This window comes from Melospiza melodia, chromosome 3 (genome assembly GCF_035770615.1).
Source record: "Melospiza melodia melodia isolate bMelMel2 chromosome 3, bMelMel2.pri, whole genome shotgun sequence".
Classification (NCBI taxonomy): domain Eukaryota; kingdom Metazoa; phylum Chordata; class Aves; order Passeriformes; family Passerellidae; genus Melospiza; species Melospiza melodia.
Window position 1 is genome coordinate 100,996,638 of NC_086196.1, and position 72,089 is coordinate 101,068,726.

The 72,089-nt window shown below is 41.3% G+C and overlaps 1 long non-coding RNA gene across 2 annotated transcripts; it reads right to left on the reverse strand.

Moving 5' to 3' along the window:
• Positions 1–28,574: 28,574 nt before the first annotated feature.
• Positions 28,575–39,296, reverse strand: LOC134416797 (uncharacterized). 2 transcript variants are annotated; one of them, XR_010027397.1, is made up of 5 exons: positions 39,247–39,296; positions 31,387–31,913; positions 30,860–30,944; positions 29,548–29,599; positions 28,575–29,251 (listed from the first exon to the last, which is right to left on the reverse strand). It is a non-coding gene; the product is annotated as an uncharacterized LOC134416797 (long non-coding RNA). The 2 variants fall into 2 exon arrangements; XR_010027396.1 differs by lacking the exon at positions 39,247–39,296 and having other exon boundaries at positions 31,387–32,704.
• Between the last annotated feature and the right edge of the window lie 32,793 nt (positions 39,297–72,089).

Consider the following 72,089-nt stretch of genomic DNA (forward strand, 5'->3'; position numbering starts at 1 on the left):
GCATATTATTGAATATACATGCTATACCTTTGTATACATGCATGCATATGTATATATGTCTAGGCTTCTATGCATTTTTATGAGAAAAACAAAATATAAAAGAGAAAACAACAAAATGTAGATAACTAACAATACATAATAAATACACATATCTAACATCTTGAGTCATTGCATGTATACAAATGTATGGGTGAAACAGTTTCATGGATATTTTACCTTTTCACATAATAAAGGATGAATGAAAGGATGACAGATTGCAGAGTGAGTGTTCATAGTGGATAATTGCTACAAAGTGAATCAGAGAAACCAAGTTATCCTCCTCATGTATGGGTCAATATAAAAAGTCACTCATGTTGTGACCAGCCTCCCCAAGAGTAGTTCTACAAATGGTACTTGGAAATGCCCTTAGAGAGATGGTGTTTGTCTTTGAAAACTGGGCTGCCTTGGTGGGGTGGTACAGCCAGCACTTGACACCTCCAGCACCACTCACATTACAGCTCTCTAACAGCAAATGTGGTTTCAACATGTGAACATCAGCTGTTAGTATGTTTGAAAGTTCAAAACCAAATCATCGATTCCTAACGGTCCTACCTCCTAAATGCTTCTACTCCACCTATTACCATATCATTTAAGCATCCTAGAATGGTACTAGGAAACATCAGTCTCTGGCCAAAAGAATCTGAAGTGCATTTTCTGGATGTAGCATTAAATTTCTTCCCAGGGATAGTTAGTCTTGATTAATGTCTTCCAGGTAAAGCAGAAAGAGATTGCCTTCTCCTGCCAAAAGGGATAGAGCAATATTTGTCCTGATTTCAGATGGCAATTGTTGGCACGCTGCTTGGAGTGGCTGGTACCCTGATTATGCAAATTCTATTCAAGAAAGGAAACATGATACTGGGTGGAAAAATGATAATGCGAAAATTGATAGCATTTCTGAAAGTCAAGCAAGCATCTCTGACTTCACTGTGTCACCTGGTTAATGCTAAAAGCTAATGCTAAGCCTGATTTTCACAGGGTTAAACCCAAACCACAAGACATGGCTGGTGCAAGCAAGTAACAGTGATAGCCAGGCAGTAGGTTTTGCCAAAACCCAGCTTAGACAGGTCCTCCATACAGTCCCTGCCCCCCCAAAAAAAAAAAAAAAAAAAAAAAAAAAAGAGCTCCTTGTTTACAGGGACAAAAATTGGTTTGGGCTTCTCAAGAAGCAGCATGATTCTCCTGCCCTCTGGTACTCAGTTCCTCCAGCATGTACCCACAGGTGCTGTGAGCTGTGAAGTCTCAGTTGTGGGAATTCCTTCACCAGAGGAGCTTTCCTTGGCACAGGAAATTTTACTTTTCTCCTCAGTTCCTGGTGTTTGAGGTCTTAATTTGTCAAGCCTTGCTTTTGAGCAGGAGAATAGCCCAGTCCTTTGAGAGTGATGTGGGATGCGGGACTGGAGAGGATCAGTAGGCCATTTCCCTTCTCAGATGCCCTCATTGAACAAGGGGGTGGGGGGGGAACATCCTGGAGATTTCAGAAATGCCAACAGTAAAGGAAAGAAAGAATGAAGGAAAGAGCACAGTCACATCTGCAGCTGCTTTACCCATATAAATAAATAGTAGGTTTCTCTGGCACTGCCAGCACAAATAATTAAATGGTGCGTTTAGGTTCTAGGACACCAAAATACAGAGGGATATGAGAGAGAGTGACATGTATGTATTTCTCCCAAATCATATGTTTATCTTTCTTTCCCCTCTATGCAATTAAAAGTTCATTAATAACCATATGTCGAAAATAAAGGCTGGGCAGCAGGGTTGGACTACACCATGCATCAGACAGGGAGCTGGGGGCTGCTGTGCCTGGACTGAGACCGGGGCTCTGGTTTTATTTAGGGCCACGCCTCAGCAGTTTTAAGACAACACAATGCAATTACTCTGACCACAAAATGTTCTGCTAGAGCCTGATGGTCCCCAATGCCACCAGGAAGGGAGATACTGGGAGCAGGCCAGCCTTGCCAAAGCCTCTGCGATGGGGCTGTCAGCAGGCATCTCCCTTCTCAGACAGCCCCAAGAAGTTAAGGTCCACATATACCTGCCAGACCCAGGGATTAGTTTCCTGTAGCTACCTGCTTTTTTCCTATGTGGGTGAACAGCTGAGGATGTGTGACACAGATGCTAGCATCCAGGGCTTGAAAAATGTTCTTTCTTCCTCTTAAAAAATTTTTGCCAGCGCTGGGAATCTGCAGCCTCTGCTCAGGTGAAGTTCCCTTGGCATTTTTTCTTAGAAGTAATGAAGACATCAAGCCTTATATGGATTCCATTATTATTTTGTTTTATTGTGTTGTCATTTTATGAGGGACTTGTAGCCCACAGGGAGCAGGAAGGCGCTACCAACTAAACCAGGGTGGGGAGCAGAGGAGGCACGTCAAGGATGCCTGGTATCGGGGAATGATTTCATCCAGAGCACTATTGTGGCAGGGAAACAATTCCCATTTACCAACAGGCCCACTATTGTGCTGCTGGTGCCAGAGGACATCTGTGGCTGGGCAGGATTGCACAATTGCCAGTGTGGTCCCTGCCAGAGCCTTGGCTCCATGGAGCTGGGACAGCAGGCAGGCCTCAGCGTGGTGTGTGGAACCGACAGACCTTGGTGAGGCAGCGTGAACCCGGCCATGCAGCCACGGACTGTCAGAATTTTGCTGTGAGAGTCAGAGATCCATGCTAATACACCCCCTCCTACTTGCTTCCCTGCCCTCTTACATCCATTTGGGGGCCCTTGGGCCAATCAAATGTGTGACCAAACAAGCGATGTTGTAGCTACTGTGTGGGGTCCAAGCAATAGAAGGGTGAGTCAGGTCATACAATCCTTCTATTATTTTTAAAGCTGGACTCCATGTAGGCAATGTTAATAGCAAACCAAAGTGGGATTTGTGAGTTAAGATGACAAGTGGTGTTGAAGTGTTTCAATCTCCTTATCTCTTTCCCAGACTTCTTCATCCAGAATTTAGATCATCTAAATGCAAACCCATGTGCCTCTGGCTTCCTCTTCTCCTTTCAGTTAATTTTCTTTTAAAAAGGACATTGAATTTTTAACCTGTTGAGTAGGTTTGGAGCAGCTTTGAATGGAATGAAAGAGACACAGTGCTAATCTGATTTGCACATCCAAATTCCACTTGTAGCACCTCTGACCTGAACCTTCAAAACCCTCCAAGCCAGAAACACCATATGTGTGGGCAAGGAATCCACACTAAGTCATTATCCATGAATGGGCACGAAGTCTCAGAGTGTCAGAGAAGTTTGGAGGGTCAAAAGCTCCTTGGTGGCTTTCTAGACAGCACACAGCACAGCTACACATTGGCTGTGGGACAGTGGCAGCTCCTGAGAGGTCTAGACTGGGTTTTAAGGGATATGTAGGCATAACTTTTAGTTTTACTGGTGTGTTTATGCTCACATGGGCACAGCTCATGTAGCTACATCAGCTAATTTTCATGAAGTGTTTTGGAGACTGCCAGAAATGCAGACTCTGCATAGAACAAGCTTTGGCAGAGATCTAGGATTTATCTGCATCTCAGGAGGGTTTCATTGCATGCCCTGAGTTCCAACAGCTCTGCCTACCCAGGCTTGAAGCTGCTGCAGGTCTGTCTCTGACTGTACAGCAGCAATATTCTCCAATTGCAGCGGCACACAGATCTGGTTGGTTGTTATCCTCCGCCTTCTTCAACTAGCCTGTGTCCTCATGGGGGCACCCTTTGGGGTTTGATTACTGGTCCCACATCAAAAGTCAGTGCTGGAAGATAAGAAATTAACTGATTTTTCACATCTCCTTTGAAAACTTGGAAACAGAGCTACACAAAGTCAGCGGGGCAGCAGGAATACTAACCAACCCCTTAGGAATGCTCTGCATGGAAAGAGACTGGACAACCCTGAGAGAATGAAAAAGTCAAAAATGGTGGTAATTTATTTCCCTGTATGCCGTGTGCTCACCAAGCAGGGACTGGGAGCAACCTCCAAGCCTAACTGTTGTTTCTCCATAAGGGCATTTATAGAAGTATCTGAGTGGAGGGCCACACACTCCTGCGGTGTCATGTCAGAATTTCTACAAAACCATGTAATTTGTGCATGTGTGCAACCTTGTATTTTGTTTTTGGGTTGGATTTTTATTTTTATTTTCTGTCATAGGCTGCTGGCAGATAAAATACTACTCCCTCAGCCTGTTATGAGTGTACATTGAGCAATTTCCAGCCAATTGGAGCTTTTCCACAAGATGGTACTTAGCCCAGTCTGTAATTGAAACAGGGCATGGATGCTCCTGGGGAAGGCAAACGTCAGCCAAAAAACCAGGCCGAGATAGTCAAAGATATTTAGTATACAAATAAGAAGATGTTTCATAAATATCTTATAAAAACTGTAATTTACTTCCCAACATTTCAGCAGATTATCTTAATGCAAACAGCAGATGTATTTTGGAACGAGACAAATGTTTAGCAAAATTGAAGTTATTCATGTGCAGTCACACAGGGAATATTTGCATGATATTTTACTAATTGCTCTAAAATCTGAATTGTAGCAAATAAACAAATAGGGGGAAAAAAATAAACCAGCAGAAAGATTAGCCCCAGGCCTCTCTTTTTAAATTCTCTGAGTCTTACTTCAACAGCTCAAGCTCTTTTCTCTGGTGTCCTGGGGTTCTTCCCCAGTCTCCTCATCATTCTTCTGAGGCCTGTTACCTTTTTGCAGACTGTTGGTTTTCCCTGATGGGATTTCTTCTGAGAGGGGCTTGATTTTCTTCTTCCCTCGGAGTCCAAGACCCTCCCCTAGTCTGCAGTTCTGCCTGCTCCTGTTTCTTATTGTTTGACTGGAGTCAACAAGGATAATTTCCAATGGTCAAATTTTCATTATCATTTTGAGGAAGTTCTTTGCTATTGTACTGAGCTCAGGGATTGCCCCAAATAGGATTAGCCATAGAGAAAAAACAACACAAAAGGAGTAGATGCTTTTATAGTGGCCAGGAATTTAGACTTTGGTTACTTTAACCCTCTCTTACAAGTTTCAAGTTACAGCAGCAAGGATCAAGTTGTAGTTTCTGATTGTTATGACATTATTTTTTGTCAGGTCTATTTATTTGCTTTCCCGGAAAAGAGAATGTATTTTGAGATGTCAAAATATTTTGTTGGCCTTCATTTGATTGTAAGAGGAGCTTTAAGCGAGGTAAGAAAAATGTATGTTTATCAAAATGTTGATGCACAATAGATGGTTACATGCTTGCATATGTTTAATCCACCCAAAGGAATGCTGAGGGTACAAAAACTCAAGGAGTAGGAATTTAGCAAAGGTCAGAATTGAAACTGCTCTGTCTTACATAGAAATCACATTGACTGGAGCGGGAGCTAGTAGGCTGCAGTGTTGGAAGCAGAAGTCCTTGGTTTCACACGACAGCTGTGTTTTACCCAAGGTGTTGCAGTTTCTTACAACAGTGAGTGTCGCTTATCACTCTTCTGTCCAGCCACGTAGGTGGGTAGGAAATGAACCTCTTACACATGACTTCTATGGCAAAGGGAATTTTTTTAGCACCTGAGTCTTTAAGATACAAAGTCACTTTGTAAGTCATGTCCTTAGCACTGAAAATTCTCCCTGTTCCATTCTGGACTCTGGAGAAGAGTCTGGGAGCCTTGGAGGGAGTCCAGTCTGATGCAGGGTGGACACCTTCTCTTAGCTCACATAACAAGCATTTTCAGGACCCTGCTCTTCCCACTGGCCAGTATTTTCATTTTAACCTTCATTTTCCTTACTGTTGTGAGGTGCAGGTGGATGGGGATGTTGAGCTAAATGTACTAGGTGCATTTTAGGTGCTAAAAATAGTATAAATTGTACATCTCAGTTAGTCCTCTGAAGTTTTGTTAAAGTACTTCTGTAGGGTCAGTTAGTAATTCTCCTGCAAACTGAAAATTTATTTTTTTTACTTGGAACAAGAAGATTAATACAAAAGTTGATGGGTATATTACCTGACTAAATAGGAAGAACAAAGGGCAGAACAGGGCATTACTGTCGCTATTCTTTTTCCTTTAAGGGAGGAGGTTTCTAGTCATGGAGTTTACACTTCGAACTCATTAAAGTCTTTCTTTAGCCTCTCCCATCCGCAGGTCATTGCAGGAATAAGTGAAAAGGAAATGTTTTATTTTAACAGAGTCAAACAAAGTACATGAAACACGCGCTTGCCACTGCATAACATTCCTGAAGTTAAATCACAGAACCAAGCAGAACTTTTTTTTCCTGCCTCTGTTTTTTACTTCATTGAAAAGAGCTCAATGTATAATATTCTTTCAGGAAGCCTAAATTGTATTACTGGAAGTAATAGCAATCTCCTAAGCAAAATCCAATGGGACTCAGGCCACTCTGCTTTCTGAAAAGCTGCATTCAACCACATGCAGTGTTGCCTCTTTCCTGAACACTACTCTTATGGTTATGTGCAGGGAGCTTAGTGTTCAGGAAGATTTAGATGATGCCAAAGCAGCTGGGTATTTTTGCACTGGGGTCTTCCAGGTGTTTCAGGCTTTATGGCAGTCTGGGGTCTTGGGAGAAGCTGTGAGAGTCCTGCCCATCCATCCTAACTTTGGTCCTGCTCCTCACTGTTGAATATGCACTTCCATGAATGTTACGTACATGCATAGCGAGGGAAATAGATGCATTTGTCTTGGCTCAAGAGAAGCAGCATCTCCCCAGGGATCTTCTTAGGAGGTTACTGAGGAGACAACAGCAAAGTGGAGTGGGTTGCACCTTTCTACATATGTAGGTTGTAGAAATTATTGGTGTGCTGCTGATGCTTATGGTGAACAAATAGTTTATTTCTGGGCTAAGAAACATTCCAATGTAAATACTCAACTGGCAGCTAGCTGGAAGTTTGCCACTTGAAGTTAAAAGGCCCGTGACCAATGGTGTCAAATTAACATTTCCAAGTTGGACAATGTACAAATGGTGTTCTTGGACCGAAATAGAAATAGATGAAAGTGGTCTATTGCAGTGCAAATAACAAACTGGCAACCAGCTGGTCATTGGAAAGAGAATATACTATGGGAATATGCTTTCTGCAGAAATACTTTATTTTGGAGATAAGTATCAACAATAGGAAGATGAGGCTTGTTTAACAAGAACCATATGGTCTTATCCTGCTTTTATTTCACTGGCTGGCAAAGCCCTGATTGTCTTTTGTAGGTGCAGAATAGGGATTACTTCTAATAAACAAGAAGTACAATAAGCTGTTGATCCATTGTTGCCCTTCAAGAGCTATAAACAGGTTATTTTTAATGCACATGCTGATATTTCAGGAGACTGAAAGGAAGCTGAATTGAAGGTGCTTGCTGAAAAACAAAATTTTCTTCTGAGAAAATAAGCCAAGACAAAGAGCCATTCAAGACAAAGTTATCAAACTGTGTGAAACCAATACAGCAATAATTCCAAACTGATAAGTGGAGAAGTAGTAGATGGGTTCATTCAAAAGAAAAAGCAGTTTGAATTTTTGAGGAGAGAAAACAATAACCTGTAAAAAGTAACTTATGAGCAAATGCAGAATAAGGCAGAGACTGTGCTGAGGTTTAAGTTAATTACACAATTTAGTCTGTTAGCAATGCAATTAAAGACAACAGAATTTAGCATTGCAGTTTTGGTATAGTCACAAAAAGGGAAGGAAAGGAAAGGAAAGGAAAAGGAAAGGAAAGGAAAGGAAAGGAAAGGAAAGGAAAGGAAAGGAAAGGAAAGGAAAGGAAAGGAAAGGAAAGGAAAGGAAAGGAAAGGAAAGGAAAGGAAAGGAAAGGAAAGGAAAGGAAAGGAAAGGAAAGGAAAGGAAAGGAAAGGAAAGGAAAGGAAAGGAAAGGAAAGGAAAGGAAAGGAAAGGAAAGGAAAGGAAAGGAAAGGAAAGGAAAGGAAAGGAAAGGAAAGGAAAGGAAAGGAAAGGAAAGGAAAGGAAAGGAAAGGAAAGGAAAGGAAAGGAAAGGAAAGGAAAGGAAAGGAAAGGAAAGGAAAGGAAAGGAAAAGGGAATTGCAGCCGCAGTGGAAAATCCTGTTTTGGGAACTTTTCAAGGATGTAAAACATTGTCTAGAATTGTTTACTTTTATTGCTAGGAAGTAAAGAAAAAGTCAAGTAAGAGTGGAAATGGCATTCTTGCCATAGCTAGAAGATTGCAGTAAAATCAATAAAAGTCAACATTGCAAACCCATTTTTAAACTGGCTGTGTTTTGTTACTTGTTTGTTTGTTTTTGTTTTTTGGGTTTTTTTGTTGGTTTGGTTTGGTTTTTTTTGTTGTTATTTTTTTTAAAGTGGCCAAGGTTTTTTATTTTGGTTTCAAAATGATACCAAATAGGAAATTACTAATTATCAAGAAAATATCAAGATTTGCACATGAAAAATATGGATCATGCATGCAGAGATTCACATCTGTCTTTGGGCATAAGTACTCAATCCCAATGATTTACATGTGTCTGAATACAGATTATAACAAACAGGGATATCAAAATTTTGTTAGGCTACATGTTGAAATACATCATATTACTAACTCTGCTGGTTTTGCTCACAAACTTCCCTTTTCTTCTCTTCTTGCTTTAAAGTATAGCAAATAGTGGAAGCACAAAGAAATAATACAGAACCTGAGGCATGTGAGGATTCAGATGTTTAGTTTGACTGCCTCAGTTAATCTCCACTTTCAACTTGGAACACCCCTTCCCTAGGATCCCCTTGTCTTTACACTGATGTCAGAACAGCCATAAACCATTTCTGTGGGTTTTTTGGGGCTCCTGATTCCCCCCTCAACCCCTCCATCTGAGAAATGTCAAATCCCCAGCACAAATTACTGGGGATTAGAAAGTACTTTCAAGGCACCTCAATGATGAGGGTGTTCCCACACTATCTGTTTGTGATGGAAGTACATGACAAGGGCAGTTCTCTTCCAAAGCTCTTGAAAGGATTGGGATGTTTCTTCTGCATGACTTGGCAAGTTGATTACAGGTGGGCCCTGCTGGAACAGGACTTCAGATGCCAACACTTTCAGGATTCAGTTTTTTCAAGGTACCAGCAGCTCTCTAATAAATGGGAATGAAATGGAATTTAGGTTCAGTGTCCATTTATAGGGCCAGCAGTAACTTGACAATGTTACAATTAATAAACACCCATGCTTCCCTAAAGAGTGGGACTGTGCCACCCCACTGCCCAACTGCCCAAAGCTGAGGAGGACCCTCTGATTTTATCTCTCCCTTGCTTTTCTTCTCCCCAAGCAGTGGGGATAGCTGAAGAAGCCTGTCATCATTTTATTGCTGTTTCTAATAAACACATATGGTGATGCCTATAACAAGAACAACAAGGAGTTGCTATTGTTCAGCACACAGCCATATGTGGGCTGTCCAGCGGCTCGGCAGCTGCATCGTGAGTGCTCAGGAATGTCGATAGCCCAGAGAGAAAGGAATGATTTTTAAGGGCTCTGAGCCTCACAAATAGTGTGTCTGCTTTACATACCGCTGTTGCTAAAACAACTTCTGACCATGGAGTGCCAAAAGCATAGATGTGGTGTTAGTCACTATGAAAGTTTATAAGGTGATTAAATTGTTAGTAATTGCAATGCAGACTGAGAAATTAGCTGGGAGCTAATTGAAGGGAGCTTTGCAAAACAAAAAGGCCCAAAGAAATATTTATATAAATATTTTTGATGTATATACATACATATATATACATGCATCCATATGTGTGTATTTATACACTTAGCACCATTTTTTTTACATCAGAAACTCAGGCACTTGCACATCTCGTTCTTCACGTAATAAAAACTTTGACCCCAGCACTAATCCATATTTCTTTTATCCCATTGGTTGAAAGGCATGCAATTTGCCAATAGTTTTTCTTCATTAACTACATTTCCTCTGGCCTCATCTGGCTTTGCTTAGGATGGATAATCAACGCTTCTGTGATGCAGAGGCATCCCAAGCACGGTGGTTGGGATGCCTCATGTACAACTGTGTTTCTAACACTCTTATTTTCCTGATGCCATATCTAAACATCAACCTGATTGAAAATGAACAGCTCATCTGCACATTTTCATTTTTTCCATCAGTGTGTTTGAGGGGAGAGATAGACTGCAACGAGAGAAAAGAAAAATAAGGCTTGATATCAGGCAACATTTTTTTCAAATTTGGACAAACACAATCAGGCAACAGTGCTTAATTGAAGCCCTTGAATAATTTAACTGACTTTATGTGCATGCTTGTGTGTCTGTGAGAGAGAGAGAGAGAAAGAGATGCCGAGTACCTACTGTAAATAAGAAGAGAGAGAGAAAATTGTAAAGGATCCAAAAATCAACTGCTTGCATATGTCTCCAACCAGGGATTTTAAAAGTCTGATTTAAATATCACAGTGCAAATTATTTTGGCCAGTATTTCTAACACATGGCAGGAAGTCTCAGTCTTGTACTTCTTTTGCATATGTACACACCATCTTTGTGGCACACAAATTATCTCTGTAATGGGACACGATTTGAGTAACCCATAGTGCCCCAGGAAGAACCACATCCAGGCATTCACAGAAACCACAGACCAACACAGACGGCCAAACTCCACAACTGTTTTTGCCCGGTAAATGAAACCACAAACATTTGCATGCTTAGATACCCCGACAAAAAGTAAATATTCTGGATGACATACTTTTCAATATCATACACAGTGGCATGAAAAAAAAAACAGAGGGAAAAAAAATTAACTTCTTGTTTACTGTGTCTTAAGGAATTTTTTCCAATGGGTGAAGCTGAAATGCCCATACTGATTTCCCTTGAAATAACAAAGGGCCATATTTTTTGCCCCTGACAGGTGTACATGGCTCTTGGCTCCTCCCAGGAGTAGTAGCAGAACTTAAGAAAAAACCTGCACCAAGGCCAGATTTTCAGAGGTCCCCAGCATCCTCCAGTTCCTGTTGATTTGTAAGCAACATGCAGCTTGAGATTTTGCTCATTCCTCAGCTGAAACTTTCAAAACTCGTGATTTCTCATGAGTCAGTGTTTTATGTAACCCCAGCTTGCATTTCTCCAAACCCCTCCCGAGCTGGGAGTGCTCCCACAGCCAATCTCAAATTCTTCATCTCTGCAGCTGACAACTTCAGCCCTCTGATAGTGGCACAACAGACCCCTCTGTGCTGCTCCTGGAGGGTTTTGAGGACTTAGTGGGGCTCTCCTGGTGCTGTGGGGACAGAGCCTGGGTTTGTTTAGCTGAATTTTTCTTTTCAATTGCCTTGAACAGCATCAGTTTCACAGAATCACAGAAATTCTAGGTTGGAAGAGACCTTTAAGATCATCATCTATGGCCGGCCAGAAGAAAAGTCAAAAGAAAAAATTTCTCATGTAAAAGTGGTAGGAAGAGAAGGCACTGATTTGGTGGACTCCACTTGCTGTTTGCTTTCTGCAGGCACCTTGGATGGTGACTTCAGTTCACTCCCTGGTACACTGCTTCACCCTGAAAGCAGCATGATGAAGTCAGGTGCCTAAACATGCTGGAGAGATGGCTTTTCACACCATAAGTATTTTTTTAATCATTATAAGTAGAGACACTGAAATATATAAAACCAAATTAAAAGATTGGGAGATGGTGAAAAGCTAAATTACATTTTAATTCATATTTTAAGCTGATTTTCCCTTAAGAGGTGGAAAATAGCAACATGTGATTCTTCTCCTGGCAGATTCCCATTTTTGGGGGGAATTCATTGCTGGTGGGATAAACCCTTCCCAACCTCAGTGTCAGCACAGCTGTCTCATCTCTCAGGGCAGACAGGAACCCTCCTGCTGCTCACAGGAAGAGGGATGCCTATTTTGGCTGGTCAGCCCACCCCACCAAGCCAGACAGGAGTCTGTGAAAAGCTTTTATGTTCCTCATTCACAAATTCTTCCTCCTCAGTCTTGGGGTGGGGGAGAGAGCACCAAATTCCATTTGGCCGACACCTACCTCCTCTACCCCTAAACGCAGCAGAAAGCACAAAATGGGGCTTTTTTCCTACAAAAACAAAGCCCCAGTTTATTGGAGTGCGGGCTTATGGACACTGTGCTGGAGCCACTGCTTTATTGGAAATGTTTGAGGATGTGGCAAAGTGTGAGGAAACCAGGCCACTCAATGCAGTACAGTGGGAAGCAGGTGGAAGGGCTGGAAAAGCCGTGGAGAGAGCTTGGGCTCCCCCCAGTATTTGAAGTGGAACCATTCATACCACAGCGTGTCTCTGCTTGCTGTTTGAAATGCACTCAGTGCATTCGAATCAATGAAACAAGGAAGAGAGAAGCACATTTTGGTGTACCTGCCCAGGTACTGCTGGCTTCTTTTTTGTGCAAATGATTGATTTGCATGTCATGTGGCAGGAGTACCTCAAATATAGGCCCTAGGAAAAAAAAATATATAAGAAAGGAAGAAGATTTTCTAAAAATCGAAGCAGAACAAAATAAACAGCAGCAAAAAAAATCCTGAAAATTTTCCTAAAATAAATGTTATTCTTTTGCCTTTCCATGTTTAAGCCTAGGACTATGTGTACAGATATTCACAGGCAAAAATACTACCTGGTGATAAAATAGTCCTACATAAGCAATTCTTTGCAATATTGAGAGAAACCATGGAGAAATGTGAAGATCAGGCGAGGGGGAACACGTGCCAGCTCGCTCCACTAACCTACTTAGATGCAACTTGGTAACAGCAGAATAGCCAGCCATCTGATGCTTTGGATGCTGTGACTGTGTGCTGGCACTGAGCAGACCTCAGGTATTGAAACCCTCTCTAGAAAAAAGAGGGGATATTTCTTATCCTTGTTATTGCAGAAATTTTAAATACATGTCTCTAGGGTCATGGCCAAGTTTTGCAGTTGCAGTGATTGTAGAGCATGAGGAACATGCGCCACGATATTGGGATTTGTCTCTTATTCGTTGTCAACCCCACAAACCAGCACCTTTCCAAAGATGAGAGCATTTTCACCTGCATTCCTCCAGGAAAGGGAAACATTTTAATGCAACTGTGTTAGTTTGCCTTATAAAGGTTGTATTGCCTCCATACATGTGTGTCTGGTCATACCAATAGGTTAACATTCCAGTGCTGGGGCCTACCTTGTGCTCAGGAAGGAGCTAACAGGATGGCCATAGGTTTTCCTGGAAAACTTTGATTAAATCCTTTTGCAGCTTTCCATGCCTATAGCCTGCTTTTTTTTTGCTTTTTTTTCCATTGCAGACCTTGAAAGCAATCCCCTTGGACATGGTTATATATATTTCACTGTAAGTGAATGAGAACAAAACAAATAAAAACACAATGAGGCTCTTTCTCCATGCTGGTACTTTCTTCAAACTTTCTGCTGAGGATTTCCAACAGCATTTGTCATCACATGGTAAGGGCTCTGAATGAAATTATTGATGGTAGCTGGGGGGAAAAAAAAGGAAAAAAATGAATGAAATCCCTTGAGACAAAAGGTATGTCATGAACTTCCCCAAGTTATTTGTAAATATTTCTGCCAGTATCAATAAATCCCTCAAATTTCAAGATAGGCTACATTAATTACAGGATGGCATTATGCATTTAAAGGTTGCTGAAAGTTATATCTGTGATCAGTCATGCTTGAATTGCACGTTCACATGAAATATTTGTTTTTTAAATACATAGGCATGCAGGCTAGCAGCAATAGCCTCCACAATGTTTTAATAGGCTTTTATTAGTTTGTACTTTCCTTGTTATCTTGTTTTACAGTATGTGCATTCAATGTGTTTGTGTCTGTGCTCTTCATGCACACATCACAGGATGCCAAAACATCCTTCTGCTTCCTTGTTTCCAACCACTTAGTCAGGCACTTGAACGCCTTCCAAATCTTGTTAAAAACCAGCAATAGCACTATCACTTCTTCTTGTCAGAGTGCGCAGAAAGGGACTGATGGAGAAGGCAGTGGGAAGGTAAAGGAGGAAGCTGAAAGGTCGGGAACCCCAGTGGGGGGATCTTCATGTATAAGCCCAGTAAAGCCTCGGTGTCGTGATGCCCAGACCTGATTTAGGGCTTTCCAATGCCTCACTGTGGGGTTTTGGTTCACTTGCTGGATGCAAAAGCACTGCAAAAATGCTCCTTATTTCTAAATTTAAAAGTTTACAAAGTAAAAATTCCCTGACTGAAAATCACTGAGTATTTTTCTGTGCTGATAAAGATTAATTATATTTCTATATTAAACTGTCCCCTTTTTTCCCCAGGAAAAATTAATGTAATATTCAAATAGAAGTGGGCTTTCTTCTGGGTAAAACAGATTTAAAAGTCAACTTTATTTTATTCACCATTTTTTCTGAAACTAAACTAACTAGACAAGTCCAACCTAGATTCAATAAATGCTACAAATCTACACTTCTGGTGAGTTGAAAATTGCTCCTGAGAGTGTTCAAAATGTTTCAGTCAGGTGCAGCCTTGCTGGGTAACACTGGGATCATGCAATGCTGGTGGTCCTGGTATGACCATTAATGAACTCTAAACTCAGAAGTGGAGGGAGCAGGGAATGGTAGTTTCCCTTGGATCCCTCTTGCAGATGTGGATTCTCTGGTGTCTAAAGATAGTTGAGTTCATCCCATTGCCACTGGTTGCCTTGGTTGCCTGTCTCCATGAGGGGGGAATATCTGACCAGTCTGATTGCAGTCCCCCAATGAATTTAGGTGTGTGTTGATGCAGGTGTGTGCCCATGCACCCACACACTCACATGGATCGTGATGAGCGTCCAGCTCCAACAGCCTTCAGAAACCCAGATAAAAATGATGTCACCTTAGGAAACCTTGCTGTGCATGAGTGGGATAGCTGCAGGGCTCCCACTGCCTCCTGAGAGGGGCTGGGATTCCAGCTTCAACCAAGGAACTTGCCAAAAAGTTGTGACACAGCCATTGCAGGCCGTCTACACTGCAGCCCACAGTTGTTCATGGTCAGCAAAAAAGCTTGTCAAATAACATTTATCACAGTGCCTAATATTTATCACTTGGCCTATGCCCCACATTCTGAAAAACTTATTTTACAGGTTTGGGGTTTTTTTTTTCCCCCCAGACGACAGGCTAAATGCAGGGCTTACTGATATAATTCTCGAAAGCAGTCCTTTGTCAGGTTTTGGGAGAAAGTCTGAAGTCAAGTGCTAGGTTTCTCAGCAGAGTGTCTGTGGTCCCAACCAGCCATGTACTGCAGGAACACAAAACCATGTGCCAAAACACCTGCTCACACTATCACCTTGCAGACATGGGCTCCATCATGTCAGGGAAGAGATATCCAAAGGCTTGAGGTCATGTGTTGGATCTTCTTGCTCCTCCAAAAGGAAAGGACATGGGTGAGCTTCTCCTGTTAATCTACCTGTGCTTGGTGCAGCAAGGATGGAGGATTATTAATGTGGGCTTACATAAAAATGTATTTTTCAAATGAGTAATGGCTTCTTCAGAAGAATGGCAACCCTGATCACCTCAAGGCTGATGCACTCTTGGAAAGTGAAATATTTATGGTAATAGTGATGGCAGAGAGGAGGAAATATCTTTTGTAAGAAAACACAGTGCATAAACACACAACATAGGTCAGGCCACATCTTCATTTCACCCATAAGAAGTTTGTGCAAGTGCAGAAAAGTCCAGGTTTTTCTCCTGCCCTCCAAAGAAACATAATCCAGAGTTTATATCGGATGGTTTATGGGAGTTTATTGGAATATCCAACAGGGTTCATGTAATGTGTCATAAGGTAAAGCCTGTTCTTTGGTGATTTACAAGCAGTGTGTGCCGGTGTTACTGTAATTTATAGACCACAGATGGTCAGGGGTGCCCCTGCTGACTTGTAGCCAAATAAGAAGCTGAGCCCTGCATGTCATCTGCTGCAGGTACCTCCGGCTCACTTCCTCAGATTAGTGCTGATCAAGATCTGCCTTCAAACCCAGAGGGTCCCAAGACCTTTCCCTTGCAAGCTGGGGCTCTTTCAGGAGGGGAGAGGATACAAATAATTAAGGCTGGGGGGAAAAGCCCTAAGCCTATCAGAATGACACCAAAGCAAAATTGCTTTTTACAATAATAACTTCCCTTTTCAAGCTTGTTACTTCACTTGATGGCATATTGCCACCTGTTAAATGGAAAATGAAGAATGTCAGTCACCCCTTTCATGTACCAGTCTAAGACAAACATCTCCTCTGCAAAATTTTCTATATATTCATAAATCTCCCTTGTAATGAACCTTAGGATAGATCATATCTTCGTTCTCATCATTTTACCCTTTTAGGTAATTACTCTTCAACTATGTTTTCCTATGACTTTCTTTCAAGCTTACCTAAGTCTTTTTTTCTTTAAATCTTTTCAAATAACTATCTGTTTATTCTGGCACTTTTTTCTGATTCCCCAGGACTTTGCTCCCAGTGGGTGCATGAGGCAGAGAGAGGACAGGACTGGCTGCGCATTTCACCCAAGCCTTTGGGAAATTTACTTTTCTTGGCCAGGGGATTGGGCCCCTTTTCACTTTTAAATTCTCTGCTTGACAAAGTTCAGCACGTGACCTCATATTTCTCCCGGGTGTGTTTTTGTCCTTCTGCGTGTGGCCTGGTCCTGCCCGCAGGAACACCGTGGTGGTCTCTGTCGGGATGCAGCAGCCTTGGCAGGAACGTGCAGGATCCAGGGACGTGCAGGATGCAGGGACGTGCAGGATGCAGGGATGTGCAGGATGCAGGGACGTGCAGGATCCAGGGACGTGCAGGATCCAGGGACGTGCAGGATGCAGGGATGTGCAGGATCCAGGGACGCCTGGCGCTTGCCTTGCCCGCCGCAGCGAGGTCGCACATTTTAACAGCACCGCCGATCCCCTTTTTCAAGGGCATTGATTAGGTTTCGTTAAAATAGGCTTTGAACTCAGCTAACCCATTTGCCAGTAGGAGGTTTCACGGCTTTTTTTCTGCCTGGGCCACACTTGACACCTGTTGGCAAGCACAGCTGCTTAGAGAAACCTGCATCCAAGCCCAAAACTGAGTGGCTCAATTTTTTCCTGATAGTAAAGACAGAAGAGAATTTGGTGGCTTCTCTAGTTAATAAAGAGACAGGAAAAAAAACCCCCAAATTTATTTTTCTTTATCGAGATGAGGGGAAAACGCACCCTATAGACAAAAGAAGCAGAAGGAAAGCTGTAATGGAAAGAAAATTGACAGCCTCTCAAAACTCAGGTGGCACTTTCCTTTTCCAGTTAATTACAGTTTTAATTACATGGCTTCTTGTGACTCCTTGATACCTAATAAACTAGACTCTGTGGGGCGGCAAAGTTGAGTTTTGCTTGAACTGCAGGTGTAAGGCTCAGTATGAAACATAAATCAACTTCTTAAACATGTTCCCATGGTGTGTACAGGCTTTTTCTTCCTATTTGCATGTAAAAATCACATCTTTTCACCATTGTAGGGTAAAAAAAGAGAAAAATATTAAAGCTACAATGCAAAAAATATTACCTTTGTGTCTTTGGATATGAAATCCCCTTTTAGAAAGGATGAAAAAAAATCTTTTATTATTTTAACCCCAGATATAATAAATTTTAAAGGAGTTATGCATTACCTACATACTGCCTCTCTCATTAACCTTTTTTTTTCAGGGGATGTGGGTGCATAAGATAGAAAAGTTCTTTGGCAGAATAAAAGAAAGGGGAGATTGGTATGTGGAAGTAAAGAAATAATCAGCCCATAGGAGCTGCCTCTCCTGAAGGTTTGGAAAACAGAAAGTGCCTGTTTGTTCTTTGTGTATTATGCCATGGAAATGTGTTCTCCAGTCAGGTCCAAGTATGTGCCATATATTACCTCTGAGTGGGGTAACACACTGATGACCTGTAGCAGCAAAAAGCTGGAGACAAATATGGTCCAAAAGTTCACATTGGTTTCATTCCCATGGGATATGACAGGTCACGAGCCTGTTGCATGAAAATCTACTGTCAAGATGGTCAATGCAGATTTCAGTGGAAAATTGCCCATCTTTCCTCTGTCAAACCTTACAAAATTATTTTAAAGAAGCAGGGGAGGGGAAAAAGAGAGAGGAAAACAGACAGTAGAGCTTCACAAATAGCATTTAGATGGTGCAAAACATGAGCAGCAAGGTTCATGTGTGGCATGTGAGTGTATCAACAAGTCCTTCTTAATCTGTGAGACTGGGAGAGCTGTTTTTTTACTCTCATATTAGTTTTAACTTTAGCTTGTGATTTGACTTTTGCACTCATTGGTTTTAAATGAGTTATTTGTTATGAGTGAAGAAAGAGAGCTCTGGGAAATAAGTGCCTGGGTAGCACTTTTTCATACTCAGTAGTTGGAAGGAGGGGAAATCAAAATGCCCTGCTTGCCTTTCAACAAAAATATTTATTTCTGTCTTATTGTCCCATTACTGATTTTCTGAAGCAGCACTATCCATGGCTGGAGCAAGTGTGCTGAAGTCAGCAAAAGGTCTTGCTTGCTCCTCCAAGGCTTCATGCCCCTGATTCCCACCTGCCTTCCCCATGGCACATCCCAGCCTCAGACCCTGTTCCCTGAAAAGCACTGACACCCCACTGACACCCACAGTGTTCAGGGCCACCTGAGCCACAGTCAGAGGCAACTTCCTTTATAAAAATGGGATATGACTTGGACAAAGCAGGGAGATTTCAGCCTTAACTTCAATAGAAATCTTGCCTGAAAGACAGCCTTCCTGCAGACTAGACTTGTCTGGTGCCATTTCACCCTGATGTCCTGTTGATGAGTATTCTTGGTTGCTTCTTGTTGTTGTTGGTAAAGGTCATCATTATTTTTCCCCCCACAATCTGGCTATCTCCTCTTTTTTGCATATGGTGCTTACTTGAACAACTCCACCTGCAAATAACAGGTTTCTGTCAGATCAATATTGTGTTAAATCCCTTGGGCATAAATATCTTGTACTCCTGTGGTTTGTTTGTGGGCAGTGTTTGGGCAGTCCGAACCAAAAATGTGGGGAACTGGACCATGGTCTGCAATTTCTTTATGCTATGTAGTGTAAGTGAACTAAAAACCCAACCCAACAGCCAAGAGAGAACTTTCAAGAAGAATTCTTCCTACCCTTCTCCCAAATAAAGTGTTACATCATCTTTTTCAATTAGTCTTGGCTTTATTTTTGAAACCACACAAAGAGCCAAGTATACTGTTTCATATAGCTTCATATACAGTTTTTCAGAGTGGAAAAGGCAAGATAAAATTAAGGGAGATAGAGAAAAGGAAGGAGAGTGGGGAAGGAGAAGAACAGGAGTTTAAAAAATAAAGAAGTTTTAAAAAAAACTAAACTCCAGAGGGCCTTTATTTAGAGCTGTGTCTCTCACTTCGTACTGGGATGGGTGAGTGAGGCATCAGAGCAGCAGCAGGGGATGCAGGATCATGTGGGGGAGAAAGCTCACATGCCTATGGCTCAGCAAGAGGATGGTGATGGAAGAAGCAGCAGCATCATGAGTATCTGTCATCCTAGCACTCCAAGTGGTGTGGAACATGAGAAGAAAGAGGAGAAAACATCAAATATGCTAAAAATCTTTTCAACAAATAAATAAAACTTTCCAGCTGAAGCAGAATAAGCAATTTATTTAGTTCTAAATGCTTCCACTGGAAGTTTTTGAGTGAGGAGGAAAAAACAAACATGCATGGGGTGGGGATGAGGCCATCTGCTTCTGTACATATTATGTTGGCTGTACCTGGCTGGTTGGGAGCATAAATTGTGTGAGTGACTGGAGAAAGTGCAGAAACATGTGAAGAACCATCCTAAAGTGAATTTATCCCTGCAGGAAGACTGGCCTCATCATGGAAGGGGCGGGTGGTGATGCAGGAACAGCAGTGTTGCGTGCATTAAACCATATGCCACCAATCCATATGGCAATGTGGTCTGAAGACTTTCAAGACAGTTCCAACTTGGAAAAGTCTTAAAAAGTTTTCAGATGGCATTTTTATGGTCTGCTGAAACACAAATGTCCATTTTTCTTTCCACAGAGAAAGTTTATCTGGAGGAAGACAGGTGGGAGGCAGCTACCCTCAGACCCAGCCATCCGGTCCCTGCTTCTGAGATGGGTGAAGGGAGCGTGGCAGAGTGGGGAGTGTATTTCTTCCCCAGTTTTTGGAAAGCTGTGCTTTAATAATTGCATAACACACAGTGTGTGAAAGGAATACTGGATGTAAAAACAGTCCCTTTGGGAAGGAAGCCTGGAAGAGGTTTTTCTGTCTAAACTTCGGAAAACAGTGCACATCTGTCCAAACCCACCTGAGGACAGAAGAGTCCAGGTGACAGAGATCTTAGCCTCGCTTGAGGCACCACCACTGAGGTGGGGTGGACATAGACAGGGAGGGCTTTTTTTTCAGAGCTGAGCACCCCACACCATACTGGGATGGGGTGCACGAGGCATCGGTGCAGTAGCAAGGGATGCAGGCTCATGCTGGGGAGAAATCCTGTACAGCCATGGCTTGGCATGGAGAGGGAAGTGATGGAGAAGCAGTGATGGAAGAAGCAGCAGCATCCTCATGGTGGCTGCAAGATCTGTTGATCATGCCTTAGCATGAACAGTGACCAGAACTCATTGTTCATGTCCTGGTGCTCCTACCCAGGATAAATATTCCAGATCCAGCACTTTAGGAGATCAATTATTTTCTGGTTAAACAAGTCTATCTATTGTTTTAACCATCTCAGCTTTTTTTTAGCTGGTCCCTCATAAATTCAGTCCAAGCTCAGCTGAAAAATCCTGGTTTTTAAGGAGGAACGTGACTTATGATTTACTAGATAGCTATGTTGAGCTTAACGTAGTAAAAGTCCAACCTATGTAATATGTATGGGCTACTGTATTATAAATATTTAATAACTTTTATGGAAAAAAAGAAAGTGTAGGGGTTACAGAAATCACATTAAAGCAACTAAGAAAATGTAAAGAAGGTTAAAGTGTCTAACTCTATACGGCATAAAGGCTAAAGCAAACCAGATCTGTTTTCTAGATACTTTTTCCACATACAGCTGTAACTGTAAATAAAGCAAGAAATAAAGCAAGTACTTAAAGACAGGCAAACTGAAAAAAAACATATCTAAAGCATTTGGTTGGCATTGATAGCAATCATTTCAAAAAGCCCTGGAACATTTAAAGAGAATTAGAAAGGATTTTGCTGGAATCAAAGGGAGAGCACTTTCCATGGCTGGATGTGTATTTGGGCATCTGCAAACTGATTAAATCAGAGTGAACAGAACAGCCTTGATCATCCAGGACTTTTAAAACAGAAGAAAGGGGTTTTCCTGTTTGGGCTCTTTTTTTCTCACTCACACATCTTAAGGTTTTCATTCTTCTGCCTACTTGATGGTAAAGTAACATTTATTTTGGCACAGAGACTCGCAGAGAGCTTTGAAAGGCCCTGCAGGTCAAGCAGCTACGGAGTGCACCAAACCCACGGGGTGAGCAAACCTGGAAATATTTAGGCTTAGGGGTTTTAGGTTTTTTTTTTTCCATCCTATCCTAAGTTTTGTTCTTAAAGACAAAGTGGATATCTTTACATTTCTCTGCAATGTCCATTAGGAAGCAGACAGGGCTCCTGCCTTGCCACCTCACCATGTACCATTCCTTTGGCAGTGCCAATTCCATAACCAGCTTTCCTGCTGCACGAGCCAGAAAACGCTTTCATGAGGACTTTGATGTTGCTGGTGATTCAACCTTTGTATCAGCCAAGTGTAGAGAGGGGGATCAAGCCTCCCTAAATCCCTGGCTTGCCTTTTCCTCCTTCACACCAGTGGTGTTGGAGGTCTTGGCTCTTTGTTCTGCCCCCTCCAGCCATCTGTGAGGGAGCTGGGATAGTGCCTTGCTTAATCAGCATGTGACAGGTAATTGTTTCTGTTTGTGGAAAGAGTAGTACATGGAGGAGTAAGGCAAAACATTAGAGTCAACCTTGACCCCTACTGATGCCAAAGAGTGCATCTTCTCCCCAACCTCCACCCTTTCCAGGTCCACCTTGGCTTGTGAAGTCTGCTGAAAAGAATTCTCTCTTTCTTTATTTTCCTTTGCTTTTTTTTTTTTAGCCTCCTCCTGGCCTAGGCAATGTACTTGGCCGGCAGGAGGAGGGAAGAGGGGACTGTGGCAAAGGGGATGGGAGGGAGATCCTCCCCTCGTCCAAGGGCTCACATTGGTGGGGCTGCTCCCATGTTCCCACCATCCCACTCCTCGCTCCTCCCACCCAGCCGTGCATAGAGGAGGGCAAGACAGGGATGGGGTGAAATCTGCAGAATGATGAGAACTGGGTGTGGGGAGAGTTGGGGGTGGCAAGGTTAGGTGTTTTCCCCTTTAAGTCCCAACATGTGTTTGATAGAAACTTTAAAGCTGCAAGTGTGGGATGGATGTAAATCCAATGCAAACAGACAAATGAAACAGGCAAAGTGAAAATGAAATTACATTCATGCCCTGCTTTCCTACCACCTCTGTGTAGTCAAATTCAGTACACAAGCATACAGGGTGACCCAGCTCCCAACATAGGTGGCAAGAGCCTTTCCATTTAATGGTTGTTTTTACATCAGGGAATGGATCTTCTTGTAATTTTCCCTAATGATGTTTAGAAGTCATGCACAGGATCTCCAACACCCAGGAACTGTTACATTTTTAAAGCCTTGCGTGGATTCCCACTGGAACCCATAGAAGAGGAAACAATCCTGCATGGATCCTGCATCACCTGGAGCAGCATTTCCCAGCCCCTGCCTGGGGTATCGAGGGCACTTGGCCACACAGCTTCTTCCATCAGTGTGACTCAACTCCAACCTGCCATCCAGCAGCCTGGTTTTATGGAAAATTAGGGGTAGGAAAACTCACTTCACATTGCTGGCAGAGAGCAAATAGCAGTGCAAAGAGGGCTGATTCATCTATTAAAATAGGCACCTTTTTCTTTGCAGATCACGCTTTTTTCTAATTTTTGCAGTATTTTCCCTGCTACAACTATAATCCTAACTAACACTAACCCACCTCCCTGCTACAAACTGAGAGCCTTTACAGTGCTATGGAGAACTATTTTGAAGGTTCAAATCATTTGACCTAAAGACTGTCCCTGGAATGTCAGTGCTGTGTGCTACATTTTAACTCTGCCAAACTCTTTATTTAGCGCATGCTAAAGAACATTTAACATTTAAAGATCCCCTCTGTACATCCTCTAAATGTCTCCATTCTTTGCTTGTAGATTAATATGTCTTCTGTGAAAATGAGATAATTGATTACAGACCTGTATTATTTACAAATGAAGTGTTGTTCATGTATTGACCTTTCATTTCTATAGCTCAATACTAGTCCTTGTATAGCATTTTTAATTAGTGAAGTGCTTACAAGAATTAGAAGAAAAGAGCTTCTGTAGATGCTTTTAATAAAAGGAAACTTTAAGATGGCCTGCACATTTGAAACTGCAAAACGTAATATTTGATCAGGTTCAACATATCAAATCTCTGTTTGGAAAGAGAAAGAAACCTCCTGCTTCCAAAGGCACCACAAGTGTAATGCAGAGTGAGGGGGGTGATCAATAGAAACAAGTGAGTGTTTGCCCTTCACCCTGCTCTGGTAGTTCTTCTCCATCAGGGGATTCATTTCAGCCCTATCTTCTTGATGAGCAATGAGCAAAGCCCATCTGAGCACTTCAAGATTATAAAATCAGGGGATTTGGGCATATTCACAGAAGCAAAGCTTCCAAAATCAGTGGCTGTGGACCACCAGATGCTGTTGTCAAAGGTGTTAGAAATGCCAAAGAGGCAAGATGTAGTAAATTCACCCTCCTGAAGCAGGACAGGGCCTTCTGACCTGTAGAGTCAGGCTGGATTAAGTAATGGTGCACCTGGGGGATAGAGTAGGCAGCCCCATCCCTGGCCATGGTGTTGCACTCAATAGCTATGAGCTCAGGATATCTCAAACCCAGAAAGAGAGATAAAGGGAAGGAAGCAGCAAGAAATAATGTAATATGGCAAAAATACAGTCCACAGGAGTTTGAGGCTTAAAAAGAAATGTGTTCTGCTTGGGAAGGGGAGGACACCCTCTGAGGCACACCAACAGCCTTGGGGAAACTTTGATTTCAAGAATAACCAAGAGAAACCACTCCAGACGCGGGTTTGACTTATTCCTAGTATAAATGCTTTGGTCTGGTTTAGTTTGGTCTCTTAAATGAGTGCTGTTCCTAGTGAAAGCAGGGATTTGGATGGGGAAGAAGTGTGCTGCAGGCAGGCAGCTCCACAGTGTGCTAGCCAAGACACTCAAGGTGCTCATTTCAGGTGGCTCATCAAAGGAAGAGATGCATAAACCATTGCATAAACCATTACATATATTCCACAGGGAGCGTAAACCATTGCAATGCTTAATTTTCACTAATAGAGTCAGACAAACTACAACAAAAATTATCTAAATTTATCTGGAAAGTGTGCTTCTAATAAATCTCCAGACAGGCAGAGCTCAGGTTGATTCCTCCTTCCTTCTCCAGGAGGGTGAAGGAGGATTTTCCTCGTGGAAAATATTCAATATATTCAGACTCATGAATAAAAATATATGAAACATAAAGCAAATCATTTAATTTCTCAGTAACAATGATGTTAGTTACAGCTATAAAACAAATCTTGTAACTACAGAAGAGGGATTTTTAAAATCTTTTTATTAATTCAACAGAAGCATATTAGAAATGTCTGTCATTACAAGTCTGGAGAAAAGTATTAGGTTCAGTAAGGTCATTGAGGACGGATAAAGGAAAGTAAAGGAGGGAAGGCTTAAGCACTTTTTCAGCATCCTGTGTATACAAACAGTACAAATCAGTCTTCAGAGTGTCTGTTTTGGGGAACCTTCACCCCAATACACATGGTCACATGTAACATCCACTGAATTGATGAGAAAAACCTCACATCGTCATCTTGCAGCGCTCTTTGGGAAATGTGAGCTGGCTGCTTTGACACCGGAATTGTTTGCAATATGTACTTCATCTAAGGCATCTCAGGTACCGATTTTTGTTGAGGGGCTGGTCATGTTCACCTCTAAGTATCATCATCTTCTGGCCTAGTGATGATCCCCTGTTCTTACTGAGCAGTCACTCCTATTCAAGAATATTACAAGAAACAAAATCAAGCGTACATTCAAAGCAGCTGAAACAATTCTGCTGTTTATGTTCGGGTCTACCACACAAGGTAAATCATACATCTATGACAAAAACCATGGTGTAATTTTGCAGAAGGTGGCAGCAGGTTTTGGGCAACCCCAGTTTGTGGCTGTCCCCACAACCCCAGTTTGTGGCTGTCTGTGCAGAAAAGTCCCTAAACAGGGCCCATCCACCTCACATGATCAAATTTTTAGCCTTCGTCACATCTGAAAATAGCAGGGTGGGGGTGTGCTGCTTCTTGAACACAATATATCCCATACATCCAGCTTTCTGGGCTAAGCAGGATGCAGGGACCTCTCAGATGTGGAGCCAGTAGGGAGCACTCTGGCTACCTGGGATTTTATAAATCTTTCAGCTATCAGTCTTTCAGAGCTCCAAATGCAAAATCCAGCAGCCTGGGATATCATGTGGATTTATGACTTGGGATTTATGAACTGGTCTGGATAAAATAAGAACTGCCTGACTTTTGCTTTTTCTTTTTTTTTAGTTTGAGGAAAAGAAATCATAAAAAATTAAGACCTGATTCTTTTTTCCCTTTTCAAAGCTTGTTGTTTATACAAATGTGGATGTCTTATATATATATTCAATTATTTTGATTTTTCTTCTTATCTGTGTGCTTTCTGGGGCTGGAAGAGAACAGAGAACAAGCAATGCTACTCTCACAAGGTTTCCTGCCTGACAGGAATATCCTGAAGAATCATGCTTTTGAGGCACTCCCAGCCCTTCTCCTAAAGTTAGGAAAGGTGCTGATAAATGTTTAAGAAGGTTTCTGGGTGTTTCCAAGCAGTGGGATAGCTCCTCACCATACTGCTGCCTCAGCACTCACCCACTTTCATCACTTTCTGCCCTAAATAATTTTGCAGCTCACTTTCAATTTCATTTTATGCATGCCGAGTTTTTGCTATAGATATATGTGCATGCCCACATATATGTGCACAATCACATGCCTTTTACAGCTGCATAAACATACACACATGTATGTTTATGAGAGAGTCTTATGGGTGATTTGTGTAAAGATTGGACTAGAAGGTCTTGGAGGTCTTTTCCAACCTTATGATTCTTTAATTCCATGATTCTATTAATTCTTTTTTTAAAAAACATTAAAGACTATCTGGTTTTTGTTACTAGTGAATTGTATATATTTTGCATGAGAACCCATCCCAAAGGAATTTCTAGTCTTTCCTCTAACTTGTGACCTTCCTTTAATATTTCTCATCTTACAAAAAAAAAAAAAAAAAGAGATGGTATTTACCTTGGTCAGGAAGAAAACATGTCAGATATATTTTGGTCCCCTTTTCTGATTGACCCTTTCATACCTCTGCTAGCAGTTTCTGAATAACTTTCTTCCTGCAATCCTTGAATTCTGCTCGTTTTTTTGTGGATCATGGTATCCCTTAGGAAAAAGCAACCTAATAAATAGCTCAGGTCTTTCAACCTCCCACCTTCCCCATCTCCACGGGCACGGTCTTCACATGCTAGCACTGCCAGACCATGCCAACACCTCCACCCCAGGCTGCTGAAACATTTGCACTCACTCTTCGTCTCCTCACACCTCACGCTGGCACCACAGAGATGCTGGTACTGCCGGGTTTAACCTCTGCATGAGACCTGTGCACACGGGTGTGTGAGCATCTCCTCAGCCTCTGACAGCCTCTCCAGAGGGAAGGGGCTGTGCAGGGAGGGCTCTCACCACTTCTGGTGGTGCCCCAGCCACAGAGGCAATGCCACACCAGTGATGGTGGACTGGGGATGATGCTTCTGGAGCAGCTTAGTTTAGCCCTACCTGTGAAGAACAAGCTTTTGCAGCAACTTTGGTGCCTGAATAGCCTAATGTGGGGGTATTTATCTCAGCAAGGAATTCAAGTCATCCAACCAAACCCTCCCCTGTCCCGGAAGCCACGGCATGGAAATGCAACAGACTCAGTCTAAGAAATGCCAGCAACTTACTCTTTGTGGATCTGAAGGAAAATGTGCTGGTTTGTTTCTGATTACTGTGAATTCAGAGTGGAACTTTTTTCAGCATGACTTGCAGCCCAGGAATAATTTGATTTGGAGAATTTTTTTAATAAAATAAAGGAGCACAAATCATGTCTCAGAGGTAGATATAAATTGATGCTTAAAAAAAGAAATCCAAAATTTTATTGGTTTTTATTTATCCCATGTGAATTTTCCAATTGCCATCTCTTTTTAAGCTCAGAAGTTACATGGTGAGCAACCAGGTTTGGGATGGGGAGGCCAGGAGACTGCTCCCTGCCTTAGCATCTCCCTAACTTCAGCTTTAGTTAAGAAAGTTTGCTGAAAATTTCATGTGAATCAATGAAATTTTATGAGCAGTGGGGATGGTGGTGTTTGGAAATATGTCTTTCCAGTTTTCACCCCACTAAGCATCTGTATCCCTGGTGTCTTGGGTATCTGCTGCAGTTCCCATTCAGGCACTGGAGACATTTTGGGGGCAGAGTAGGGGGAACTTGGAAAATAATTTTTCTTCTCTGCTGGCTTTTTTTGTCTACTTTTCACATCACTGGAAGCTGGAGAAGAGGAGGTGGCTCTCATTGTGGCATCTGGGATGTGGTAGCCACACCAGAGCAGCTGCATGCAGGAGCTGGGGAGGACAGTGGAGCAGCAGTTGTCTCCTGGGAACATCCCAAGTCTCTCACCCCTCTCCCTACAGCACCCAACACCAAGAAAACCCACCAGACACTGACTGTGTGCCAAAAGCATCTTCATTTGGCTGCTTGGTCCTGGTACATGGCTCCTGCTCTCCCCCAGTCCCAGTACCATCTCTGGCATGGCCCATTAAAAATTATCTCTCCATCAGAGAGTGAGGGAGGGGGCTTGGGGCAGGCTCTGGTGCAAGGCACTAAGTGTCTGGACCCTGCTAAGTTCAAAGGCAGGCTCCTTCCCACCCCGAGGAGGGATGTAGCTGGCCGGAGGATGGCTGGAGGCCACACAGACGGGAAGGTATGTAACAATCCATTTATCACTTTGCAAATATTACTGCTGCTTGCATTTGCTGCAGCAATATTTCTTCTTGGAAATTGGTGAAGTGAGTAATAACAATGTTATTTATTCTAAGACCTTGGAACTGAGAAGCAATAACAGGGGGACTGTTCCCTTGAAAGCTTCAGAGGTGCAGGAAATAAAATGGGGGGGGCAGGCAGGGAGAGAAGGACAGGAAATAGACCAACAAAGATCTGGAGGAGAGAAAGCCATTGAAATCTTGTGTTTAATTTCTTTGCCCCAAACATAATAAAATTCTTTTTGTAATGATTTATATATAAACAGGCAGGGTGGGAAGAAGGGTGAATATTTCAGATTTGTCTCTGGCTGGAATGTCCTGCAAGGTAGCAGGGCATGCAGCTTGGATTCGGGGTCTGGCAAAGAACCTCGTTCACCACAGAATCTCCTCGTTCTTTTCTTTCTGCATTTTTTTTTGATTCCTGCATACCCCACCCCCCCAACCCCCCCCTTCCCCTTACATCCCTTATCTGAATATATAAGGCTGCCCTTTGCTCAGATTTATGGGTTGGGGCAGCACTGTGTGTATTTACAGTCTCCTGACCTGCAGACCTACAGCTGAACAAGAGCAGGAGGAAACCAGGGCCTGTTCCATAAACAGAGACAGATACATGGGGGAGGCAGCAGGAATTGTGAGCAGCACTTAACATTTTTAACTATTTGGCCAAGCCAAGGAATTAGTGATTAGATTAGGGGCAAAGAAAAATGAGAAGCAGGGTTAAAGATTTAGGGAAGGTGGGGAAAAAGGACAGCAACAACCAACAGAGGCCCCAGGTTTGGCATGGGAAGAAAATAAAAGTTATTGGGATGTTATAAAATGTTTTCTGGAGCAAAAGGGAAGAAATGAAAGTGAACCTCCAAAGCATTTTAATCAAGTTGTGCTTTTCTTGGGTAGGACCAAACAGCGCTTTTCAAGTCTGATTATCTTTTGAGGTGGTAGATTACTTAGTCTGTGTTTATTCAGGAACTAATTGCCTCAGATTAAGTAAAAAAAAAAAAAAAAACTTTATTCATTGATAATAAATATTTCTGAGGTCCGTATCTATCAGTTGCTTTGTCAGTAGAAATTCAGTGCAGATGAGAAAATATTTGAAAGGGGCCAGAGGATTTACTCAACTTCTCAGAGGCAAAGGCAGCAAAAGTGGCAACAACCTGGAAAATAAATATATGAAATGCAATGTATGTAAGGGTCACAATATAGCATAAGTATATCAACATGATGAACAGCTTTGATGAAAATGGTAAACAAAACCACCCTCTCTTCCTGTGGCTTGTTTTACATTGCAATAAACCACTGACTCTATAACCTATCAGAACATGCTGAGATTTTATGCATCATTTCCAACTACTATTTGAACATTTGGTTTAGAGTAGTCATGAACCATAATTAATGGGATTTTTTTGTGTGTGTGTCCTGATAAAAAGCAAGCTTTATTGTATTTTATTACCTGTTGGTCCAAAGCTCCATATAGATGATGTAAATTCATTGTAGGTTTTAGGCTGGGGAAATAGAGGAGATGGGGGTTTGCGCATGACTATGATGAATTAACATTTACAATTTCTAATCAAACCCAGAAATTTAGGTTGAGATGCCCTGTCTAAATTTTCTTTTCTCCTAAGAGTGAGTTGGTAGCAATGAGACACAGAGATTTTGGCCCAGCTCAGCCTACCAGGCGGAAAGGGGGAAAAAAAAAAGCCCCAACAACACAGGCACCACAAAGACCATGGAGATGAATGGCTCTATTTTATGAGCCATAAAAGTTTTATTCATCTTGACACCGAAACAGGTTTAGGCAGTGAGTTGACACGCCTTAAATAAATAAGTGGAATTAATTCCCCAGCCCTTGAAACAATAGCAGAGTGCCCGTAACGCTGAGAGCTGCCCCGTTGTTTCCCGTTGCTGCTTGATATTGATATTATTTGTGGGTTGTTTTTTTTTTCCTCTGGGGCCTGGTTGCTCCACTTCAGATTCTTCCCCTGTTTTATTAGAGGTTGAAAAAGGTTCAAGACCTGGTTGTACCACTGCTCCCACCGACAGCTAAAGAACCAGTTTGGCGTCTGGTTTGTCTGTTGTTTTACTGCTGACCTTCAAATCAACTTTCCCCCCTGACCCCAGGAGGCATCTATCATGACAAGAGGCTGTTTAACACAAATGGTGCCCATTTATAGGGGAAGAGAGTCAGAAGATTTCCTTGGTTGTTGGTTTTTTTGTTTTCCTTTTCTTTTTTTAAATGAAGAATTTGGTTTTTTCACCCCTCTTTTCTCAGTCACCACAGGTGAAATCCCTCCTAGCAGCTGGCTTATGAAATAATGTGAGGGGAGGCCTTAATGAGCTGAAAGCACCCTCAGCTGGAGATAAATATATGCAAATGAGATGCACAAACAAAGGAGCCCGGACAGAGAAATATCTGCAATTCCAGCAAAATGCTGCCTGCAGCTAGAAGATGAACAGCTTTGATAAAATGGTAACAAAAAGCACCTTTTTCTCCTCCAGCTTGTTTTACATTGCAATAGAGCATTGTTATTGTAACCCATTGGAGCATGCAGAGGTTTTCTGCTGCTTCAAAAAAAAAAAAAGAAAACCTGTTTAAACATTTGTTTTTAAGGCATTCATGGGCTATGAGCAATGTGATAGCTCGGAGTTTTTTGGTGGCTTGGGGTGGGTTTTTTGGGGGTGTCAGTTTGGTCATGGTGGATGTTTTGGGTGTGTCTTTTTTTAAGCTATTTTTTTAATATATATATATTTAGTATATATATTACCTGTTGGTCTGTCTCTGACTTGGGTTGCTGGTGATTTTGGTCGTGGTATTTTGCAAGGGGGAAGGCAGGGTGGGGGTGGCTGTTGCTACTCAAAAAAGAAAAAAATAATAATCCAAGTTTTGCTTTCAAATTTGGAGGGAAAATCCAAGTTGACAAGTAGTAAGAAGCAGCCGGGGGGAATGTGGGAGAAGAGGGGAAAAAATCCAGGCTTGAACATTCACCAAGCAGCACCCAAACAGGCAGCTTTAATGAAAGCAATCAAGCCTCGGAGCTAATTCAAAGATAGACATCTAACACGCTGATTTTAATAAGCTTTTAAAAGGCAATCTCTAACTTTAAAAAGTTGCTCTTTTTAATTTAATTGGGGGGGGGGGGGGTGGGTGTTGGTTTATATATTGCCAAAACAAACACAGTCACTAAAATATGTTTTCAATGTGTATAAGCAGCATATCTAGAAAATGCCTTAAACTAGCCCCGTATTTTGAGGGAAGGGGGAGAGGGTGGAGGAAGGAAAGAAAGACACTTACTTGGGATGAGTCAGACATTTTCCAGGGGCCATCATGTCAAAATAATACCTTTATGTTCCTGTCCTTGCCTTTATGAATCTTCCTGCGTGAGCATATGGATGCCTCTTTACCTATAGGCTTCTTCTTCAGAAAACAACCCTGACCGATCGTCCCTTGGAGACAGGCAAACCTGCCTTTCTAAAAGGCAGAGGAGAAAATAGAGAAAATACAGTGCTGTTTAACTTTTAACCTTATGATATCATTAAATAGGTAATTATGGAATTATAAATGGAGGGTAAACACTATAAAGTTTAGAGGGCCCTTTACTCCAGGCACTAACCACAATTTTTATATCGGGCAAGAAGAAGAAAAATAGACTTACCTTTAAGGAAAAAAAATCCCCCTCTTTCCTTGGCACTTAGAGATGTTAGAGCAGACAAGTGTCGGATTTCCCGATGTCAAGAAGATTTCCTAATTTTTCATAGCCTTCTCCTGTTGCATTTTTGGCCCGATATGGGAATCATCAATTTAATTTGTGGGGCTGCGCACTGGAAATCAAGATATACGTGTACGTGTGCTTTAATGAACCCTAAAACCTGACAGGCAGCTTGCAGTTGCCCCAAGCTCAGGATTTCAAGAGTTAATAAAAACTTGGTTCTATTAGGAAGGCTTTCTTTTTGCAGCCCAGGTTTGTAGCAGCATAATTATGTTCAACTGCTGCTGTTTGAAAAGGGCAAACAGCATCTTAGGCACAGAACAATGAAATTACAGCTGAGATTTAGGTTAGCAAAAGCCGTCTTCTGCAGGCTTTTATGATTCATTATTTCCCATTAAATACAGTATTAGAAGTGTACACCAGATAGCTCATGGTTGCTGCGCTCAGAGCACATTATCTATATTACACAGGTCTGGGGAGCAGAATTAGAAAACTTTGGGGGAATGAGCAATATGTGTTTGCTGATAGAAGTACCATATGGCTCATCTTCCTCAATTGCTTTCATTGCGACTCTGATGCTGGAGAAATTAAAGTTTTATTTGATGTGGCACAGCTTAATGAACTGTCTTCTGTTAGGAAAATTGAATATGTTTCCTGTTATTTGAGCACAGAGCCCTCATGGTTTTGGCTGATGAGGGATGCATTATGTATTGTTTATTTAGCATTTTGAAAACAAAAGCAGATATTGGAGGTAAAATTGATTACTGCAGGATGTGTTATATAATCACATTTTTCTCTCTTTAAATTATGGCCTTGCCTATTGTTTTTATGGAAGCATTTTTTGAGGAGGGGGGGAGGGTGTCCCCTAATAAAAAAAAGGAAAGGTTGTCAAGGCAAAGTATATAATCACTGCTTTGTTTAAAAGCAGCATTAGAGCTTTTTAAGTTTAGACAAGGACATGGAAAAAAAAATAAATGCACTTACACATGCATTAACCTGCAGACCCAGTGGCTGCCATGCCATAGGTCTGGGGATGCTTGGGGACTGTGTGTGCACTGGGGCTGTGTCATTAGAAGAAGACTCATTTGTCCATCCTAAGTGGAGGACACAGAGAGGGAACATCCAAAATTCAGGAACCAGATATCCTGGATTTCCCATTTCTTAGTATATCGGAAAGAGTTAATTGCAAACTGTTAATACCTGCCAGGATGGGGGTGAATATACTTGGGGAGGATACAGAAAATTGCAATGCCCGTGTTACCAGGCACTGCAATATCAGTCATATATTTGGGGCAAGAAATAAGATATTGATGGAAAGATGGCTCAGATTAAAGGCAATGTGTGGTTCTGGCTTTGTTTGTAGCGTAAACAGACATGCACACACCAAGGACTATATACACCCTACTATATACCCATGTCATTGGGGTAGCTGGCAGCAATAAGCCCAGTGACAGGCAAGGGCTGTGGGTGCTAACCCTTCTTCTCTCCAAGGGAGCAGACAACTGTACTTCAGCTCTGAAACTTACAGGCAAAAAAATATTAATGCCTCTGGAGAATGTTATTCTTATTAATTCCACTTGTACTTGTTTGAAATCCTGCCCCATGACACCCTCTGACTTTTGCTGTTATTGATCTCCCAGGAAAAGAGAGGTGGGGATCAGGGAGCAGTGAGTGGAAGGCAAAAACTGCCTGTGATAGCTCAGTGCTTCTCTCCTGCCCTCATGCTGCTTTGACAAAAAGACAATTTGTCTTGTGTGCCCCACAATGTTTGAGGACTCTGGAAAACGTGCCTGTTAAACAAGCCCCACACAGAATCTAAATACCATCCATTAAAAGAGAGAGTCCCAATGTGTTTACAGCAGCGGGCCAAGGCGCTCAGCCCTCGCCCCGGAAAAACTCCCATTGACGTCAGCAGGGCTTGTGCTTATGCAAAGAGTGCAGGATACTGCCCTGCACCTTTAGACAGAAAAAGGAAAAAAAAAAAAAAAAAAAAAAAAAAAAAAAAAAAAAAAAAAGAGTGGTACTGAAATGAGGATGTTGCTCTTGAAAACGTCTTGGAGCAAAGTGGTTAAAGCAAAGCCTGTATAAACAGTGACTATAAATATTTTCCATTCTGTATCACTCTTCAAACAGCTCCCTGCCGTAATTTCAGGTGAGTACAAAAATAAATAAACTATAGCATGAGAGGAAGAAGAAGAAACAAGAAATGGAAAAAAAAAAAAGCTTAACTCCTTTTACACAAAAGCTTAACTCCTTTTATCCAGATCTATCTCCCAGAGAAGAAACTAGTGGGTTTTTATGAAAGGCTGCTCCATGACAGGAGCCTCCTTTGAGGAAGACCATTATGCATTGTTATCAGCATGGCGTAATTTGACTGTTGACAAAGTATCTGTGGCAGTGAGAATGAAAGCAGTTAGAAGTGTGTCGGGTTGTAATCAAGAAGATGCTTAGCTGTGCAACGCTGCATCTTGAGCAGATTTGAATCAACATTGCCTTGAGGGGACACACACAGACACAGGCACACACATACACACCCCCGAAGAAAAGTCCATTAATTTTTAGTGGGAAAATTAGAGTGGCACTTGATGAAGTGAAATTTGACATGCGTTAATTGCTCTGCAGCTCTCCTAATTAGAGATTTTCAAATTCTTTTACTGCTGTCAGCCTGATGCCACATTGTCTTGCTGGACAAATAGTAAAATTGCAAATTCGGTTGATAAAGAAGTTGGACTTGAAGATATTGGTATTTAGCTTGTTTGCTGCTGATCATCATTCTCGTAAGAGAGTTAGGGTGTTGTGGCCTATGAAGGGCATTTGGGGAGAGAAAAAGTGCAGTAAAATTCTTCTTCTTGATAAATAGAGAATCAATTATTTAACAGAGCTTGTTTAAAAAAGATTAAAGCATGCAAGAAGTGGACAATAAAGCAATGGCATTGTAAATAAACCTTTAATTTTTGTTAAATCTATGTCTTGCATGAGATTTCAAATATCATTCTCTTTTTAATAAAACCATTAAATTCAGTTTATTTTTTTGATGCACATCGTTCACAGTGTGGCAGATGGAAGCAAGGGGTGGGGTTCAGGTTCCTGCATGCCTTTTGCCCTAACCTGAAAAGCAGCATAGCAAGAACATGTTCTATATCAAAAACTAGTTATAAGGTTGTATGAACACATATTGGGGCTGGTTCTGAAAGCATGAGTTTGTATCCTTTGTTTTTGTTTTCTTCCTTCCCCTCATTCTGGATCATGCCTCCCCTCCCTTAGCCTTTGAACCCCTCTTAATTCATTAACATATTGAATTTTTTCAATTTTCCATTTTCTTGCAATAACAATATTAATGCCAGGGCCAAGGCCTGATTGGAGCTAAATTACTTGTTACCTGCTGGCATTTATTTATATGGCACTGAATTATAAAGCTTTGCTATTGTCATGCCTTGGGCGAATTGTTTATGACACCAGTAATAGGAGTAATTGTTATTGTTGAAATTACCTGTCAGCTACCCATAGCAGTGGCCCTTGTCCCACTGACAAATAGTGACAGGGGAGAGGGATCCTCCGCACGTCCTCCTGATGACTTCTCCTCTGATAATAAGGAGTGCAGGGCCTCTGATAATTTGCCTGTCACTGTTGAGTGCAGCTCAGAGAGAGTTGGCCAAATTGTTGTCATTCACTTTGACAAAGACAGCAAAACGCTGTGGAGCAGGAGGAGGATTATCAAAATAAATGAAAGCCCTCACACGTCCTTTGTTTTGGGTTTTTTTGGGGGTTGGGTTTTTTCCCTCCCCATTGCCACTCGCCTGCCTTTATGCCAGAGTTGTAAAAATGGGCATAGGTTCCTCAGCAGTGTAACTTAAGAGTCAGCACAGGGTAGCAGGGAAAGACACAAGGGCTTGTGCAATTTGTGTGGTGTTTGCCTGAAACATTTTGGTTTCTAAATATAAATTAAATTCTTTATGGATTTTGGAGGAGTTTGATTTTTTTTTTTTTTTAGTCTAAGGCTGTCTGTGTTTTGGCAATTACCAACTGTCATTGCAAGAGAAAGGATGGTGTTTCTCTTGCATGGATTTGATTTTATTTGATTATTTATTCTCTTATTTTTCACAGTCAGCAGCATTTCTTTCAGCTCTCCTCTTGCTCTCGTGCCTGGCCCTCTGAAACATGCCCGATGCAGCAATCAGTGTTGCCCTGTGCCCAGGGCTGCTGGAAACAGCTCTGCTCTGCAGCTTTTTGCCCCCCTGAGCTATTGCAATATCAGCTAAATTATCTTCACCAAAAATATTATTTCCTTTAGGAAAGGAGGTTCTGTCACTGATAAACCCAGCAGAGGTCTGTTAGCTGCTGCGAAGGAGCTTTGTGAAGAGGTGGTGTTATTTGTCAGAGCCTATCTATTTATAAAAAAAAAAAATAAATTACAAAAACTCCCCCTTCACGTCCTGTGACTGGTGCGCACGGGAGGACGCCCACGCTCGGTGCAGACTTGCTGCCAATCACACCCCGACACTGCTGGAAAAGGGAGATATTTTACACCATCACAGCAGCCAGGCTGCTTCAGGGATGCTCAAAGTGCAGGTTTGGGATGAGCACATTACACCTTCTCTGATCCAGAGTCGTCCACCCCGCATTCTTCACATCTCATCCTATAATAGCAATAATTTCCCCTCTACTGGTCTTTACACTCAGGTAATGACTACCTGGGGCACAAAGGACCTCAGGGGCTGCTTTAGGCCCTTTGCCCCCAGTAGCCAGTCCCTAATTGATCAGTAAAACCTCCCACCGAGTCACTGATGCATCACGTTATTTGCTGTAACAATGAGGCTTGGTCCACATAAATACCTGTGAGCACCACCTCACCCCTCGATTTGCTCCCTGAAGGAGGAGGTCTAAATTCCTGCTACCAAGGATTTTCATCAGCGGCAAATAAATCTGCTGAATTCAACTCTTTCATTTGTAACCATTGGGCTCAAACGCATAATTTAGCCAAATTATCAGCTGCCTCCATCTTCCCAGGGAACGAGTGCAAACAACGTTTTAGGAACAGACATCTAAATTTAGTAGGGTTTTGAATAATTGATAGGCTGGTGTGACAGAAGATAGAAACTTATGTTTCTAATCATCCCAAAGCATTTCTCCTTCCTCCCACCCCCCAAAAGGAAGTTGCTTTTTTTGCAGTTAAATATAGGGAAGATGTCCACTTAACAAGTATAAAATTGTGATAGCATTGAGAGGTTATCCGTGGTAATAAAAAGCATGGAACATGCCTGAGAATGTGATCTGTAAGGAAGATAATTTTTAAAGATGGAACTTGTCCTTGCTTTGTCTGGGGAGAGGCGTGTTAGTGATCCCAGAAGGGGAGGGTAAAAAATATAACACACATTTCTAACTGAAGATATTTAAAATGTATAATGTATTTCGGTATGTTACTGTAAGCTGCTGTTTGATGTTTTTTCCTATAAAGCTAAAATCAAGCATCCCAGATATGGTTGTGAATCTCCTGCTCCTAGCTGCATCAAAAAACAAAATACATTTTAAATGGCTGTATTACCAATATCCTGATAGTCTTTAACATACAAGCATAATCATCTTCCCTCTATTTTCTCTCTCCATTCCTAAATACAGCCCCAGCAACAAAAAGCCCACCTTTACATTTCAAGCTCATTTGAAATGTAAACTTTTAGCAAATAAGCGATGGCTTATGGAGCTGCATCGCCGCTGTGGCTGGCAGCAAATTCCTTTTTCTCCCTCCCATCAGTGTAAGGGGTTTGAAATACCCATCAGTGTCAAAAGAAACTGCGCAGATCACTGCTGCTCTAAATAAGGCAGAGCAATGTTGAGAAAAAACTGCCCCCCCCCCCCAAAAAAAGAAAACAAAAAAAATCACTCAATGCATTAAAATGACATTTCTGTCCCATGTCAGTCCAAATGACAAAGTGTCATGTTTTGCATCATTTCAGAAAGATATTCTTCAAACAAACTCATCGTATAAACAGGCAACAGGCATTTGTTTGAAACATTTCAGATCAAAAGTTAAGGGAAGAACAATTAATATTGCCTATTAAATCCCTGTTATAGTTAGAGATACATTTTGTGGTTACTGACTATAAATAAAAGCAAAGGAACAGAGCCACGGTTTCTCACCACTACAGATAGATAAAGACAATTTCCAGCTTTTTCTGTTTTGTTTTTTTTTCCCTCAAAGTTGCTCTTAAATGTGTTTGCTGAATAAACAAGATTAACTGTATTTAAAACAAGAGATAAAGAACAGCTTTTTACTACACTGAACAGTCTGTAGGGTTTCCAGACTCCTCTGAATGCACTTCATGCCTGGAACATAATGTTCATATTTTACCTTTTTAATGACACCATATAGAAGAAGCAAAATATTTTTGTAATAATACAAATATGGAATCGATGGGGAATGGTAAAAAAAGAGCATTTTTACCATTTCTGCTTCTGGCCAAATGCCGGAGTGGTGGGTTTTGGTTTTTTTTACTTTCTTTCTTTTTGCTTTTGTCTTTGTTTTTGTTTTTGTTTGCAGTTTTGCAGCAGGATGAGAAAGCAGGGAGGAAAGAATTCCTGCTGCTGAAGGGGCTTTCCCTTTTCCTCTGGCTGCAAAAACTCACCGGGTGCTGTTAAAACAAAACTAATGGCGAGAGCGCGATCCGGAGAGCCAGCCTGCTATCAGCTGCATTTCAATGGAGGCTTTCTCAAAAAATAGGTACAAAGAAAAGAATTTAGACAAATTTGCCTCTTAACCTTTAAAGATTTCCTGCCTATTTCAGTATGTCCCTTATTACATTAATTTTTTATTTAAATTACACCATTAACTGGATATGAATTTATCAAGAATACATATATTGATTTATAAAACAGTATCATTAATTATTATAATAGCTAGATGTAGCTGATATTACAAAGCCATTTAAAGGTTTTTAATATAACTTGGACATACATAGATAGATAGACATTATGGACAAGACTACAATTTAAACTGGCTACCAGCAGTTAATGAAATCCTTGATTTATCTTCTCATTTAGAGATTGATTATGTTGTTGCTTTGTAAAACTATTTATTTTATGCCATTTTTCAAAGGATGTCTCAATAAAAGTAAAAGATAAATAAAACATCCAACCAAGTCTCAAAGCATGTTTGGTTTTATATTTTCTTTTTTAATGCTGCAGCTGTTAATGTATTACTAGTTTGGAGAGTTGTCACCTTTACAATGAATTGGCTTTCTTGATAATAGCTATCTTTGCACATGCACAATTTTCTATGTTTGGATTGAAAAAAAAAATAAGAAAAAGAAGTAAAAAAAAAAAAAAAAAAAAGAGGATGTCTTCCCCACAACATTATGCTTATTTCCTAAACCAAAACCCAGCTAAATGCCTTTCTGGCATAGATTTCTTAGGCATAGTTTTTGTTTAAGCTGTGGAAAAATGGGACTTACCCTAGTGCTGCAAAGCAGTCAGTCATGGAGAACATTTTGATTTAAAATGCAATCTGAAGAGAAGAAAAAAGAGAGGGGGGGAAAAAAAAAGAGAAGGAATGATATAAACAAACAGAACACCACTTTCAAGTTCCTCCTAAAATGTTCCTAGCTTAACTAATACATTGGAAGTTTAAATCTTTACACATTATTCTTGAGGGGCTATGTCTCTTGACTCTTTATTTATATCACTTATTCTTGTCTGGCAACATATGTTACCAATTTATTATAGAATTTTTTTACTGTTAGCCAGACAAATGTAAGGGCTAGCTGAGGAAGGGTAGTTGCATCTGATGAGTTTAACAATTGCAGGGCATCCTTTAGGGGTAGCCAATGGGCTCTTTTGAAGCTATAATACTCACCATTAACCATTTTCATGCTGACATATTTTTATTGTCAAAGTTAGGGCTTTCCCTCATATCAGCTTCTTTTGTATTCAGTGGCTTCACAGGCAAACCAAGCAGTGTGGCTGAGTTGATCTTCAAGCCAAGATGTCTCAAACGACCCTCTTACATCTTGGCATCTAAATCTGCATGGCATGTCCCCCACAACTGAACAAAGAAAAATACATGTAAAAAATAATACTTTAAAAAATCTTATTCTATCCATGACAAATAATAATATAATCCATGACAAATGCAAGCAAATCCTAAGCACAGGCAGTCAGAATTCTCAGGGCCATTACTGACACCAAAAGGTAGCAGAGAGGAAGACTTTTCCCACCAAAGCAATCTCCTCCAAATTTCCATTTTAAATGGATGCACCAACATCAGAGGGAGAAATTGCAAGGACAGGTGGTGAGGTGCATGTCAGTTTTGCACATGGTGTTTTTAGGTCACCTATTCTGGAGCAAGATCCTGAACTCTCCCCAGCTTTTCCTTCCTACGCATTCTCTGTCCTGTCTCCTTGTTCAGTGGCAACATCTTCCTCCAGCTCCTCTGAAAACCATACCCCTGTGTCTTGTTTCACTCTTAGAGCCCCATCTTGAGCTTCTGGCAGCCAAAAGGTTTGTACAAACTGTGGGGACATAATTCCTGATATCTCCACAATTTCCAGCCCTTTGGTACCAGATCAGACCATTACACCTGCCAGCAAATCCTACCGTGTATGAAACACCCAGCGTGGGATGCTCAAGAGCCCTCCTCCCCAAGGATCACTGAATAGATGGTAGGGCACACTCTGAAATTTCTGCTCCTTGGAATTCAGTCAGAATTTTAGAATTTTTTAGCTCCAAAAAGTCAAGTCCAATTTCTCTTGCATCTTCAGGGAATGTGGGAAGAGGCTGTGTAAGGTAATGTGAGACCACAGGAGTGATGATCCTGAGGACTGGTGATCTACGGGGAAAAAAGGTACAGCCAGCAACATTTTGGGTGGGAAATGAGGTGTTCCAGATAGAATAAATGCAGAAGTTGCAATTAAATTCGTTGGGCTCCCTTGACGGGAGAGATTGAAAGTGGATCAGCACGTCTCCTGATAGCACTAGGGGATCCTTGACAAATGCTACACAGAATAGTTTCAGCTGGGAGGAGAGCAAGTGCTCCTATGGGTTTTTTTATTTTGACTTATTGACAGTTCAGTTGTTGTGGGCTAATTTTTTTTACTTTTTAATTTTAATTTTTTAATAATCAAATTTCCCTCTACTTATTTTAGGGGATTTTGAGGACTTTCTAACTTGGATCTGAGTTCAGCAGTATGCACAAAACTTGCATGGAAATAAAGACTTTCCTTTCTCATTTTTCTATCAAGAAGCTAGCATAACTTTTACTTCGGGTTGGGTTTTTTTTGAAATTGCAATTAAATTATACTTTTGATGCCCTCCTAAAACAATTTGCAACCCCCAAATGAACCTTTGGAGACAAGTCTCATCCTTCTTAATCCCAAGGACACAGTGAAAAAGGCTGCAGATTAAATGGTCACACCAGGACTCCAAGATTTAAGAATTTGAAGTCTTGGCTTTTCCTGTTTCTCCAGAAAGGTTTTACTTAGACAGATGTCATCATTGTCCTGGGCAAATATTTGGTGGCAATACCAAAGCTTGGAGCATACAGATTAATATTTATTTAATTTTGCATTTTAAGGACATTGACAGCAACTTCATAATTAGGCTAATAGCCTCCCTTAAATTTGTTTATTCCACTCAAACCCATATTTTGTTGGCTGGGGAGGGAGGAACTGGAAGCATGACTTGGTCTCTCAATCACTCTTTCTGTTTTGTCCATCACCTTGGTTTCTTTCCCCTGTTTTTGACCTGCACTTTTTCTGGATCAGACACTGGCAGGTTGAGAGGTAATAAGAACCAGATGGACATAGTACAGAAATTGCCCAAATGGGTACGAGAATGTGGGGAGCTGTCAGGCATGGAGAGAAGCTGGAATTTTTCAGCAATAAAATGGGATTTATCGCCACTCTACCACAGTCATTGCCGACAACCGTTTACCTTGACAGAAACCCCATTCCAATAGGCCATACCGATGCAGATTTTTTTTTACTTTTTTTTTTTTTCCCCTAAGAGTGATGATTGGTATTTGTTCTAAGGCTCAAATGGCCTGCACTAAAGGTGAAGCATTAGGCCAAAGTCCTGTATTCCCTACTGAGGCAAATGAACCTGCTAAAATAAGTTCCTTCCACAATAGCTGTGTAATTGAAACCAGAAAGTGAGAGAATTTGATAAATTGCTTGACCCTGAAGGAATGTTAAGGTCATAAATTTTCATGGCATTTTTTTTACTTCTTTTTTAGGAAAAAAATCTCTTTTATATATTTACAGGTAGGTAGATATATTATGTTTAGTATTTGTCTCTGAATTCCAGCTAACTTCCAAATCATTAGTTGTTACTTTGCCATCCTCTCCCCATAGGAAACTACTAGAGGGTTCAGAGCATTCCTGCCTACAACTTCCTAGGAGGGCTGAAGGACACAAAACACTCACAAATGGCAGCGCTATTAAGGAGTCAGCCACATAAAGAATAAACAACCCAAAATTGTGAGGTTAGCAAGTGCAATCCCTTCAGAAAGACAAAATAAACAACATAAAAACACAAACATACTGTACTTGAAGAATGCTGGAGTAAAAAAATCTGTAAATATTTTACAGGCTATCAAACATTTATTGCTACTTTCAGCTTATTTTTTTTAACTTAAAAGTGGTATTACCATTTACTTGAAAAAGAATCATCAGAGTTTTCTTGAATAGTATGTACAGTATTGAATTATATGTCTACATTAAGATGTCCCTTCAAGCTCAGAAAGACACAAGCAAACCCCAGATCCCACGGTATCTTATTGTGGTAATACACATCTTGAGAATAAGTAAAAGAAAAGAAAATTTTAAAAAAAATGAAAATTAAGGCAAATCAAAAGAAAGGATGAGAACAATTAGGAGAATAAACAGCAAGGTAAAACATCCAGACACGCTCCCTGTTCTGTGCTTGCACACGTCAATAAATACAGCCATATTAAAATAGCTTCTGAGAAGAAGCAGAGAGGAAATTCAGAAGTATTTTGGTTTTGTGTATGGTTGTTTGGGTTTTGTTTTTTTTCTTGCAGTAGCAAGATTTACTTCCATAACTGTAGTAGCTTCTGCTTCTCAGCTGCTTGAAATTTGCCATCATATAGTAACTGTTTTTTATAATCTGGCTGCTTTCCTCCCTGTGCTTTGAATATAACATTTCAGAGGCAAAATTGTCTCACTTCAATAAGGCACTGCACTTTACATAGCCATACACAATTAACCCTACATGAAGCAAGTTAAATAATCATTAGCACAGTAACCCATTGCTATCAAAAACTTATTGGTCCTCTAAATTTTAAATTAATGGCCTGTCTCCCTTGTTCTGTGTATCTGTATGTATCTGGTTTTCAGACACTACAGTGGAAAGTCATAGACATTTTATCAGCACATAGATGATTTGCATTATTGATATTTCAATTTAAAAGTAAAATAATTTTTAAAAAAAGTGCAGGGAAAAATAGTTCTGCTGAGTTGATTCATCCCTAGACCTCTGCTTCTTCAGTAACCCTTCAGAGTGTAAATTAGCTGCCAACATTTCAGAAACCAGTAAAGAAATGCACTCTGTTCCTCTCTGGCCAGGTTGATTCTAGCTCAAATAAGTTTCCTTAAGAAAGCATGTAAAAGAGAAGCTAAAGGGAAAAAAAGAAAAAAATAATTGAAACAATGTCCCCATAAAATCATAGCAAAAAACCCTCAATAATTTATACTCACTTTTTCTTTTTGGAGACGTTAAATAAAACTATGGTGGAATGGGGTTTCCTTGCTTTGTGAGGGATGTTTTTTTCCCCCACACACTTTCTGGCCCAAATCCCTTCTTTCCTTTTTATTTCTTTGAGTCCCAAAGTAACTGCTAGTCATTTTGAGACAGTTACTTATCCGGAGAATGAAGGAGTATCATCTGTGTTTCAATTAGAGAAGGGAAAAAAAGATAAAGACTTGGAACGTAATCGAAAAATGCAAAGAGACATATTAGGCTGAGAATTTTCATCTGTTGCTGTATAAATATTTTAATAAAAGTTCTAAAATAATGTGTCTGCCTCCTGCTCTATAAAAGAGAGGAGATTATGAAGTGCAAATGATGCAGCTTAGATGTATAGATCCTACTGGGATTTTTCACCATTTAAGAGTCTCTTCGTGTTTCTCCTGCAGAAGTTTGTTTTAGAGCCATTTCAGACCCCGAGAAGTATAAATTTCACAAGTATAAATAAAAGATGACCAGCAAGTGGCTTCAATCACTAATATTTTTTGCAAACTAATGTTAGCTGATGCAACTCGATTTTGTTTTGCATCACATTAGTGTCACGGCGGCAATGACTGGCTTTTATTCACCAACCCTTTGAGTCAGCACTTCAAGACATCTTTCAAATTAGGTCATACTGCAAATTTGCCGCTGATACAAAGGTTGATTAAGAGAGCTTCACAATTTTAAAGGGATGTCTTGTGAGGAGAATTAAGGTCTGGTTGATAGTTCCAGGAAATGTGAGGCCCTGTAACTACATGAAAATAATGTATAGGCTCTACGGGGAAAGAACATATTTCCTTGGAGCGCTTGAAGAAATACTCATTTACAATTTAACCAAGTTCTCCTCCCCACACTCCCCCCCCATCCAGTTACAGGAGAAATTGTGTCTCTGAACAAGCCTTAAATTATAGCACAGAGGCAGCGAGATGAGCCCTGCTCTCCTCTTGCCGAAAATCAGTCCCCCCCTCTTGCCTCCTTTGATCTTCTTTGGAAAGACCAGTTTCTCCCCCCTCCCACTGAAGCATCTTGGTTTCTGCTTTCCCCCATAAAACAATCCAGCATCGCAACGGGACCCTTCACCCGTAATGTAGCAACTCCATGCTGAAGCTGAATTGCTTGTGTAAACCTCCCCTGAAGATCTGGAGGGAATGATGAGAAGTGACAACCAATCATGGTGGCCAGAACTAGGATTGTAAATTACTTCTAAGCCCAATTTAGGCATCTTAATGAAGTGGCCAAAAATTTTCCCCTCTGCAGTACAGAAGGGACAGTAGCTCTTCTTGCTCCAGGGTCTGAGCATGCAGGAGAAAAATCTCAAAGGGAGCTGCTGACTGCTGAGTGGTTCTGGAAATTGGGCCACTTCATTTTTGATGGCTGAGTGGGAAGCGAGATGAATGATCTCTTTGAAGGGAATCGGACCCAAATCTAAGATTTCTGTGGCACTCGGGGATTTTAGACTTCCCAATCTCTCTCTCTTTGCAGAGAATAAAAACACATGAAGAGCCGAGAGTTCCCTTAATTTGGTGTAAGTGGATAAAAGTCAACTGCCAGCTTCATTTTGATTTAACACTTTGGCCCACCTGGCAAGGCAAGAAGTTGCTGTTAATGTTGTCTTTGCCTAATGAATCAATGCTCAGGATGCGAGGAAAAAAAGGCAGGATTTTGACTTCAGCTTTATTGAAAGCAGTGGTTAATTCTCCTGTTGCTGAAACTAGAGTCCCCCAAGTTATCTTTTCTATGCTCAGGAATATTACCATGATTTAAGGCTATAGCATCAGTGAAAAAAACACAAACAATTTAAAACCAGAGCCCAAAGAGAGGTTTTTTGCCATACAAATAGCCATGAAAACCAGAAAAAATGTTTCTATTCCCACTTGTATTTTCCCTAATTTCTTTGCAGCAGAGTCCCTGAACTTGCATTTCTACTATGGCAGCTGACTTCATTTCATGTTTTTGATGTTATGATCACCCACAGACCTTTCCATTCTCCATATGTTTCTGGATTCAGTCACTTCACCCACAGCCCTCCCCTACAGTATAACACCTCAAATCCCCCTGCATGGCAAAGTCTATTTTATTCCCAGTCACTTTCAATTTGCCTCCTGTGTTTCTCTGAAGGATTTAGTTGAATGTGATTTCTAGCACCAAAAGAAGAGGAGGGGGGAGAGTGGTAGGCTACAAATGAGAAGGTGGCCTGTGCCACAGCCAGGAGCTGCTGGAAGCGAGAGTTTTGAAAAGCACTGAAATAGGACCACCACAAGATTGATTTTAATATTTTGAGCTACACTTACACTTCCAGTTCCTTTAACTCTCTTCTACCAGGTTATTAGATAAAAATGGATATAAGCCCTAAAAATATAAGTAATAACAAGATTGAAAGACAGGAACAGCAGCAACAAAAGGTGTATATCTACCCTATTAGCTCCAAACTGCCCTGCAGACCTAATTTGGTTGTGTCACCCCACTTCCTGCCCTGTGGAGGTAGCTGCTGCTGCTTCTACTACTTCTGCCCTTCTCCAGTCTCCATGAATCAGGCTAGAAAGGATATGAACTCATGCCAGAATGACTTAAACCAATTGTGGGAAAACAAACTGGGGGTTCCTTAAAAAAAAAAAAAAAAATTTCATACTGCCTTTTGAGTCTTTGTGAAGACACTGAGAACATGCTTCCAAACTCTTTTGTTCTGCCCTAAGGGATGGAAGGCTGCTCTTAATACAAGAAAACAAAGCCTTCCATTGCCACTACCAACAAAACAAAAAAAAAAGAGAAAAAAGCAAACTGAAATGCTTATGAACACTTTGCTTCAGGCTCTGTGGCAGTAAGGAAAAATCATTGCAACCATCACAAGGCTTGGCAACACCACGGCCATGCCAGCAGAGTGCTCTTCCTCATTACTGTAAATCACAGGCTGAGCCCAGTTTATTGTGAAACATCCAATTGTGGCTCCTTGAATACGATAAATAAAATCACCATCCCTCAGTGCACTTGACTAGTATCTGTGGAAAATTCACACTTCTGTCTAGGGACAGGACAGAGGCAGCTGATGCTTCGGCGTAGCTTAGTGGAGACAAATCACAAAAGAGAAGCTGCAATTAAATATAGGATTTTCTGTGCCTCTATCCTTTTTTTCACCATTGCTACTGCTGGGAAAATCACTTTATTCACTTTAGGCATTGCAGTATCAAGTATTTTGAGAGACTAGACTTGGGCTCATTTTGGTTGGGTTTAGGTCCACACTTAGATCAAAACTGAGCACACACAATGGAATAAAAGCTGAAATGGTCCCTGGGAAAAAGGCAAAATGCAGGGCGTAACATTCACCTTTAGCCAAGGAGCCACGAGCCCATATTACAGCTACCAGCCCTCAAACGCGTGCCATCAGTGCTGCAGGGCCCTGCTTCAGCCCAGCGAGGATGGTATTACTCAAGCCTTTCCTCTGGGAATATGTCAACAGGCACATTTAAAACTCAGCTTCTGCAAGCTATCAGCCACTGGCCCTTGTGCCAGGAAAACACAGAGGCACTAATGGAAACAGTACACAACCAGGGAGCAGAGCTGCACGGGGTTAGATCAAACTATGCCCATATTTCATAGGATTCCTCCTGCCCCGCCATTGCTTTAGTACAATTTTCCACCATGCACAGACCCAACAGAAGGATGTTGTGATGGAGCCAGAGACAGAACAGCCCTGTAAATAAGGCCAGCTCTGAAACCTGCCAAGCAATCCTAAGATATAACAGGCAGTACTACCGCAGGACTCATTCCCTACGGGACACGGACAGAAAATATCCAAAAATAATGGATTCAAAGCCCTCTTCTTTCTCAGAGCTTGCCTCCTTTTGTGCATCCTGGGTCAGCTGAATATTTATAGGAGAGACTGGAGGTCAGACTGCTCCCCTCACTGCCCCAGCCCCCGTGCCCAGCTCTCGCACAGCCAGGCCGCCAGCTGGCGGGTAGGGCCTGTCCCTGCTGCGCCGGGAGCGCGGCCTGCCCTGAGCACCAGCTGGCTCCCAGCGACTCTGGGGGACAGACCTGCTGCAAACCAAGTTGCTCCACCCTCCTGGGTAACTGACATTAGAATGGGCCCGCACACTGTGACGTTTAAGGCAGAACTTTATTTTGCACGGGGTAAAACTTGTAGTTTAGGTTCTTTTCTTCACCCCCCGTCTTTCTTCTCCTTCCCAAAAGCTTCACAGCTCAAAGTCCCCCTTGATGTGATTACCCACCAAGCCATACAGGACAGAATCCCACGTACAAGTCTGCTTAAACCCTGAAACTTCATCAATAGATGTCTGCTAGAAAAAAACTTCAAGATATGAAAGAGCCAAGTTCTTAGGGCCAGCCGGTTTGCTCCACCAGCTCCATTGAGCAGATGAGGAAAAGCACCTAATTAGCCAAATTTATTAATATGCTGCTTTTTTTTTTTCTTCAAAGAGGATACAGCTACATTATAGAGGTGAAACATGACTTTTGATGATCAAGCAAGCAGTGATTAAATAAGGTTAATCCTCATTTTATATGCTAATAGGATATTTATAATCTCAACTGCATATCCAATTTAGCTATTTTATTTTCTGTTGTTGAGAAAGTATTTCTTATTAGTGAAAGAGAATACCCCTACGTTCACTGCAGATGCTATTTTAATTGGGCTCAAGTGCATTGTGTGTAATTAGTCCACTTCTCTAATATTTCATCTATAATTACACCCTGAACAATGTGCTTAAATTTCAGAAGGGCTGCCAGTTTAAATTTTTTTTTAAATAAAACTGCTAATTAATTGGTGACCCTTCCCACAGACAAACGATTCACATTGTAGCCTAGCTCCAGAGCTCTCAAAGGATTGTCTTTTCAGAAGTTTGAACACCTTGTTTTGACATGATGCCTCTGAACTGAGAATCACAAAGGCACCCATACCATCCACCTGGTTTTACCAGGACTGCCACTCCAGACTTCCTCCCAAGGCACAGCAGCATGGGCAAGGCTTTAGTAGCAATTTTAGACAATGCTGGCTATAGAGAATGACCAAAGAAAATAACTGGATGTCGTTAATCCCATTCACCTCATAAATTGTCGCAATAAGTTAAGAGGAGACAGTGATAGGGTGAATAGGGGAGGGTTCCCATTTATCCACTACCGTGGCCCAGACCTGTAGTGGAGCAAAACAGAAAGAAATAACCCCAAACATGGTGATGTGAATATGCTGCGATCTTATCAACAGGACTGAAAGGTCAGCTCTGAAATACGTCTTGAGCAAATGTCAGGACAAGGTACTGCTTGGAGCTGGTGATCAAACTGAGCTCTCTCAGAGGAAGGCCACAGTGTAAGATGCTGCATGGGGTAAATATTTCCCACTGTAAAATACCTGCATTAATTCCACTGGCTGCACACTGTGCTACAAAGCCTGGTGCATTTTATGGAAGATCAGAGGATACAGCACTAGGGCACAAAGGTGGTCCTCAAAGCAGAACCTCCTAAGCCCTTTTGCCCTTTTCATTCCTCTAAATGGCAGCAAACCACTGAGCAACAAACACACCTGTAGATATTTAGATACATAGATGATGATATATATAGATATAGATATAGATATAGATATAGATATAGATATAGATATAGATATAGATATAGATATAGATATAGATATAGATATAGATATAGATATAGATATAGATATAGATATAGATATAGATATAGATATATGATAGATAATCATACTGAGCATGGAGGATCTTCATCTCACACTTCTCATACAACCATCTTGAAAACACCACTTTGCAGCTTTGCTCAGGCTTCCCTCCTGGCTGGGCAGCTCCACCTCAAGACAGCCAGATCCAGCTCAGGACCAGTGCAACAACCTTGTTGCTTTCCTGTCCCACTGGTGTCCCTGCAAGCTGCCACCACTGGCCAAGTCCCCTCTTGGTTAGTCCACTGTGGGACTTGCAGTCAAAGGGGTCTTGTTATTCCCACTGTCCAAGGATTTGCGATAACAAAACAGAAACAGGGGACACACATGATGAATCTTCCTAGTTTTGCCTTCTTAAAAACACCCTCAGTTCAGGGAGAAAGTCAATCTTTTAATCACACGGGATACCCTTGCCCAAGAGGACATAAACCTCCCTCATTCCTCATGGTTCCCATCCCAGACTGAGCAGGGAAATAGGTAACTAAGTTGGCAGGTAAGTCAGAGTAAGGGCAGTGGTCTTTACCCTTCCAAAAGCCTTTCAGCATGAGGATGAAGGTTGTGGACCAGCATGTGTCCAGCAGAAGACAGAGATGAGGAAGAGACAAAGTCACACCCCTGGAGATGGAGAATGAGATGCCCTTTGGGGGCACATTGCAGGGCTACTACCATGCCCTCTTCCCAAAGCACCCCTTTAAAGAGCTACCACTTTGGTTTCAGGCTTTTCTTCTCCCTAGGGGATGTGAAATGCTAGGTGCTATTTAAGGAAGGGTGACGTCTTCCTCCCTACCCACCCCCCAAAAAACCAAAAGCCTGACCTATTCCCATCTGCTGGGGAGAGCCAAATCGCTACCAATCTGCCTCTGATGTGAACTAGTTCTTTCTGCCCAGAAGTTTATTTTTCAAAACAAGTGGGCCTGCAAAACAGTGTTTATTTAAAACAAGTATGAATACCAGTAAACCAACATGCTCAGGGAACAGCACCCGGAGGTCTCCCACTTAGTGTTTGAGTGCTATTAAGTAAATCAGGGGAAAATTCCTCAGGAAATGATGGGGTTAGGCTTGATGGGCATCCCTGTGTGATTAAATGCAACTTAATGAGGTCACGGGTGACAGATTTGGGTGCAGAAGTGTTTAAACAACATCCAAAAAAAAAAAAAAAAAAAAAACAAGAAGCCTTCATAGCACACAGGGGATGGGAATTGAGGCTGGTTGTGTTATCCTGTGTAAAACCATATGGAAAAAAGGGTGGCCTTCTAGCACACACAAGCTTTTCACGGCCTTCCTTAACAACTTATGCCATTGAGCAAACATTGCAGAGCTCTCAGCTACGAATGGCCTGGCCAGTGTCATGAGTCAAGGATGGCCAGCATCACTTTGATTTCTTAGGGGTTAGGGAGGAGGATTTAGGTCACAACCCTTTATTTCCACCCCACCTCCCCAACATCTCTAGTAGAAAATGGTTGTCTTGATCGAAGGAGGTAAATTCTGCTGTCATTCTGCAGGACTGCAGGACAATTTCATTGACTTCATCTGAGCACTTTGGTTTTGCTGATACATCTGTCAAGGACAGGAGGAGATTCTTGGTGTCTCACAGTCCCTGGAGCATTTGTTCAAGTAACCCTTCAACATTCACACAAGAGGGTCTTCTTACACAATCCATGGTGGAATCCCTAGGGAAAGAGGCCTCTGGCTGACATCCCACCAGCAATGGGGCATCTTTGTGGAGAGATAAAACAAAATTTTTGGTTTTTTCAGCCATAAGGCTAAAAAAAGATTTTTTGTCCATTGTTGGCCTGGAGCAAGTGACTCTTCCTTTCAAAATGATAAATGTGTACCTACAGGTTTTCATGTGTGGTAAACCATGATGCAATATATTCTCCCAGCTGGCCATACCTCCTCTTCTTTGTTTAGCATACCAGTTCACTTCATAGAGTGACTTGCATTCACATGTGAACAATGAAGATTTTACCAGTTAACTATTAAAAAACCCAAAAAAAACCCCAAAACCCAACAAAACCTAGAACCCATATTAGGTGGAAAGTGAAAGGCCAAAGGGAAATTATTGCTCATTTAGACAGCAGCATAAATTTTCTTCCTATTTTTAACCTAGCTTTTAATTTAATAAATTTTATGACTCTTATATTAAGTACATATGTTTTACAAGACATTGTGTCCCTTGAGTCACCCTGAATTTACTCTATTATAGCAGACTTAAATGAATGAATACTGTGTTTCTGATTTCAGCTTACCCCTTATTTGATCCTTATATAGTCAATAAACCTTCTTAGAAGCATGAAGCAACTGAATCAAGCAGAGTGCCAAAGCTGTGTTTGGGGACTCTGTTAGTCTTTAAAAGGGAATTAGAAAATTGCTATTCTCTTATTCAGATCCTGCTACACCACTGCCAGGTTTCCCATGCTGTTTACAAGGAATAAATGGTGATACTGATAAGACTCTTGAATTTATATATTACCAATTTAATTTTCATAAGATAATTTTAAAGGAAGGTCAAGTTCTCCTTTGCCTCCTAGCCACTTCCAAACCTCCTAGCCCCTTATACCTAACTATTTTTTTTTCTACTTCTCTCTGGAAATTTGGAAGAGCAAAAAGAATTTAAATCAGCCCTGTACACATCATGGATTATTCACATACAAATGCAGTTTTGGGAGGAAGATGGGAGATCTTTCAGAAGCCTTTGAACAAAATCCAACTCTGCTTTCCTTCCACCAAAATTGTTGTGTATAGGCTATTAGGTGACGGCAGAATAATGCAAAAAAAAAAAAAAAAAAAAACTAATGCCAGCTGCAAATCAAGGATGGACAAATTTGAAGATGAATCTTATTACCTGGAGTAGATCCCTTTACAAAACTAAGATGTTTTTATACTCACTGCCTGCAGAAAAAATAAGCATGTACAGAGATTAATCTTGTTTGGGTGCATTTACAGTGTTTATTTAAGTAATACATGAGGGCAGCTTTTCACAACAGGTTTGCAATGGTGACAAAACACAAAGATTATAAAGGGATAGTTGATATTTGCTGAACAGTGGGAAGCATGAGTTATTGATTGGCTTTGTATCAACCTAGAGTTTTTTTTTTAATACAATAAAATTAGTTTAGAAGGGTGTTTTATAAATCAGGCAGTTCTTATTTGATTTGAGAACTGACTCTTAGTGACTTGCCAAAGTTCAGTAAATATGCAGAGTATAGTATATGCACTTTATCTTTGTGTATTAGCTATGACATAAACACAGAGGGGAAAAGTCAAATTTTATACATCAGAAAATGGGTTTGTTGCCAGACATTCTAATGTCGTGTATTTAATTTCACTGATGTATGTTAAAACGGGAAACGAAATTCAATGAGCTGTTTGTTTCTTTCTACAAACACGCTTACATCAATGACCTCTGAGGACATGACCCCAAAATGTAACTAGATGTTTAAAAGAATCTCCAAGATCTATATAAGACATTAACATTTGTGTCAGAGGGTAGTATACAAGCGTGTATATACTCAGCTGTCTATATGTCGACTGCTATATTTTTATTGCTACAGGAAACCAGCCAAAGTCCCAAACAGGAAAATTATCAGCTCCTTTTTATTCTTGGCATGGTCCTGTTTAAGACTAAAGACATGACCTTAAGTTAGAACATATTTTAGCCCTATTCAGTAACCATTTTGTCACCTTCTGTGAGGGGTTTTAAATGCTATCCTGTCTTGGGGAGCACAAGGCTCTGAAAATGGTTAAGCGCAGTACATGGATGTGTGCAGCCCTGAGTGTGAGGATTCAAGAAGACTCCTAAAAAAAGAAGAAATTACCATTTTAGCTGGGCATGAGGAACTCCTGGTCACCTCTCCAGGGACAAACTGATGTCAAGTTCTGCTGTCTGTCAGGATTAAGGGCCTATTTGCTTTCTCACTAACATGTGGTTTGAGAACAAAGCAGCTCAAATCTCCTTCGTTCTTAACAAAGCATCTCAAATTGCTGAGTAAAATTCCTTAATCCTCCCATCTTAATCTGAAAACATCAACGCCACATGGTAAAACTGAGGTCTCTTTTTGTCTGCTATGGAGCACCATTGACATCACTGTTTGATTTGGAGCTAACTTTTCCTGGAGCCACCCATTATCAGAGGGAAACCTCAGGTGCTTTGTTCTCAGAGAAGTTGTAGTTGCTCTTTCCTAAAGTTTCCACTATCAGTAAGAAACTAAATACAAAGCAAGAAGAGAATAAACTGGCATAGTTTCTCATCTCCATAAACATGTGTGGTAAAATGTAACATGAGCTTTTCCATCATGAGAACCATGAGGAAGGATGCAGCAGCTGCTTGCCTGAGTGGTACAGAGGTTGGGCTAGGAGAAACAATCTTCAACATTCCCATCAGTACAAGCAAGCAAACTCAGTCTAGAAAGCAAGAAAGCAAAACACCTGATATGAAGAAGCTTGAGAAGTTGTAACATGGCACAATAAAGTCTAAACACCAGATTTTATCTCAGTGCTTATGCATAGTCATCGTTCTGACATAAAATTCAGCTGTCATCCTAACCAGTATTTTCCTGATATCATTTATCCAATAACAACAAAAATCAATTCGTAATTTCTGATAGAAAAGTTATAGGAATCACTATGTTCTCACTCTGCATCCTTCCTACTATTACTACCGCTCTCCTACCACTTTTGTCCTGCGTTAGTTTTACTTTCCCTGCCCCAGCTTCAGACAGTGGTACAAACCTACTTTGATCTATGTTTGCTAAAAATTATTTTGTATCTCATTCTCCTCCATTTCTGACTTCAGCTATGTGCGTGCCTTGGTTCAAGCTTTGCTTCCCCTTCTAATCAGGGCCAGGTCATTCCCAGAGTCAGGACTTTTATCCTAAAAGCCATAAGGGCTCCATAAGGAGCAGCAAGTAACTCCCTGTGAGAAAACTTCTAACATGTTTTGTTCCTCCCATCATCAGGTAAGACACCGAGAGCAGCTTCAGAAGGTCTGGCCATGAAAAATAACTCCAGGTTTATAACCAGCAATAGTCAGCTGGAACACATAACTCACTGCTGAGCTGTTTATGCACAGCTGGAGCAGACTGGTGTGGAACAGAGTGTGCAGGGCAGGTGGGCACAAGGATCCACAGCATTCACTTCTCTATACCCTGCTGGTTGGCTGCAGAAGGGATCATCAGGGTTAGACCCTTCAAGATGCCAAGGCCAAAGGCTGAAATATATCAAAAGCAGCACTATCTGGGCTATAGTGTTTAGGAAAACAACAGGTAGAACTTCACAGCCCCATGTTGCAAAGCTTTGTCATGTAAAAGGTTTTCTAAGCATAAGAGATGGCTCTTGAGACTGGAAATCCTGAAGCTGCAGAATATTTTCTTCATCTATCACATCTGTAAAAAATATCTCTTAAACTATCTCAAGAAGCTTCCAGCTATTTGCTGGATACAGAAAGCTAAACAAATGGATACCTATATCCAGAAAGGATGCTAGAAAGTTCCCTGCAGTTCTCTTGGTAAGGATAAAGCTTTGAGAATCTGATTTATTGAATTAAATTATAACAGTGAGTTTGCAAACTGACAAATATTCTGGGACAGGCTTTTCCACAGAAAACTCACAAATGGGGAGTTACAGAGTAACAACATCTCTGAGACTACCCTGAACAAATAAAGCTTTTAAGGTTAAAAAGCAGGGAGCAAGGTGCATCTGCGCAGATAGAGCTCAGGGACTGGAACGGATGGGAGCCAGCAGAGCTTGGGGAGGACCAAAGATCCTTTAGTACAGACATGGATGACTGATCTCACACAGAGTGAGCACAGGTCAAAGCCTTGAAAAAAACCCCAGATTATTAGGAAACAGAATCCTTCAGAAATTTTTCCACATTATTCCTGCGGGCAGTGAGACCGCACATTTGAACAATGAGCTAAGGGCAGGACTTTAATCAAACCATTCCCACAGAAATGCTCAGACACTTGAAACACAACTCATTGGCCAAAATTCCTCCACACAAAGGTGACAAATGAGCCTTGAAAGACATGCCCACAAAGCAGACATTTCTCAGCTGATGACGAACAGGCAGCCGTCACTGCTGCATTCTGCTCTCATCCCCAGTGGTAATAGCTACTGGCCTCAAGAACTAGTTAGCTCTCATTTATATCACTGAAAAGCAGTGTCTCCACTGAAGTCAATATAGTTTCACTGGGCTAAGTGTGATCAAATTAGGCTTGATGTCCACAGACCTGAGTGTATTGCTAGCCTTAGGGCAGGGGAGCAAGAACAAAGGGCTCATATATTGGTATCTGTGTTTGGTCTGTAAAGGATTGCTCTCTCCTGCCCACCACATCTTTCAGCAATGGGCTATGTGGAGTCATACAATTAAAAAGTCGTTTGTGTTCAAGATTCCCACATCTCTGACATATGCCTTGTCACAGCACAGGAGTTTAGCTCTAGTTCAGAGAAATTCGAGCATCATGAAAAGCTGGCTGCAAGCAAAAATTGTTCCGAGAGGAAATAGAAGAGGAACACAGAAAAAGACATACACAGAGTAACCTGGAGATGCTACAGGACTCCACCAGAGCTGACTCTGGCTACAAGCAAAGCAGGCAGCTGCCCAAAACCTCAGGGAGACGAAGGCATAGGAGCATTTTCCTTGATGTCCTTCTTTCCGCATGGCAGCAGATCCTGACTGACGGCCCTATTGGTGGCAACTGGAATCAGGAGTATGAAGAGTCAACCTTCAAGGCCCCCTCCAGAACTCATGCTGGCAATTGCAAACATCAAAGGTTTGTCTGCACTGTTCCAACATGAAGTCTAAAACATCCCAGGTTGTGCTGGTGATGGAGGCAGAGCCTTGAAAAGCTGCTGGTGATCCTGAAAGGGCACAACCGCCTCTCACAGGGGCCTCGGCACACAGTCCTGGGGAAAGCTCACTTGCCACTGGAGCAGGATGGTTACCCATTTTTATTTTCCCACATTCTGCCTTGTGCATGGTAATCACCACACCATCCCCACCAGCTCTGGAACAAAGCACACAGGTGAACTTGCAGTTGGAAACACACACATGTACAAACAGGGTTCCCTTTTGTCAGCCATAGTATTTTACAGCCCTTGGGGGAGTAATAAGCCTGGGCTCGGTATCTGCTTCATGGTATGGCATAACTTTCAATCATGTTAATTAAATTAATATGGGCCATGCTAATGAAAACCACAAAATACTATTTTGGTGTCTATGAGCACATACATTTTGATAATATCAACTTGTCATTCTGATGTTCCTTTCTACACCAAATACCAACAATGTAAATATCTAACAACACTTTCATCATAACAAAGGAAATTCTTCATCAGCACCAGACTGAACGCAGACAGACTTGTGTAAGCAGCAAGCACCAGAAATATTCAGACATACTAGGGCTCACCAAGTGTTCAACAAACGCTCCTCCTATCTAATCTTTTAATCTACTTTTGAGGTATATTTTTGGCTTGTATTTTGTTTTAGGTTAGGGGGGTTTTTTATTATTATTATTCTTTCCCTGCATGATTAGCCATCCAGGAAATGTTTAAATTACAAAATCATAAGGTTTAAAAGATTTATAGATCAAATTATATTAACCTAATGCAATAGGCCAGCCATACGGAAATTAGAAGTCTTTATATTTTATTTTGGTTATTAAATTGCTCCCTTTATACTGTTTAGTTTGTTTGTAACAGCAAGGTTTTGCTGTCTGATGTTAAAACTCACAGTGTAAACCAAGCAAAAACAAATGACTTAGTCCTTGGTTCAAAGAAATAATAGGTTACTAGCATAATTAATTTTATGTTTAATTACTGCAGAATGAAACAATTCAACAATATCCAATCAATCCTCAGAATGACAGAACAGAAGGTCAGCAGTTGCTAAGTCAATTGTTTTGAAAGAGAAATTTATGTCAGGTTCTCTTTTATGTGCTAGAGAATGAAATTGGATAAAAGTGGTCAAGCAAATGTTAATTAATTGTATAAATGTAATCCTGTTGTCATGCAAAAATCACAGAGACTCCAGGCACAGCATACAAAGCACTGGATATGCATCAGTCAAGAACATCTAGAAATTACATCTTTGACTTAAAACAATAATGATGGAAGAAAGGAGAGCAAGCAGGAATGTTTGAAAGCCAAACTACTTTTCAAACTGGCATTCAGAAGCACATTTGTACAAGCTGACTAGTTCAGCCCAGTGGCTGCAGAGTCAGGTCCACACCATCATGAAATCTGACCCTGCTTCACTCCTTAGGGGCAAGTCTGACAGGTGGCTGCTTTTGCCCTCCCTGTCTTTCCTCAGATTAGGAAGTTAACTGGGTTCAAAATTTCCAACTCCTATGATTATTTTCTCACCCGAGCCTCCAGGTATTCAGTGAGGTGTTATTTTCCTCTTACACTAGCCTTTAGTTACATGACTACACATTCCCATCCTGTCTCAATATACCTGCTCCTGCTTCCTCACTCCCAGGAAAGTTTGGTGTTTTATGAAGCCTCACCTGCAGTTTCCAACAGTTTCCATCATTTCCCAAGGCTGTTGATCAGGTGTTTCCAAGACCATGATTATCTAGTAGGCTCAGCAATCCTCTGGCCTACAGTTTCATTGTTTTCTTCACTACTCTTCTGTTCAAGCCTTGCTCATGTGAAAACATCTTGTGAAAAATCTTTAACCAGTCTATTCTCTTATTTTATGCTCTCACAATCACCCTCAGCTGGAGGTTGATGAGGAAAGACCTGGTGGCCCAATGACCAGTGTCATAACTGGACCTGGCAATGAGGTCCATGAAAATTTACTGTGTTGGCTCTGAAGTCTTGTCGAGGCAAGGACAAGCACTGGGCACTCCTTGCCTCAGCCCTTGCTGCTTTAATGGTATGATCCCAGCCTTTTGAAAAGTGAGGCAACAGAAGCATTAGAAATCATTGATCTAATTATCACCATCCCAGCCTCTTTTAATCCATTTTTGTACAAAATCCAGCTGAATAATTGATTGCATGCAGAGCACAGACGCACCAGGATCTCTGACTGCAGAAGACTTCCTTCAGCCAAGGGTAAGTTACCTCTGCCAGCTCAGAAAAGACAGTGCTTTATCATTGAGTAGGAAAATTGAGATGCAATTTTGCATGTAAACCAAACCAAGCTGTGTTATGAACCAGTTTTGTCACCTGTAACAGGCTGTGACCCCAGGGAATGCTTGACCAGCCTTGAGCTCTCCAGAACACAAAACACATTCTAATGTCCAAGCCATGCATTATGAAGATGAACCTTGCAGCAGCTCTGCCATGCTTTAAGACCTTGTCTCTGATCCACTAAGCTGGTACCAAAAAGGGGGCAGAGGAAATTAAAATGACCACTTTGTTCCACAGCTCAAGCCATTCCATGATGGGAAACCAGGCAGATAGGGAAGGAGGAGTAAATGACGAACTCCACAGCATCGTACTGGCATTCCCAAGACTCATGCAGGGTTTAGCTCTTATTTTTCCATGGCACATGCCAAAACATTTGCAGTTTAAGCAAATATACAGCTGTATACTTGTTTTAAATGTATATATTATAGGAGGATCTAAAAGATGGCAACAAGTAGGAAGAGTACACCATCCAAGCGCCCTGGCATGGACCCTTGTGATGTTACTATGGTTATGCGTGGTAAACAACACCACGGAAAAAGTTACTGAGCTTGAGCAGGGGCTGATTTTTAAGTCTTAGTTGGGCATCCAGTTTAAACTTGAGACACAAATGTTTTAATGCGGCCATGAAAATATGAGGGCCAACACAGTTTCTTTCTTTTAACTATAACTTTTGAACAGAAACTGAATGCCACCGCTTTGGATGCAGAAGGATGCTTAACACAAAAAGCAAAGGCACTGAAAACAATTGTTTCAAAACATGATCCTAGAGAGGTTATTTCATGGTTTTGCTATTCTAAGGTCTGGGATGATGATGCCAGCATTACTAATCCTTGAAATGAGGGGGTTTACATTGGGAGTGTTGACATAACCTTAGCTACAGCAAGAAGAAAGGATACAAGAAGATGGAAATGTATATTTTTGGAAATAGATTTCTTTCTGACAACCCTATAACAAACAAGTGAAATTTTAATACTGTGGTTCGATGAAAAATGAGCTGCTGAATAAACACTAGACTAATTCATAAAGAGCAAACTCAGCCTGTTTAATATTTCTTGAACTGTCCCAAAAATTCCATTGATCACTAGTGATGCTGTAAATAGAAAATTCCTACATTTTCAAAGGAGCCAGGAGAATCTCACTGGGGTTTGCCTATCAAACTTTTAGACACTTTTGAAGCTCCCAGGCTAAAACATAATAAATCAAATATGAAATTGTATAGGGTTGAGCTGAACTGGAATCTAGGATTTTGTGGTCTATTCCTGGGATTGTTTTAATTTTTCTTGTGAAGTATTTGGTTTCTACTTGATTACTCTGTCCTCCACAAAAAATTAAAAGAACCCTCCCTTGATCAATCAGCTATTTAGTTAGTAATGCACAAATACTTCAAATATCACCTATTTGACCATTTTGCAGTTTAATATTGAGGTATGATAGTGCATTTTCTTCCTGTAAAACTAAATCTATGTCATGCCCAATATTAAAATAAAATCTCATGGTCTTGGGGTTGAATCCTCCATCCCTGTCCCCTGCTATTCTTTTCAGGGCAGAGTTACAAAAACATCAAGATATCAAATATACTGCATCAAATAAATTCTAAGGCTTAAGATCCAATGGATTCAACAAGAATTAATATAAGCCTGAAAGTTGAGAATCCTTCACTGTATTTTTCTAATTTGGGGGTTTCTTTTGTCACAGAAATCCTTTATCTTTGAATATTTTCAAGGTGGCAATTTCTGTCTGTTTTCCCTAGTGTTAACCCTATTCCCTTCCTAGACAAGGAGTGCTCAGAATATGCCCCCCACCAAAAAAAAAAAAAAAAAACAAAAAAAAAAAACAAAAAACAGCATAAGATCAAGTGTTCCTTGGGCCAAGCACAAAAAATGAACACTAAGTTGCCTATTTTAAATGAAAGCACCCTAATTTCTTATGCCCAGCAACCCTGCCCCCACACCTGACATTGCTGCCACAGGCCACCAGGCGATTTCGGACCTGCAGTTTACTGGTCAGGGTACTGGCACCTCAAGTCCAAGCTGGTGGGGAAGTTTGGGATAATTTCATGTTAGGCAGAGTTAAAACTCAGGCTGTCCAGTTGCAGTGCTATTTTAACCCAAACTAGCATCTTTCCCACACTCCTCCCTTGTAGCACAGACTGACAAGTTCTCCCTTGTTACAACTTTTTATTCCTGTCCTTTCATTTGTCCTCCTTTTCCCAGAAAACACTCCAGGACATAACATCTGCCCTTTCTGCCCCCCCACCCTCTATTTTTTTAAAGGGAAAATATATCATTTTCAAGTGGCCCAGAAGCTGATGTTCTTTGCTTACCTCCATTCTTTCCCCTACTCTCATACTCAAATACTAAAAGAATCCTTTTACAGCTTTGTAAAATGAAGAAGGAAAGGAATGAATGATATAGATGTCTGAAGCAGATTGCACACAAAAACAATACACTTGCCATGCTACTTTAAGTCAACTTTTTGCACTGAGATAAACAAAGCTGTGACTTAGCCTGCTGCAGCACAGGTTTTCTCATTTTTAAATGTTGCCTCTTGGAAGAACTCAAAACTTTTGCTTCTTTCTCCACAGGCAAATAAGGATGAATCTCTTAAGATAAATATAAAAAAGATTTACATATTTACAGTTCAGAGCTGTCCTGTTGATTCCTTCCCATTGCATGCATAGAAGGGCCCCCTCACACCCCCACCAGCTGCCCCCAAAGCCAGCCAGGCTGTGCTGCCTGTCGCTTACCCAACAGCCTTGCCCTGTACCCCTGTAAGAGCTGATGTAAGTGTAATTTATACTGCTTCAGAGCTGGATCTGTCTGCTCAGGAGCATGTAGATCAAATTCTTTCACTTGCCTACTGCGCAATTCAAAGTTTTGCATAGGTCAGGGCATGAATCTTTTTGTTAACACTTTTTTTTCTATATACTCACATAGTAGAAAACTAAATAAGTGTTTGTACACACACACATGAATGTCAATTTTCTCAGATGCATAGTGCAGCTCATGCAAAAGTTTTTCCCTCCTTTTCCTTTAAAGAATGAGGAAAGTTTGTTTTAACACAGGTCTCTCGTCTTCAGCACCACATGAGAGAGAGTGATCGGTTTGCATGCCTCAGTTTAAGTTTATGAACTGCCAGCCCACATTCAATGACAAAAGAAAATGTAACCTCTGCTGGTTTGCAACCACTGATTGTCAGATCCCATGTTCAATATGTCATATGAGGTACACTTCATTAAGGACTGAATTACTCTGCTTGTAACATGAGCTAAATGAAAGTCAACCTTGGACTGCATAAATCACCAATTCAAATGTATCACTAAGTGAAACAGTCATCATCACCCTGTGCCCTAACACAACCCAAAAATCTGGGCTTCATGTCTATATATTGCAAGGAGGACTGATAGATTTTTTTTGTTCTTTGCTAGGACTCACAATTTTACTGTCAGAAACTACCGAACTTTTAAGGGATAGCAATGGCCCTGTGACACCTTTCATCAGACAACGTATTTCACAGTACCATGAATTCTCCACTCACAAGGAGCAGACCCAGACCATCCATCAGACTGCCACAGGAGCCCTTCATTATAGTGACAGAGTGGAAATTTGGTATCCATCCTGTTTAAGCGAGGGTATGGGAAGGGATAATCCTGCCAACACTTGAACAGTGACCAGGACAGTCCCCCTTGGGTGAGCCCCTGGATGACATGACTCAAGTCTATGGGGTATCATAGGATTCAGACAGACAGTTTCCCACAAATATATTTTTCTATTACAAGAGATGGGAAGTGTTATAGGAAAAGGAAATAGTTGGTAAAAAAAAAGCTAAAATACACCAGTGCCTCATCTGTGAAAACACAGCACATAACTACGTACTCTTGCAGCAGTTTCATTCCAGTGCAGCCCTATTCGGTAAGAAATCACTTTTTCTCTGCACAGAGCTGAGAACAGATTTAAGCCTCCTAGATCCACTGAAAATTTAGGGAAGGCACTGGCTGGCCAGAGCTATGAAAGATGTTTCAATATGACAATGGGTGGCAGAAATAATTAGCATGAAGGGCCAATTCCTTATGCCCATTGCCCAAGTCAGAAAAACGCCTCTGACGTCCGAGAAAATCAGTGTAAGACTAGTGAACAAAGTAAAGAATTAGAATCTAAATTGCTTCTTCATATTTATTCCAGCTGTTTGAACAGCATACTAACTTCTGTTAAATACGTAAACTAAATTTACTTATTAAAAAGTAAATAAGACTTGTCTCTTCTTTTCAATAGATCTTTCATGTGTTTTAACTTGAGAGGAAGATGAGAAGTGAAACAGTAAAGAGGCCCTTTTTTGCTGGTCTGCTTGCCATCTGGATCTCTCTAGGCCCTGGCATCTGCAGGAGAGGAAGGAAAAAAATCAAAGTATTCCTGGAAGGAAGAAGAGCTGCTACCTAGCAGACGAATGGGAGAGAGAAACCCGGAACTGAAGGGAAGGAAGAAGGGGAAATATGAAACTCATTTATTTAGCCTCCCAGTGCAGATTTCTTAGCATGCCCCTTAACTTTCTGATCTCTTTGTTTTCTTGAGTATGATGATTTTCATGCCTTCTATTCTTTTTTCCTCACATTTTAGTTTGATGTTCTTTCTCCACAAGCTTCCTGCATATGTCAGCATGAAACAATAGGCTCTCATTACACTTGGCTTCTTTCATCTCCTTCAGACACTGACCTACATTTGTTCTGTTTTTTTCAGTGTGGAAACGTTTTCCTGTATCGGTTCCTTAAAAAAAATAAATCACATGTTCCATATTACTAACCATGTTCTGTTGTCCAGAAGTATTTATTCTGGATGATCTTGCAAAATAATTTCAATTTAATTGAGAAGTCCTGTAGTATTCAGATACCTGCTTGAAGTGTTACCAGAGCACAGGAAACCACAGCATGGTGAACATCAATCCATGAGCTGACGTTGCAGCATTAGCCAAGGAAACCCATGCGTCAGTAGTGAAGTGGGAGCAAGGCATCATCATGAGCACGTCATAACCAAGCCTGTGGCAAGCTACAGGGAAAACCTCTTCCATTCCTCTCCCTTATGCACTCCTTTCACACTGATGGATTTTTCATGTGTTGGTCTGGTAATAGCTTGGGTCATTCTTACTTTTCCTGCAGAAAACTAGGGCAACTTTCTTAAAGAGAGTGGTGATGGTTTGGCTCCAGTCTGCCAAGGCCAGAGTAGGAGGAAGGCAAGAAACATGGAATCAATGTTAAGAGGGTGGTAGATATTCTCTGCCTAGCAACCTGGGGAAGTCCAAACAACATTGGTGCATATTCTAAATTCAGCTCCATTTGTTCAGTCCGGTTAGGGATTACCACTTCCACAGTACATTGCAGAAGCTGCTGAATAAGTAGGGAGCATTTCTGTCTGTATTTAAAGAAGAGTTTTCTCAACACAACTACTCCCAACTTCTTGTGCCTATGGTCTAGCACGGGGATCTTAAGGATCCTGTGACTTAACTGTTGACTTTGGAGGAGTGATCCCACCCATGCACCATCAAAAACAGAGCCAGGATCAAGGTGCCTTTTCCACAAGCCCCTCATGGATGCCTACACAAATATTGCAACCCTCTTTTGCTAAGAAAAATGTATTAAACTCAACAAAATGAAAACAAAACATGAGAACAGCTGCACAAAAGCCAGCATCCAGTCGTACCAACTGCATATTTTATTACACTCAACACACAAAGCAGCAGAGGCAGCAGGTTTCATTCTGGCATTTTTAAACAACCTAAATAAACACAGTTCTGATGCACAAAGAACTAGAATTTTGGTAACATGGTTTGGCAAAGCAATCCTGACAATCCATCATCTGGGAACAAGTCACGTTTGACCTTTGTCTCATAAACCAAAGGCTAAGCCTTCTTCAGCCCATCTTAGTTTGTGGGAGTGCCTATGCCTAAATATATTGCAGTGCCTTTTTTGGGGGTTTTTTTTTGGTTTTTTTTTTTTTTTTGGTCATTGGTGCAAGGAAAGAAGCACCATGAATATTTGTAGACTGGCAAAACCAAAGTGGCAACAACTTGAACTTTCAGACTGCCTCAACTGGTGGGTAGGCATGTATACAACTTAAAAATGCCAAACCAGCATCATTTGCTCAAATAAATAGTTTCAGGACCACACACTTGGGAATGTGAGTCAAACTGCTGCATCTCCAAGATGTAGCAGAGCTGTGCTGTTGGCTGCAGCCAGTGTGAAAGCTGGTACCACATGGGTTCAGCCATTATTGACACATGGCGTATTCAACCTGACACATTGCCAGAACAGGGCTCCCAACACACAGCTCATGGTGTCTTTGCAAAGAGAGCCCTAGGCTGAATAAACCCTACCAGCCCAGCTCCCAAGAACACACAGACAGGAGGAAAAACAAAAAAAGAAGCAGTGGAAAGGAGCTACAAGACATAGATGACCCTCTGGGTCTGAACCGCAGGATGGAACACCATGTTCCAAAGGTCGAGGCTGCTGCTGACCCCAAGGAGCACTGGCTCTGGAGGCACTAAGGCACTGGGTTCTGTCCCCTGCTGCCCAGCATGCTCTCTGTAATGAGGCATTTTCACTCCCACCATGTCACAGGGACTTTGGAGCTCCACCAGGACAGGAACAAACGTAATCACACTAGACATAAACATCTATCACTCTGAGATGGAAAGAGATTACTTGGTTAATAAATCATCACAGCAATTGGGCATTCAGAAAAAAGGTGTATGGTCCCCTTTGATTACAGAATGCACCTCATGAGCCCCATTCTGGCATTTCCTGATCTAATCTCATATTAAAAACTGCCTGAGAAGTGACCATGTAAGCTTTCCAGCCTCAGTCAAAAGTATATTCTTTGGAGACACTTCAACTTCTTTCCCATTTAAGTGCACAGAGAGATGGCACACTTACTCATGAGTGATGATTGGCCAAAGGGGTCTTTAAAGACCTAAATACCCAGACATAACAAATTAAGTTTTAATACTAACTTAGCTGGAGCGTGGAAGATAGAGTGGCTTGTGCCTCACTGCAAAACTTTGCTCTACCAGCCAAGAGTCATGAAGCAACTTCAACAGGCAAGGTCAGGATTTACCTCACATGGGAAGACCTCAGCCACTGTGGGAAGACTGCCTTTGGAAAAATACATAACACCCTGAATATCCCTTCTGCAGCCTTATGAAAGCCAAATCACACATGCCATTGAACTCACATAAGAAGTGACATGCAGGGAGGCTTCTGGCATACTGAAGGAGACAGGTATTTTGGAAAGCACTCACAAAACTGTCCCCACAAAACAGTAGACCTCTGATATACGCTCTTCTCTTTGTAACAGCGATAAACCCAGAATACCAGCCATCTTTCAAATTCAAATCCCCATTCCCTCACCCCAAACATAGGAAAGACTGGGTCCCAGAGAGGACTTTCTTACTCTGGCTTGTCTCCATGTGCAACAGATTTAGTGCCTCAGCCAGAAACCACAACTCTCAATGCTATTGCCCCACACTGAACTCCTGACAAGTACTGTGGACTTTTTATAACTGATTAGGAGATTATTTTGGCTGGCCTTGCACTTGCATAGGTGATTTTTAATGAATGCACAGTACTTCGGTATATGATGCCAGCTACAAGCTCTTTATTAACATTTATTGGTATTAGGTAACATTTTGAATTGACGGAACAAATCATTCCTAACCCCAAAAGACCCTTGCAAGCTTTGTAAAATATTTATGTAGAGGAAGGACTGTTCTGAAGTTCAAAATAATGTCTTTCCATGTCCTAAGCAGGTGAAAGGCAGCACTGAACATACACATGTATGTTATGTAAAAATAATTTGCAAAAATAAACTGAAGTAAGTAATGACAACTTGATGGGTTTCATGGAGGAAACTACATCGTTGTTGAAAATGTGCAGTGAGGTCAGAGGATCCTCTTAGCCACATCAACGTGGTGGTCACAAGGAGGGGGTGGCCTGTATGTGAGCAAGGACCAGATGCAAATACAAATGGCAGTGATGAGAAGCATCATCACCACCAGAGAATTGCACAGTCTCCAAGGCCAAGGTGGCTCAAAGACAATCACAAGCTAGCCCACAGCTAGGATGAGCTGATATTTGCTTTATGACCAGCTCTGCTAGAACAACGCTTCCAAGCTTTTGGGAGATTGCATTACCAAGAGGTGCTTTACAACTCAAAAGCCTCAGTGGATGGCAAGCAATTTTGCAGAGCATCCTGCCATCTCTGCTGCTGGTACTCAGCCATATATCATTGCCTGCAGATATTAAAAGATGTGCCAACCCAGCCACCTGAGGGGAAGAAAACAAGAAGCATGCCTGTCAGTGCAGCTCTGCTCCAGGTAAGGATATACAGATTGCCAGATTCTATTGAATCCCTCAGCAGCAAGTGAGATGTAAACCTCAATTCCTATTAATAGTCACTCTAGGTCTGTCTCTTCTCTCTTCCATTTTCTCTCCTCTTAACCTCTTGCCTAATAAAGGTCAAGCTTGTTCAGCCATGGAAAAATGCTCTCTTGCAAGACCTTGATGGGAGGTAAGCCAAGACAACGGCCCAGGCAGAGAGTGGTACAATGGAGCAGGGTATACATGTGCTGAGCATTTGATCTGATTCCTTTAAAGCCCACCACAAGCAAAAATATCACCCACTGATTTTGCACCAACCAACCTGCAATCATCAGAAACTGACATTTCTTGTCTTTCATGATTTTTATTTTCCCTCTTCTCTTGCTTTCCTACTTGTGTATATTTATGGTTTTATTCCTCTGGCCTAAACAACAAACAGGATTTGACTTTAACAATAAAGCTTCAGTCCTGCTACCTAGAATCAACTCCTTCTTTCACAGAAAGGTCATTTAGTATCATCTGAGAAAGTGACAAGCAGCATATTTTATTTTTTCTTCCTCCTTTAAAGGATCCTGCAACTAAAGCAGAATAATGAAAAAAGGACCAAAGTAAAGATGCCGTTCAGTATTAACACCTCAACCACAATGTTCCTTCCTCTGGTTGTGTTAAAGATAAACTCCAATGTGCTGGGCATTCAGGTACACAAAAATTATGCATAGATTTCTACACTTTGTTCAGCTGGATCACAGAAATCTTAAGGCTTGGAAGCCCAGGACTTCACTGCACCCTGGAACAGAGAAGCCCAATTCCAAGAAGTTTCCAAGAGGGAATGAAACGTGTGCTGCACCAATACCATGCTGGGACATCAGAGGGGCATGGTTCTTCCCAAACTCAGCACCTCCAACTTGGGGATTCTATGCCCACCAAGCAGATTCTGTACAAATCAGTGAAGAGCACTCTGCCAGCCCAGTTCCCAGCCTGGAGTCTGAAAGCTACCACATGTGTTTGCCTTCCTGTTCATTCTGTAGCTACACACTTGGCCATCTCGGCAAGGACCATCAGGCATGTGCTGCTAGAGCTTCAACCCGCCAGCTCATCATCCCTTTCCTGGATGGAAGTGGAACAGGGCAAATGATGCTCATTTCTCTAAGTGGAAACATCTACTTGGCCAGAGCCACCATGGAAATACACATTTTTCCCAGAAGGTGCTGCTCCATCTCAAACTGAATGCAAAGCAGCCAAGGACTTCCATTTCTACACTATTATCCAAAAAGTTAGTGAGTTTTAAAAATTACACAGAAAGAACAGACCAGCCCAGACCTCAGGGGCCAGTCCCCCAGCTGGTGTGAATTAGTCAAGCTCCTTCAATACAATTAGAGTCATTTACTCCCACTGAAAAACTACTTTAGAAAAATGGAAGACTAAAAAGCCAGTATCAGGGTCCAGATTTCAAATCCTCTGCCCAGCCAGGCTTCCAGATGGTATCAATTGCCTGGACAACCCAGAAAGTCTAAACAGATCTCTCGAGACTCCCATTTCAATGCTTTGGATGGTGGTGCAGCACAGGGAAGATCCTGACCTCTCTAGTTGTAATCAGGTGGAGAAGAAAATAAAAGAGGCCAAGGCATTTTGCTATTGCCATGGCTTCAAGACAGTGACCAAGATTAAAACAGTATCTAATTTTAATTAATGGGCTCCTGTCATCAGCCCTTTCTTCTCTCCTCCTCTAAGATAGCGGAGTCAGAAGAAAATTGCCAAATCTAGTGCAAAGGCTGACAACCTTCACAAAAAGGTCTTTGTATGCAAAGCTTAAGAGGAAGCACAACTCAGAACTCACCAAAAAAAAAAAAAAAAGGGAAAAAAAAGACGTCTGCATGTTTTTCCAAGTGTTGTGCTTGGTCTGAATGGGTTTATTTTTCCTGCAGGGCTGTGAGTGCAGCGCTGACTGTCTCGCAGCGAGAGCCCAGCCAGGGCAACTGCCAGCATGTCAAAAACATCAGGTAACAGGGGGAATGGGTCCATGAAGCAGGAGAGCTCATCCATCTTCAGCTGAAAACTCCCTTCAAGACCAGTCCTTTCTGCGACTCCCAGCTACTTAACTTATCCAAATGCCCTTTTTTCTCAACAGACAAGACCACACAGGATCTAACCTGCAGATCGTGTTGTCTCAACAGAGGCCAACACCAGATGTTTTTGAAGATAATGCAGACAAACAAACAGGAAAAACCCTATGATGGCGAGATAGGGAATAATCTAATCTCTCCCAAACAGTTCCTCACCTTAGCCCCAAAATTCACCTTCAGTTTTAAAAGCGGGTTTACTCCAGGTCGGTGGTTCTTCTCAAGAAAAATGACTGTGTAGACATCATGCAAAAACAGCAGTAACAACCTTGAAGGGACAGAAACACCTGAAGATGTTTGATGCTTAACTTCACCAGCACTGCGCTAAAGTCATGTGCACCCGTTTTAAAAAATATGTTGAATTTCTACTATCTAGTGAAGCAGTTTATGCAGCCAAGTTTCTTTGGTCTCCTCCTTTAGTAAACCTGCTGCTTCCAGTCCTAAAAACTCTAGACAGTAGCCATCACATTCACTGTCAGACTCCCTGAAGCCAAGTGGATCAGAGTTACAGCCTTAATATTAAGTCATGCAAAATGTTAGTCACTACATCTCTTCCATACAAGTCTATTTAGATAAGCCACACAGCTTCATTATAGAGTACAAACCTATTTACATATTTTAAAGCACATTGGGAGGTCGTTTCCTGACAAAACAAAGACATTTTAAGGCATATTTACTGTCTGTGTTTCCGCATGTTAAGAAAAAATTTTGATTACAAGTGGTGATTAATTGATCACATACAGCGCGCGTGCTTTGGAATTGCTGTGAATGAAATTGCATTGAAAACATCCTAACAAGGACATACCCAAATATTTGAAAACAGACAGAGCTGCAAAATGAATGCTGAATGTCATTCAAAGCTGATAATAACCATCAGTCACTGCCAATAAACAAACAAACAAAACCTTTTGGGTTAACAATTATTGAAAGAGTTTTAAATTGCTGATTACTATTGTAATATCTGAGATGGAGAACAGCTGAATTTCTGCATGCTAAGAAGAGCTTGCTCAAGTAGCAAGGATCATTTTGTATATGAGCTGCTTTCGCTCCGTTGTGGTAGATTAGTACATATACCTAAGGAAGAAATCAAAAGTATATGCCCATATCTAATAGGAAAAACAAAAGTAAGGGACTACCAATGTTGCAAACTTTTTTTCCAGTAGACAAGGAAATAAGCCCATGTTTCTCTATGTCATTTTTCTAAAATATTGATATTCTAGCTCATATTAACTTAACAGAAAATTCCCAAAGGTAAATGAAAATGAACTCTCTCTGAAACAAACTAAAAACCAAATAACCCCAAAACAAAGAAACTCACAGAGGTAACACGGGAACAATGAGGGATGCTGCTGGGCAGCTGGCAACCAAAACAACCCCTTTAAACATCAGTAACTCTCTCCCAAGAGGTGGAAGAGGATTTATGCTCACATTAGAGTGGAGAACCTCGTTCCCAGGCCTCCTTTGCCACCGACACACTTCCCACTGGGGAGAGCTGTGGGACATCAGGCATAGGCCACATGGGGTCTGTTCAGTGAAGATAAAATGGCAGGAAAACCCCACAAGTGGCAGGAAAACACTTGGATATTGGCCTTCCTGAGCATTTTAAGGCACCAAGACCCCAGATCCCTACCCCTGATGGAAGGAAAGAGAAGGGCATAGAAAACTTCTACTAGATGTGAAGAGAAGAAACAAGGCACAGGGAATAGTAACTCCACAGCCTCTTAGTCCTGAGGGGCAGCTTTGTGCCGTCTCAGGGTGTCATTTGCAAGCTTAGTCCCTGTCAGGACTGCAAGGTAGGGTACATGTGGTAAAGGGTCAGGGCTGCAGGCAAAGGCACAATTTATTGACAGTGTCTGGGAGCAGTTGTCCCCCTTGGTCCTAGTGCCCAGCTATTTGAGGAGAAGGACTTAGACCTTCCCTGCAACAGGTACCAAGATCCATTTAATCCACACTGTTACCCAGCATGACATTTAGATGTCAAATGACAGAAATTAAAGGATTAAATAAAGCCTCACTTGCAGCCCTCCTATCCAGCAAGATTTCTGCAAAGCCAGCAAAATAGTAGCATAGGAAGGAAAAATCGCTGATTAATTCCCTGTGTTTTCCAGTCTGCTTTGCATCACTTTATGTTGGGATCAACCATAATTCAGGGCTCCATACAAATAATTTTAGAAGCAAATAGGTAAACTCCCAATCTGAAGTCATAGTAGAATAAGCTCACAGAAATTTTGAATAAGTTAGAGGCTTCCAGCTCTTGTGGTCTTCATGAAAATCACCTCCAGTAACTAAGGAACTAGTTGTGCCCATCTCTCAAATGCTAATCTGAGGCCTTGTGGAAGGCAAGGGGAGGTCTTTTAGGTTCTGGTTTTTTTCCTCCATCCTTTATTTTTTAAATTATTTTATTTTGTTTTAATTTTTAAAGAGATGGTGTGCTCCAGACCAGTAACTTAGCCTGCTAGGAAAAAATCTGGAATAACTACACCATCTGAAAACAACTTAGATGAAAACAAGGGAATGACAACTTGCCAACACAGATTTCTTGCAAGAACAAATACTATCAGACCAGTAGAGGATACTCTTATGTACAGAAAGAGTGATAAAACTTCAGTAAACTGTTTGACATTCTCATAAGCAAGTCAAGAAAACACGGTCATGACAGAACTATTTTGGGTTCAGGTGTAAGACTATTTCTTAAAGCCATTTCCAGAAAGGTGTTGTCTTCAACATCTTGTTGCAATGGCAGAAGCATTCTCCAGGAGTAGTCCCAGCCCTGGAATTTATTTACATTAGTGCTCAAACTAATGGGATAGAACAAATTAAAATTGCAAAGAGACAAGGCTGAGAGGGACTTTATGGACAGGAATAGAACTCAAAACTGCAGAAGCAGATTGAAGGTGGTACAATGAAATTCAGAGAGGACAAATCACAGAATCACAGAATATTCTAAGTTGGAAGGGACCCACAAGATTCCTCAAGACAAGACTGAAGTGAATGGCCTGTACAGGGATCCAATCCATGACCAAAATGGATTTGGCTCTGCATTTGGTGGGATGACCAACTGCACTAAGGATGGAACAGTAAGACCTCAGAACCTCTCCAGGCAAATCCTCTGATTTTAACCCTGTTGTTTCACAAGAAATTACTTAGTTCAGGCCATTTTGAAGGAGGGATTCACATCCCACTCCCAGCAATTATTTAGGTCTCCCTGTGTCTGAAACTCTCCTGGCAGCAGTGCTTGTTGGTGTCTTCCTC